The following is a 71,141-nucleotide window of genomic DNA, read 5'->3' as shown; positions in this document are numbered from 1 at the left end:
GTGGAGAGCAACGTTTCTAATTCTCAAATCCTCAGAGACTCTTTACCATGAGGTGCATGTTGAACATCCAGTGGTCAGTATGAGACAATTGTACTCAAAGCATCAAATTTTAATTGCTTTAACACAAGATACCCAAATTCATATGGTCCTGTCAAGCAGACAAAAACATGAACATGATGAATAGGACATTTGGCTTTGCACGGTTACACCACATACAACTTTTGTTGAAAGTTATTTAGACAATAATGCCTGTATGTTCTTATTTTCAGAGGACAGTAAATATGTACTGCTGTACAAGCTGCACGTTGATTCTCTAAAATATATCCAAGTTTCATTTCTATAGTATTGTCCCTCGAAAAGATACTAAATTGGTTGCTGAAATGTGAGGAGTCTACTCACTTTTGTGAGATACCGTATATTCTCAAGACATAGTCAAAACATGTGATTAGCAGACACATAGGAGCAGTGAACTTATCATAAAGACTCGGCAGAAAAAGTTTCCCATGATCACACCATCCTCAAATAATTAGTGTGTTGTAACACACGAGACTGACACATTTTAGACAACGAGCTAATTTTATTTTATAGAAAATTGATTTAAAGAAAGAAAACAAGAATGAGAAAGAGATAAAAATAGAGATAAGGAGAGAGAGAATGTGAATGAGGGAGGGACACTTACTCTAGCTGTGAGGACTTCTTACTAATGTGACTAGCAAAGCAATTAATCAGTGCTAGGCAACAACTAAAGTTCAAGCCAACCATGACAAACCAAATCTTAAATATATGTTCAACCCCAATTTAAAATTGCAAAATGTAAATAAAAACAGAATACAAATACAATTCAAACATTTAAACTAAGAATAGCATTTTAGGAAAAATTTGAATGTTTGGATTTGATGGCTGCAAAATGTCTCTGCTGGCCTAAACACTATCAGAAGCACTGGCCTACATTTACAACCTAAATTCTAATATTTGTTCCATAAAGTTGTATTAATTTATTCCCAAAAGTTTATTCTCTTCATTTCGTAGCGTTTCTCTTGGCTGTACTGCTTTCAGTACGTGGATGTGGATGTTAGATTTTTTTGTCCAATCAGATTTCAGTCTCTATGTGCTGCCATGTCAATCTAATCTGCCCAGAGCCTTCAGAGTCAGTACTGCTGGCCTTTTTACCATCGTCTCCTTAAGAAATAGCTCTGTTCCTTTAAACAATCAGATTTCATATTCTCCTCACAGGGCAGCTAGCTGGCCCAGAATAGCGTCAGCATTTTTCCCCGTCCTCTGATTGGTCAGACAAAAACTGTTACAGCCAAGTTTGACTGGCAAAACACGTGTGTAGCTCCGCACACATTAATACATCTGAGTTAGACTTTTTTTACTCCTTCGGAGGAAGAGAAATTGATTTGGTCTCGGACATACTTAAAAATCCATTTTCAAGAAAAGCTAGACATCGTGAGGAGGTCGCCAACCCTGAAGCTAGCTAGCGTGTCTCAGCCTGGGAAAGGGTTTGTTCACCATTTCCAGACCAGTGAATACGAGCGGTACCACTGGATTACAGCCTCTGAGGGGCGCTGCACATTATGAGTCTGCATCTCTGGTGAGTAGGTTGTGTTTAATTTAAATTTTTAATGTTTTTGTCATGTTATTAGACAAATATTGATTCTGAACTGCTCTAGATGATGTAGGTGCACAGTTGGGGTTGTAGTGTAGAGGTTTGGAGTCTTAACTCTTGCTTTAGTAAAATGGTTTTTACCCTCCATATGTGTAATTCTTCTCTCTCTGTAGTGTTGTTTCATTTTAGTGTGTACTGCGTCAGCTATATATGGTTGAAATGGCAATAAAAGCTTCTTGACGTGACTTGACTTGAAATGTTTTCAAATGGTGAAAGTTCTAGACTGCAGGCAGGCCAGTTCAACAACCGGACTCTTCTACTACGAGGTCATGATCTTGTATTAGATGCAGTATGCAGTTACATTGTTTTGCTCAAATACACAAAGCCTTCCCTGAAAAAGTAGTTTTCTGGATGGAAGCATTTGTTGCTTTAAAACTTGTAGATGGCATTCAACATTGATGGAGCCTTTGCAAATCTGCAAGCTGCCCCTTCCACAGGCATTAATGAACTCCCGTACCATCAGAGATGCGGCTTTTTACACTTAGTCCTGATAACCAGCCAGATGGTCCCTCTCCTCTTTAGTCCAGAGAACATGGCGTCTATGGTTTCCAAAAAGAAATAAAAATTCAGAACAGTTTTCCACTTTGGCCCAGAGAGGATGGCGGCATTCCTGGATGATGTTCACACATACCTTCTTCTTTCCATGATAGAGATTTGAACTGCATTTTTGCCACAAGGGTATTCCTATCATTGTGGGGACATTCGGTTCCTACAAGTATATGAAAACATTCTCTCTCTCTCTCTCTCTCTCTCTCTCTCTCTCACACACACACACACACACACACACACACACACAGACACACACACACACACACACACACACACACACACACACACACACACACATCCCAGAGACACATAGAGGATCCAGTGACACTGATTTATTTCCGAAACTCAAAGACAGAGTGTGACTGTCTTTGGCACCACTTCCCCAAATCTTTCACACACACTGTCACACTCTCTTATACACACACACACAAACACATAAAGAGGCTACACACACACACACACACACACACACACACACACACACACACACATAGACACACACACAGCCTGTAAGGAGATGCAACACTTCTCAGGAGCTGTGAGTGTACGTGTGGTGTGTGTGAAGACTCTCCCGGCTCAGCAATGAACTCACACACCTGCACATGTGCTGAAGTGGAAACACACCTGCTGCAGCAAAGACGCCCTGTCAGCACGGGCCGGGTGTGAGCACGCTCACCACGCTAATGCCTCCAGAAAGAACAGAGAGAAAGAGAGAGAGAGAGAGAGAGAGAGAGAGACTGAGATAGGGAGTGGGGGAAAGAGAGAGAGATTAAGAAGGAAAGTGAAAGTGAGAAAGAGGGAAATAAAGAAATAGAAAAAGGGAGAAAGAGTAAGATAGACTGTGAAAATGAGAGATGCTGAGAGAGAGAGAGAGAGAGAGAGAGAGAGAGAGAGAGAGAGAGAGAGAGAGAGAGAGAGTTAGGAAGAGAGAGAAAAGAAAAAGTGAGAGTGAGAAGTAGAGAAATAAAGAAATAGAGAAAGGAAGAGAGTGTTGGGATGAGTGTGAGAGAGTGAGAGATGCAGAGAGAAAAGAAAGAAAGAAAGAAAGAAAGAAAGAAAGAAAGAAAGAAAGAAAGAAAGAAAGAAAGAAAGAAAGAAAGAAAGAAAGAATGAATAAGGAAATAGAAATAACATTTAGAGAGAAGGAGAGAGTAAGGAAGTGTATGAAAGAATGAGAGATGCACAGACAGACAGACAGACAGACAGACAGACAGACAGACAGACAGATTCAGGAAAACAAGGAGAGATAGTGTGAAAAATCAAAAAGGAAAAGAAAGTGTGAGAGACGGAAATAAGAAATAGAAAGAGGAGAGAAAGTAAGAAAGATTGTGAGAGAATGAGAGAGAAATATGGAGAGTAAGAAAGAGAGTGAGAAATAGAATAATAAAGAGAACGAGACAGAGTAAGGGAGATTGTGAGCGATAAAGAGAGAACAATTAAAAAGTAATTAAGAAAGAAAGAAAGAAAGAAAGAAAGAAAGAAAGAAAGAAAGAAAGAAAGAAAGAAAGAAAGAAAGAAAGAAAGAAAATTGAGGAGAGCTATAAATCCTGAAAGAACGAATAATAAAAATTTGAACAATCTTCCAGAATGTTGAAATGTCCACAGTTTGATGGGCAGATGGTCTATAATGCATCACAGAACATCTACCACTGAGACCCACACACACACACACACACACTCACACACACACACACTAAACATTCTGGCTGCCTGCCCCTGATGTTATTTGATGTAAAAATGATGGTGTGAAAATCCTCAGCAACCTTCAGTCCTCATGACACTACACATTTTAAACAGCTGGAACACACCCCGTGTGTGGCACTAGGGAATTGCAGCAAGGGGCAATTTAGCCTTATCTCCCAAGCAGCCTTGGAAGTGGTAGCTTGGTGGTTTTAAGTTCAAATTCCAGCCTAACCAATCTGCTACTCCTGGGCCCTTGAGCAAGGTCCTTAACTCCATAGCTAGTCAGATGTATAAATGAGATAAATATAATTTGCTCTGGATAAGGGCGTCTGTCAAATGCCATAAATTTAAGTGGTAGTCCAGTGGTTAAGATGCTAAACTTCTGATCAGAAGGTCATAGGTTCAAATCCCAGCACTGACACCACTTGAGAAAGGCCCTTAACCCTCAATTGTTAACTTGTCTGCCATAAATGGTAGTGGAAAGTATAACCAGTGGCTTAGATGTTGGACTTCTATTCGGAAGATCATCGGTTTAAATCCCAGCACTGCCATCTTTTGAACAAGGCCCTTGTTGTAAGTGGTAGCCCAGTCGCTAAGATTTTAGATTTCTGATTGGAAGGTCATAGGTTAAAATCCAGACACCACCACTGCTGGGCCCTTAAACCATAATGTCTGTATAACTGTAGCTGTATAACTTTGGTAATTGTAAGTCGCTCAGAATAAGAGCGTTTGCCAAATGCCGTAAATTTCATATTGGAAGGAAACTGGAGAACTTGGACGAGAACCCATGCAGACCTGGTAAGGGCTGTGAAACTGCCACACAGATCTTATACCATATATGGGCAAAATTATGGATTTATTCCATCTTGGACAAAAGCGTCTCCCAAAGGAATAAATGTAAATACTATTTATTTAGGCTGAAGGGTCTTGCTCAGGGGCCCAAGAGTGACAACTTTGTGATACTGGGGTTTAAACCCCCCCCACCTTCCAATCAGTAACCCAAAGCCTTAACCACTGAGCTACCACTTTTCCCAAAATGAAAGGCCATTTTCAATAATCAGATTCCCAAACATGTCTATAGACACAAACTATTGTTCCATTAGTTTATATGTGTGTATATATAACTGCATAGCGTCAATGGAAGTCACATGACAAAACGACTCAGACAAAAGGACTCATGAGATTAACAATTAAATTCTGTTTCCTGTTTAATGCACTGCATGGCGTGATAAAAGAATGAACGACTCGGACCAGAAAAGTCAAGAGGAAAACTACTCAATTCTGTTTCCTGTACATAACCTACAGAGATTTTGTGCTGCTTTGTTCGTACACGTCTAGTAGATGAATCACTCTTTCAGACGACTCGTTTTTCTGAATCACATTAAAGACTCGTTTGAAATGAACGAATCGTTCATTAATGACCCGTCACTAATGGAAATGACATGAACAGACAGTTGGTAAGCGGAGCTGAGGATATGAGCGAAGACGCTGATGGCAGGAGCGCACCACCCAGCAATTACACTGATTATTTTAAATACAATTTTTCATCTTTCTGTATGGCGGCAAAATTGTTTGAAATGTCTAATCACTGATAATGATGTTTCTGAAAAGTGTAATTACTCTACATTGTGTATTTTTTTAAAAAAAGCCTATTTAGTGAGGCGAATAACTGTGTGGAAAGATTTCTGGGTCATCAAGACGTCCTTATTAAACAGACTGTTTTCGCTGGCCAGATATGGCCAATTGTATTGAGACCAGCCGCATGTGGTTCTTCGCCAAACTTCTTATTCTTTTGGCTTCTCCCATTAGGGGTCGCCACAGCGGATCATCCGTCTCCATACCCCCCTGTCCTCTACATCTGCCTCTTTCACCCCAATGGATGCGGAAGCATTACATTTTCCATTTACTATTAACTAGGAGACCCAAACATCTTCCAGCGTGACATTGCCCCTGAAAGCCTGCTCTGTGAAGATATGCTTCCCATGAATTGGAGTGGAAGATCTCCGGCTATATAGAGCTCTGAACATCTTCGGATCAATGGACAACACATGTCAAAATTATACAACTGTAATGAATGGACATTTGTCCATTGTTGAGGATGAGGATGGGTTCCCTTTTTGAGTCTGGTTCCTCTCAAGGTTTCTTCCTCAGAGGGGTTTTTCTTGCCACAGTTGCCACTGGCTCACAAACTTATACATTATACAAACTTTATACCTTCTTTATCTCTGTAAAGCGTCTTTGAGACAATGTGCATTGTTTCATTTAAAGCCTTTAGTAACACACTTGTAGCTGAACGGATCTGAAGAAATATCAACATTTTCGAGTGGAACATCTTCCAAGAATAGTGGAGGATATTATCACAGCAAACGGCCACTCAATGTGGACTTGGAGGGTCAAAAAAGATGGCAATGTGCATTCATGTGGCTTCTTGAATAGGTTTCTATAGTAACAGCTTAATCATTATTTCACAAACAGATTTATGAGGTTATGAAGGTCGGTGCTCCCTGTGACTGTGTCCAGCCTTGTGCTGCCATCTATTGGCAAAACAAGTCTCGAAACTTTTTGATACCACCTCATATTCATAATGTTTTTATTTATTAGGATCTAGAATTAAGGATATACGATGGACTATTTTGTAAGAAAATTTGTTGGAAAGAGTCTCTTTTTTTCCAGCCTTAAAGAATAAAGCGGTAACTTTCGCTTTTCAGATGCTTTTTCAGTCTCCCGGACTGATGCTTTGCGGTTTCTCTGTAGCATGACAAGCTGCATTTTGTTCGTCTTAATAACATCAAGAGAGAGAGAGAGAGAGAGAGAGAGAGAGAGAAAGAAAGAAAGGGAAAAAAGAAACGATGAGAGAGCAACTCTTTACGGGCGCTATTGCGTAACTGATAACAGGAACTAGCTCGTTTCACAGAAATGTAGCTATAAACAGATAAGTATTGTAATTGTAGGGGTATAGAAGCCCAACTTTTAGTGGTGCACATTCGTTTTTTTTTTTTTTCGTTTTTTTTTCTTTTCAGCGTGACCGTGTCCTAGCATCCTTTAATCCTTGGTACAAATATGTGTAATGTGTCAGTGTAGGAGTTATGAAAGGTACAAAATACGGGACAGTCCCTAAAAACTGAAACGCAGCTTAAGCACACCCACATGAACACACACACACACACACACACACACACACACACACACTCGCTCTGTTTCCCACAAAACATTTATAACAGAAATGAAAACGATCAATATTATATGAAATATGTAATATAATGTAGACATTGTATTTAAACAAATCTCTACATTAAGAAGAAAAAAGCTACAGTATCGGGGCGTTGCGTTCAAAGGATTGCTTCGAGAGAGAGTGTGTGTGTGTGTGTGTGTGTGTGTGTGTGTGTTTGTAAGTGTGTAGGTGTGTGTGTGTGTGTGGTTGCGTGTGCTTGTGAAATCCCCGCTACACTGAGAAGCGAGAGATTTCCTTCCTCACCACAAACGCTTATTCTCCTCCGATGATTCATTCACCCTCTCCTTTCATCTTTATATTTAACCTGTGTGTGTGTGTGTGTGTGTGTGTGTGTGTGTGTGTGTGTGTGTGTGTATAGGTGTACGTGTGTGTAATATTTGTCTGATACCAAATGCCACAGGTTTCACAATGCTCTAGTGATACATTTCATAATTTATTTTTTTCTAACGTGAAACAATAATAATTTGTTTGAATTCATTTATGTGTGAAAAAAAAACCAAACACATTATTGACAAAAGTATTTGGACACCTTCGCCTAAATATTCCCACAAATTTGGAGGCACCCTATAGTAGAGGACGTCTTTAGATGCTGTGGCCTGAAAATGTCCATTTATTTCAACTAAAAGACCTAAAACCTGCTTCAGCATGACAATACACCTGTGCACAACTCCAGCTCCATAAAGATCTGCTCCACATGGGGTTGGAGTGGAAGATCTCCTGCTATAAAGCCTTAAACCCTATTAAATATGAATGAATGTGAATGCTGACTGCACCCCAGGCCTCACCTACACCCCACCTCAACCTCACCTACATCTACGTACCTGACTTTACTAACACCCTTTTGGCTGAATGAATCTCACACAGCTCTCCACAAAATCTAGCAGAACATCTTCCCAGAAGAGTGGAGGTTATTCTAACAGCAAATATGGAATGGGATTATTTTCTTAGTTGTCCACAAACTTTTGTATATATAGTATATATTTCTTTAGTAAAATACATCTGGAAGCAGCTCACACACACTCTGGAGCTATCACCTGCTGCTCTTCAATCCTGAGATGTTCTCACCATCAGCACACGTTTAACTCGCTCTTCATTCTCCTTGATTGTTTTTTTCACATTCATTCCCAGACTTGTGGCCTGAGATACAAAAAAATACTTTTTGAACCTACAGGGGGGAACTATGGTGGAACAATGTAGTGTACATGGATGTTGAAGACCACTACAATAAAAGCTGCATGAACACTTGTAGCTAATAGATACAGGCTAGAAGTATTAATGATGTACCCTTGATGGTATTTATTTGAGCTTATCCGTAAATCTTTTCCCATTTGGGACAGAGCCGATTTGGCCTCTTTATGGCATCGTTTTGAAAATTTATTTTGGGACAAAGCCAGTATGGTGGCTTCAGTTTAAGAAGGTATTTAGATATTATTTGGAATCTGGGATGGTATCAGAATGGCACGTTGTTTTTTTGTAAGTATTTCTGCCATTTAGGATGAAACCCATGGCATCTATAAGTGTAAGAGCATATTTGGATATTATATAATATTTAGAATACAACCAATATGGTTTCTTTATCTCTGTAAGCATTTTTGGTATTTGGGACGGAGCCAATATGGCATCTTTATTTAAAAGAGTATATTTGGACATTATTTGGGATTTGGAAAGCAACCAATATGGCTGCATTCTTTTTGTAAGCAATTTGGGTATTTGGGATGGACCCAATATTGAATCTTTATTTCTGAGAGAATATTTGGACATTATTTTGCATTTAAGAGAAATCCAATATAGTATCTTTTTTTCTCTAAGCATTTTTGTTATTTAGGACACAGCCAATATGTCGTCTTTATTTATGTAAGCATTTTTGGTATTTGGGACAAAGCCATTAGTATCTTTATTTCTGTAAACATTTTTGACATTTGGGATAGAGCCAATATGGTGTCTTTATTTCTGTAGAATATTTTGGCATTTGGGATGTAGCCAATATGGGTCTTTATTTATGTAAGCATTTTAGCTATTTGGGACAGAGCCAATTATGATATCTTTATTTATGCAAACTTATTTGACATTTGGGATGGTGTCTATATTTTTGTAAACATTCTTGGGGATTTGGGACGAGGCCAATATGATGTCTATTTCTGAGAGCATATTTGGACATTATTTGGCATTTGAAACAGAGCTAATATGTTATTATTTTTGTAAGGATTATTGGAGATTAAGATTATCGCAACATTCTTTTACATTGGTATTGAACCAATATGGCATGTATATTACTGTATGTGTTTTTGGCATTCAGGACTGAACCAATATGGTGTCTCTAATTCCAAAAGTGTATCTAGATACGTTGTGCCACGTGGAAAACACCAAAATATGAGGTATTTATTAGTGAAAGTATATGTAGAGATATTTTTCAATTGGGAGGGAGCCAATTAAGTGCCTTTATTTCTTATTTAAGACATTAGTTTGGATGCTAATAGGGCGTACTTATTTCTGAGAGCGTATCTAGGAATTAATGGGATTTGGGACCGAACCAAAATGGCGTCATGGCAGTTTATACAGTGTAAAGTACTGAGAAACAGGATGGTGTGAGGGTATCAGTGAGCCGAGTCATACACTGGCTAATAATACACTTAGGCTAAGAGCTGGGCAGTGTGTGTGGGAGAGTGTGTAGGATGTGTGTGTGTGTGTGTGTGTGTGTGTGTGTGTGTGTGTGTGTGTGTGTGTGTTTTAATGAAGGGATGGCAATGCAGAGCTGATGAACTGGACAGCCTTTCTCTTCCATCTTTTTTTTTCTTTCTCCTCTATTTCTTTTCTCTGTATTCAGTTTTTCTTATATATGTACATGAACCTTCTCTCGGTTCTCCATCCGTCTCTCTTTCTTATATTCATGTCTTCTCTCTTTTCACTTTCTTTCCCTTGCTTTCCTTTTCAATGAACACATCTTTGTCTTTTCCTCCTCTGTGTCTCACCCATGTTTTACTTATTTTCACTCCCTATTTTTGTCCCTCATCGTTCTCTCTTCCATTTTTCTTTCTTTTCTTTCATTCACTCTATCCTTCTTCTCCCTGTGTTGCCTCATTTTCTCCATCCTGTTTTTGTATTTGCCCTCACCTTTCTCTCGTTTTCCTTCTCTCTATTCTTTTTTTACTTTCTTCTCTTCCCTCTTTTTCATTCAAAACTTTCTCTCTCTCCTTCTTTGTCTTTCATTTTCTCTGTCTCCCTTCGTCACTACACTCATCCGTTTATTTCTCCTTCTCGTGTCTCAGTTCTCTCTGCCATTCATCTGTTTCCTTTCTTTCGTTCCTTACCTCTCTCTTTCTCTTTCTCTCTCCATCTATCAGTCAGTGCCTTCATGCTTTCTCGTATTCTTCCTTTCCGCTCTTTATCACTTTTCACTCTCTCTTTCTTTCTATGATCTCATCTATAATTGAGTGCTCCTTCTGTGGAGACTTCATTTGCTGCTCTAAATTATGAATGAGACATAGAGCATGTGACCACACACACACACACACACACACACACACACACACACACACACACACACACACACACACAGCCACTGTTGGACATTTCCCTTTTTTTTCTAACTATATTTCAAATTTATTCTGGAAATGTGTGCTATAAACATACAGTATATGTCCAAAGGTTTGTGGACACCAAATCAGTTTGTGGACACCCACCCACTATTTGCTGTTATAATAACCTCCATTCTTCTGGGAAGATGTTCCACTAGATTTCTTGGAGCTTCATTCAGCTACAAGGTGAGGAGGCCTGGGGGTGCAGTCAGCGTTCACATTCATCCCAAAGGTGTTCAATAGAGTGTAGAGCTGTTTAGCAGGAGATCTTCCACACTTTTACAACCCATGGAAAGCATGTCTTCATGGAGCTGGAACATGTTTGAGTCTCCTAGTTCTAGTGAAGGGAAAATCTCATGCTACACTACCCCAAAGACGTTCTGTACTATCGAGTGGGGAAACAGTTCGGGGAAGAACCATCTTTGCCCCCGTAGAATCATCACGTGTTGTTCTGGACCCTCAGTCACTCAACACACTGCTGTTTGGAAAGTTGTGGGATTTGAACCTTTATCATAGGAAAAAAGTGCAAAGTCACAAGAATAGATTTGAACGAGCTAGAAGATGATGTGACATCAGGGGTTGAATAAGTGTTAGAGCTACACAGCAGGAGATCTTCCACTCCAACGCCTGTAAGGCATCTTCATGGAGCTAGCTTTGCGCACATTCATCCTAATACCTTTTTACCATACAGTATATACCGTTTAAAACTACAGAACGTTACAGACATCGATGTGAATCGGTTTGTCATTAGTTCAGTGATGATTACAACACGTACACGAGAAACCACAAAGTTCTCCGCCCCTTCTGTGGACTCTCTAAAACTTTCTCGAAAAATTACAAACCACTAGCACTTCTGTAAACAAATGTGTCTTTACTGAAACACTCCTCACTCCGGTTGCCTCATCCCCTTTCCGACCAATCAGAATCGAGGGTGTACAGAAGGTGCGGTGATACCGTCGCTAAGCAAAAGCAACAAATAAGTCAGAGCCTGAAACTCGTGAGTAAAATAAGCATCATGCCCAGATTCCTGTTGCATCAGTGTACACATTGGAGTTGAATCAATAAAGGAATAAACGAACAAACAAACAAATAAATAAATAAATCGGATTTATTTTAATGCATCTTTCTTTACCAATGAGACCTATCGAAAAATCTGTGAAGACACCCAGCGATTTGTGATCTGCTTGCGAACATCTCACGCTGACTTCTAGACGTTTCTCGACTACGTTGTGCTGCATATAACATCAATAAATCAAAATAAATTAAAAAAAATAAACTATTCTTCAGCACGCATCAGTGATCCGGACTTCTCAGAGTCATGACATGTGATGCACACGACACGTAGGACTTCCTCGAAGAGCACGCACAGACGCACACACACAAACACACACACACACACACACACGCGCGCGCACACACACACCGCTTTAAATAGCCTGTTTCAGTTCCACATCACTGCTGAGAAGTGCAAGGCTAGCAGTTTGGAGGTGGGGTCACAGAAGGAGGGTGTGGGGGTGGCGGATGACATTACGCTAAAATGGGTAAAGTTACGCTCACAAGTATCACCGATTTGCCTTTTCTCGCTGGGAAAAGCAGCGGGAGGTTTTTTTTTTTTGCAGTGTGTGTGTGTATGTGTGTATGTGTATGTATCTGTGTGTATGTGTGTTTAAAGAGAGAACCAGAGTTGGTGAGAGAACAGAAATAGTGAGATGTCACATCACCTTCTAGCTTGTTCAAATCTATTCTTGTGCCTCTGCACTGTTTTCCCCCGATAAAGGTTATGAGTTCAAATCCCACAACTTTCCTTAAAGGCACTTGAACAGCAGTGTGGTGTGTTGAGTGAATGCAGGTCTTGAAGCCAAGCTCTGTGATGATCTAGGGGGGAAAGATTGATGGTTAAATATAAAGGGGTGGAGAAAAGTTTAAAAATGAGATCTACAGATAATCCATTTTTATATATATTAGTGATTCGAAGATTGAATCATTTTAATGACTTGGTTCTTTAAATTCTTTGAGTCATCATTTTGTTCTTTCAAGCAGAAATAAAATAAAATGTTACATTTTTAATAAATTGTTTCCTCAACAAATCTACATACAAGATCTTTGACCAAAGTCTGAATAATTTATATATGTGTTTATATATAGCTGTATATCTTATATATGAGTCAAATGACTAAAGAACGAACGACTCAGTCTAGAAGAGTCGAAAGGAATTGCTCATGAGCATCGAGTAGAAAATGAACGAATCACTTTTTGAATCGACTCTTCTTCTGAGTCAAATTAAAGACTCGTTTAAAATGAAAGAATCGACCTATCAATAATATATATGTGGACAAAAGTATTTGGACACCTGACTTTTTTCAGTTTGTGTGGTTCTTCACCAAACCGTTACCACAAAGTTAGAGGCACACGGTTGTACAGGTCATCTTTGGATTTGGTGGCATTAAATTTTCCCTTCACTTAAATTTGGAGATCAAACCAGTTCCAGCCTGTCACAGCTTGTGCACAACAACAGCTCAATGAAGATAGGTTGACGTGAAAGATCTCCTTTTATAGAGCTTCAACCCTATCCAACAACACCCTTGTGGCTAAATGAATCGCCACAAATCTCCACAAGTTTCAGTGGAACATCTTCTCAGAAGATTGCCACTCATGAGAGAGACTAAATGTGGGATGGGGCTTTTAAAAAGATTCAAATACCAATCTAATGGTTAGGTGTCCACAAACTTTGAGACATATAGTGTATATTAGAGGATGTATATTACAAGAAATGACAGGGGCAAGAAGATCAAGCAAGGGGAAAAGAAAGAACAAAACAACCCAATGATAGGTTGCCGTTTCTATGGCAACAACTTATGAGAAAGAGATAACTAAATGCACTTGTGCAAATGTTCAAGAGTTTCTTCTGTAGGTGCTACAGGTATACTGTAGATGTAACGCTGCAGCACAGGAAAGCCTTAAAGGCAGAGGAGTTTCTCTGAAATGTTCGTTTCAAGGGCATCCCCCAACATTAAAAGTAACAAAAAAAGGATAAAAAGTATTACACTGTTACATAAAACCCTGTTAGCATTGAAAACTCAATGAAGAACAAGAGGAGTCTGACTCTTCAGGACGTGCTGTTACTGAAAAACTATTCGCTTATTCGCTTGGTAACAGTATCTTCGTCACACCTCCACCCACCCCCCGTCGCCGTTATCCTATTAACTCAAACGGAGGAGTCGGTTTCCATTTTTTTGGCGGTAATCGAACCTCATCAACATGCAATTGTGAATAAACCCAGCACTTGGATTCACAGCGGTTCTTCAAGTACGAGTCTGAATAAGAAAATGATCGGTATGTGTGTCTCAGTGTGTGGGAGAACAAGAGCGAGAGAGATCCTTGAGTTCAGCGAGTTCGTTTGCCAACTAAAATAATAGCACATTCAGTTAAATCGCTTATAATCCCCTGAATAATATGGGGTCAGAGGTCAAGTTTCTTGTGTCTCAACCGGTTTGCAGTTAGTAAGCATTATAAAACTCGTGAAAAAAAACGGGATGATTGAATGTCTGCGGTTTCAAAACTTTATTTCTACTGAATTTGAGGATAATTACTGCCACGCCCACTAACAAGAGGATAACTGACAATACTGTTAAACACACACACACACACACACACACACACACACACACACACACACACACATTTGTGTTCATTCAGCCACAAGGGTGTTAGTAAGGTGAGATACTGATGTAGGTGAGGTGAGGAGGCTTAAGGTTTTTACATTCATCCCAACAGTGATCTTCCTCTCCGAACCATGCTAAGCATATCTTCATGGAGCTGGCTTTGTGCACAGGGGCATTGTCATGCTGGAGCAGGTTTGGACTTCCATATCCAAAGGCGTTTGATACAATTGTGTGCCTCTAAGTTTATGCTAACAGTTTGGAGAAAAAACACATATGGCCGGAAAGGTCAGTTGTTCCAGTACTTTTGTTCATATTGTGTATATATAAAATGAGAATATTTCATTAAGGACATTTTCGATGATCTGGAAATTGTTGAAATTGTTCTACGCAGTCATTTGCCTTACTAAATTGTTGAGGTTGGGGTCAGAGCTCTATTGCAGGAGATCTTTCATGTATTGTTTTAAGACACACACAAGTCAGCTTCCAAAACGAATTGCAAATAGATTTGAATCTGGTTCCTGGAAGGGGGTGGAGCCATGTTTATGTAGCTGTTCATCAGAAAGTCTTATGAGGGGTGATTTATACTTGCCACATGCACTTTACAGCACAGTGAAATTCTTTCTTTGCTTATTACAGGAATGTTTAGAAGTTGGGGTCAAAACTCAGGGTCTGTAACTTGGCAATACTGAGGCTTAAACCCCCAACTTTCTTATCAGTAACCCAAAGCATTAACCACTGAGCTACCACCATCACCTTATACTTCATAAAGCATCATTGTTCTTCTTTCGGCTTCACCAATTAGGGGTCGCCACAGAGGATTCATCCATGTCCATACCCCCCTGTCCTCTACATCTGCCTCTTTTAAACCAACTACCTGCATGTCTTCCCTCACCACATTCATAAACCTCCTCCCTGGCCCCCGGCCACTAGGGGTGCTTTTTGTAGTGTGCTTGGCCCTAGGATTGAGCGATAAATGCTGTTTATGAAAATATAGTAATTGTTGTTTTAACGATGAGTGATTTGGCATTATCTAGTATATCGCAATATCGATTAGACTCGTGCACATGTGCATTTCGAGCGCGTTCTTTCACTGCAGGATTCAGTCTATTCAAATGCATTTGGAATGAGCACAACATATAGTGGAGCCATATAGTACTTGGAGCCCTAAGCCTTTAGGTCACAGCTGTGTTTTACTTATTATTTATACTTCATCAACTAAAAAAAAAAAAAAACAGGTCTAAAAGACGACAACGCAGTAATATAGCTTTTACACTTTTACAAAACATGATCATGACAATTTCAAGACATGTTCCAGGCCCGAGCTGAACTTTCATATTCATTTTCACAATGCAAATTCAGTGCTCTCGAAATGTGTCATGATAGATAGCTTTAATTTGCAAAAAGAAAAAACAAAACAAAACAAAAAAAAAAACAAGGCGATTAAAAAAAAAAAAGGAGAAAATTCTGGTTTTAGCTCAGCTAAGCCAAATTTACTAACGTGTGACTCAAAATTCATGTTTCAGTTTTGGTCACAAACACTATGATGATCAGTTTGAAAGTGTTAGAATATACTATCAACATCTTAACACTGAAATTGCATGCGCTTATGATCTTTTTGTAACCTTATTTTCGAAAGGAGGACACAATAAAATGCAAACTGTATGTATATTAGCATATAAGAACAGATCGAAAGTGTGTAAGACAAACAGTAGTTGGGACAATAAAACACACACTTATTAAAGATACACATTTACTGATTTACTTATTAGAGTATCACTATGACCAGAATTGTGTACTGTATGTATTTTGGTTGCCAGATTGGTGTTTCCCGTGATGCTTTGTCTAGAATCTAAAAAATGAATATTTCTTTTGAATATTAAAAACTCTGCTGCTTGTGATTGTGAGGAAAACCTTACCGTGGCCAGACAACTGATTGGATGACACTTTGGTCAGATTTATGGCTCCATGCTCCTCGTCACAGTGGCCAAAAGCATGCCCTTGTCTTGCTTCACACTGTGGCCTAAGCTGTGACTCAACTCATTGTGGGTGGGATTGTGGTTCTCTCTTGTTTTATCTTCTTGTGCCTCTTTGTTATTGTGGTCTGTTACTCTTGAGTGCCTGTTGTTTCTGTGGCAAGAACCATGACCTTATGATGATGATGCCTTGACCAGTTTTAGTAGCTCAGGGTTGCTTGTGGATCTGACTGGAAGTGTGACACATGGTCACTTGTGGCTCTAGGTCTATAGTAGGGTCAGGATTGTGGCTGGAATTGTAATTTATTCCAGTTCAATTCAGTTTGTCTAGCAATGGACATTGATTCAAAGCGGCTTTACAGAAAAACAACAATTATAAAGATGTATAAAAGTGTCTAAGTTTAGTACCTACAGTAAAGTTTGTTCCCAGTCAAGTACAAAGTACACAAATTATGAATTTGAGTTAGAGATACACTGTAAATTACTACTCCACTAAAAGTAAAAATGTTCCTTTAAACTTCCACTTGAGTAAAAGTATAAAAGTATTTGCCTTTAAATTGTACTTAAGTTTCCAAAATACTATAATTTATTATGGCCTATTAACATATTTGTCACAAGATTCTTTACTTAATCAACTCAGCATGTGAAAAGACTCTAATGTGACTCTCAGCACACCGATCTATTAATAAGATAAGAGATAAGACATTTCAAAATTTAGAAACATTAATAGAATGATATTAATGAGTCAAACACTGATTGATATCTATAACCGTTATCATGAGCCCAAAACCTTCTGTTCAACTACTCACACAAATGAGGTCTCATTTATTCCTCTCTAAATGTTTTGCTTGCTGATGTAATGATGCTGAACTGTAAGTTGGTGATCGGTAGATACACCAAGCGCGCTCAAGCGTGCGCTCGACCCTGATTGGTGAGGTTTTTATCCGCTCAGAAATAAAAAAGAACAACCGATTTCACAAAATGAAGCTGAATAAAAATATAATATCTCATTTTGAAATGTAATGAAGGTACACATTTTCCCAAAGGGAACCATTTCAGTAAAGTACAGATACGCTAAAAAACAACTTAAATACCGTAAAAAATGACAAATCCTTCGTTCCTGTTCCTTATCACCGAATGTTCATTCATTACAGTTCCATCACTGGTGAGGTGTAATGAACAGTTCATGCAACCTGTGGTCCTGAGCTTCTAGGACCACACTTCTGGAGGTGGCTGGAACTGAAGCACTTGCTTAGGATTAGAGTTGGAATGGTGGCAGATTGTTGATTATGGATAAGGTCACCAGTATTGTGGCCTTTAATTGAGTCACATGGCAATTTTTGGATGAGGGCAAACTGGTGGTATCTGGTTGTTTGTATACCAGGACAGAATTATGACAGATGATGTGGCATTTGATCCCAGGTGTGGACAGAGTTGTGCTATTCATTTTCACTAAGGTGGTAACTCAGTGGTTAAGGCATTGGACTCTAGATCGGAAGGCCACAAGTTCAAATCCCAGCCCCACCAAGCTGCCGCTGCTTGTCCCCCGAGTCTTGAGCCTAACCCTAACCCTAGAGCCTTGTCGAAAGACTTGGAATCTGAGCTTAATCCATATCTCAAATCTGTATCTACAATCCCACAACTATACACCCAGAATGACTGGATCCTGGATATTATTATGCCTAACATTGTGTCTCTTTAGCACTTGTGGCTGTGCCTGGAACCCTGGTTCACGGTTTTGTTCCACATATTACTCAGGCCAGCATCATCAACAAGTCTTGCATATAATTGTGGCCAGAATTGCTTAACTTTGTTGTGTTATTATTGTTACGATAAACATCCTGTTGCATTGCCACTTTTTATTAGACGGGACATATTCAATTAATCATATTAAACTAAACTAATAAGAAGTGAAAAGTTGGTCAAGTTAAATACATTTGTAAGGTTGTAGAGGACATTATTTAGATTTACATCAATATATGATTTATTGTAAACCAATTTAACAAAGGTACAAACTTTAGAGATGTGTAGACTTTTTAAAAATAATTTTCTATAATATTTAACACATGCAAACACTAAGATACGTCGCTGAGAGTTACACAAAAGTCCCGGTCTGGTAAAAGGCCTTCTGTGTAATTTCAGTACATAAGAAGTCTCTTGCACATTCTATAGACAGCACTTCCTCATTATTTTTTTGTTCCTCTTTTTTTTTCAGGCTTTTCTTACAGTCGATACCGAGAAGCAGTACAAGGGCTTGATAAATAAAAAGGCCTGTAATTGTCTGTTGTGCAACGTTGTGTGTTTGTTCCTCGTTTGTGCTTTCATTCGGCTCTTTTATTCACCGAGCAAACAAAAGTGTAAGAGAAAAGCAGGGCTCAAAAAATGTGACAGAATGTGGGTGGATACAGACGGCGGGAAAGAGACAGGGTTTAGACAGACTGATGTGTGTGACACTGTGTGTGTGAGTGTGTTTGTGTGTGTGTGTGTCTTCCTGATCGAGAATATCGAGGTCAGTATCCAGTCATAACGATACCTCAGTCAGCGTATCTTAGATCTTTCTGTCTGAATCATAGCCTACGCTAGAGAGAAAAACAAGACACACAGTTCAGGGTCACAACTCTGTGTTCATACATGAAGCAAATGGAAAATATGTGGTAGTTGATTTATTTATTTTTTTTACTGATAATAATGGTACAAAATCGACGAAATCAAAAATAGGAATAAATGATTAATCATCTATGTCCTGATTTACAGTGCTTAGGAAGCTCTTAGTAAATAACCACGACTTTGTTTTTCTTATTTGGCGGAAAAAAAAATTGTGCAATCAGCTATAATACACACACACACACACACACACACACACACACACACACACACGCACACCTCAAACTTACAATTGCCCTCTTGTCTACAAACTCTTTAACTTTTAATTTGAAATGCATAGAGCTTTATGTGCTATCACTATTATACTGCTACTATATACTATAATTAAAAAAACAAGAAGAAGAAGAAGAAAAACCAGGAGACACCCAGGATCTAAAAACTGTCCCACTCTCTCCATCATCACAATTCCCCTCTATACATAGGACCACGACACTTTAAACTCTGGACTTGCACAGCACAGTGCACTTTATATTTGATTTGATTTTACACCACACCATACTGCACACGGACACTCTCTGGACAATCTAAACCACCAAAAACAATTGTCTATTGTTTACTGTTTTCTGTTCCACTGTATGCCATAAGCATTTTTTTTGTATATACATCTTTTTCTTTTTGTCTCACATACATATATCTTTTATATCTTTATATTCTTATATTTTATTTTATACAGTTTTTTTATACTTTATTTATCTGCCTTCTTTTTCTTTTTCCCATCCTATTCCCCCATGCCGGACCGTCGTAATAAGCATTTCACTGCATGTCGTACCCTGTATCTATGTGTATGATGGACGTGTTGGATGGATGGATGGATGGATGGATGGATAGATGGATGGATGGATGGATAGATAGATAGATAGATAGATAGATAGATAGATAGATAGATAGATAGATAGATAGATAGATAGATAGATAGATAGATAGATAGATAAAGATAAACTCGGATATGTTATGATGTCCAAATATATACAATTAAAATCATATTTAAATAATACCAAATGGACCAGAGATGCGTGGTGATTAGCGGCACTAAAGCATTACTGAGACATCAGAGTCCTGACAGTGTGGTATAGAGTTCTGGATGATGGCTGTAGAGAAACAATGGCCCTAAGCCTATTAGATTTGGTGTGGTGTAGATGGAAATATGGACTACAGCAGGAAGAGAATATGCATTATTTTATACTGCTGTGGATCAGAGATATTATATTACATACACTATATCTATTGCATATGTAGGTAAAACACAAAATCTGTATAGTATCATAAAATGTAATTACACATAAACATTAGATATATAAAGCTTTATATATATATATATATATATACAGTACATATATAAACATTTCTAAAAACACAACCACATGCTCTTGTTGCATATGTGTGTGTGTGTGTGTGTGTGTGTGTGTGTGTGTGTGTGTGTGTGTGTGTGTGTGTGTGTTTACTACAGGGATGAGTCAGAAGGCCACTCTACAAAAATGTAAAGTTTCGGTCAGGAAGCTGGTACAATAACACACACACACACACACACACACACTCACACACACACACACTCACACACTCACTCACTCACACACAATCATTGGGAATTTCCATCAAAACAGCTGCCTGAAAAAAAAACCAGCCTGCTTGTACTAGATCATATACTAAACATATCTTTTTTTGTGTGTTTTATCTTATGAAATGAAATGCGTTTGTGATGCTGATAACTGAAGTGCAGTTGGAGGAGGAATTGAGTCAGCATCTCTGTGGTCTTCAGGAGCACAACTTTCCCAGATGCAGTGTCCTTTTACAATACGAGGACTGAAACGAATTCTCAAACAACAATAGTCTTATAGTATTATCAACATTAATAATAAAATAATAAAAATATATATAAAAAATAAAATAAATAATAAAAATATTTAAATAATCCAAGTTAAACTGGAAAATATATCCAGAAAATGTTAATATATCTAGAATTTAATTTACATAATGTTAAATTAACAACCAGCTTATAATCATCAAGCATTTCTTTTTATATCAATATATTAGTATACGAGTGTGTGTGTATATATATATATATATAGATAGATAGATAGATAGATAGATAGATAGATAGATAGATAGATAGATAGATAGATAGATAGATAGATAGTGAGCTTTTTTTTCATTTGTACATGAAGCTATCATTCTCAGTAGTTGAAGATCAAAATGAAGTTGTGGACCACAGACTGTAGATGAACACTAGATGGTGACATTACAGTTCAAATGCATGTCTGCAGTCCGTTTCTGCTCTGCTCCAATTCAACCCCTCTGCAAATTGCACTCTACTACTAGGTTATTTATTCCTTCACATGTTCTTCACTTACTCAACTTTATTAATAAATAAAACAGATGATGAGTATATGTTTCTATATCTTTATAATGATGACGTATAAACAGAATGATTTCACATCCATTCACCAGTTAAAATAGCAGTCAAAATAAAAATAGGATTGATTTTATTTTAAATTTTCTTTATTTAGTTCATATCCATATTCATATAGCTTACTATTTTATTTACACTATGTTAAGAAAGAAAGTGTGCCAAAATATGCCAGTAGGGGGCAGTAGTGTGTGTTTGTTTTTTTTCTTCACGTTTTGTATAGTAAGCCTTTACATCTTCATTTTCGAAATACAGTGTTCCCCCGGAACTCTCGGGGGTTAAGTTCTTAGATATGGTGCCTTTGTGAGTTCATCTGGACATTATGTCACTTTCTAAACTTCAGACCAAATTCACCCACAAATTCAATTGTGATTTGTATTGCGCTTTTAACAATGAACATTGTCTCGAAGCAGCTTTACACAGATAATGTGGTGATAAAAAATTATTATGTTCATTATAAGTGTAAGTTTGTCCCTGATGAGCGAGCCGGTGGCGACTGTGGTGAGGAAAAACTCATCATAAGGAAGAAACCTTGAGAGGAACCAGACTCAAGAGGGAACCCATCCTCATCTGGGTTGCACCGAATGTCCAGTTATTGCAGATATACGATGTTGATGTGATGGTGATCAGAAGCAAACTGTAGTCAAGACTACAGCAGACTGTTGACAATAACTACAGTCCAAATCCATCCTTAAAGCTCTTCTTGGATCTTCCTGTGCTCTAATTTACACCGTAATACTAAACACGTTTCACTAAACACACGATAAACAAAGCCACAACTGGAAACAATGGTTTTACTAGAAAACACTTTAACAGACTGAGAAAGAGATAGCGTGCTTTGTATTGAGGAACTAAGATGCTGCGCTTCTATTGGCTGAGTCAACAGCTTTTTCGCTTTCCTGATTGGTGGGAGAACTCAACAGAATATCTAAAGTAATGTACATAACTGCTTTATTGATCACTTAAAACTAATAATACAATAATGTTTTAAAAAATCGTATGAAATCTTTTTGTGAAAACCTAGTCTAAAATGTTATTTCTAACGTTCCTGAAAATTCGGTCCCACTGCGGATTCCCACGAATTTTAAGATAATCCGCAACTTGCTGTTACTTATGTATGAAATGAGAACCTGCAAATTTTCTTAACTGGTTTTCTTGCTTTAGTAAAATGGTTTTCACCCGCAATATGTGACATGTCTCTCTGTAGTGCCACGTGTTGTTATATTGCGTTTTTGTATTGTATTACTGGTTTCTATAATTGCAACGTGTAGCAAATGCACGGCCCAGAAAAGTCAGACTGCAAATGTGACTTCAATTTTAACGACACTCATTTTATCAACATGCAGTTAACACAGGGCGATTTTCTTTTTGACCATTTTTACTAAAAATATAAATAAATATATATAAAAGAAGTGAAATTCACCGCACACCGTAACATAATTCTTAAAGGAGCCAAGTATATATATATGTTTGCTTTAGTTTTGTGTGTGTTTGTGTATGTTTACTACAGAGCTGAGTCAGCAGAATGGTCAGTTTCGGTCAGGAAGCTGGGTACAATAAAATAAATAAAAATAAATAAATAAATATGGATTTTGAGAATATACACTATATGGATTAAATGTTATTGGAGCTGGCTTTGTGCACAGGAGCAGTGCCATGCTGAAACAGGCCCAAAGACATTCTATACAATTGTTTGCAATTTGTTGCATTTAATTTTGTGGGAACTGTTCGAGGAAGAATCACATGGCTGGAAAATGTAGGTGTCTCAGTACCTTAATTTCTCCTTAAATGATCACAGGCATTTGTTAGCACGCTTTAAATCTATGTGGGCAGCTCTGTCATTGCTTAATCATTACACAAACACAAAAGTATAATCCAAATTCTTCCAGTGCCAAGGTTTAGTAATTCTCTGTTCAAATAACTTGTTGTTAATCTCTCTATTCACTGGAAAAGCACTTAAACAGAACACTGATGTCTCAAAGGGCATGAATGGAGTCACAATGGTTTCATAACGTTACCCACCACCATTCCAGAGAAAGAAATTTCCTAACCATCAGCTGAGTTGGCGATCAAATGAGTTGCTTGCTGGAGGCAGATTGAATGAGCCTGCGCTTCTTCCTGCATACTGCTGAGGGCTAAGAAGGAACAGGATTACTGAGTAGGCTTGCCTCGACAATGATTTTTTAATAGATGCATTTCACGCTTTGGCTATTCACAAATACAAACATATGGAAATCCTCAGTGTAGAGGATGTGAGTGATCTTCAAAGCTCATATGAACTCCAAATACCAAGTTATAGTCACTTTTTTCCTCTTGTACCCCAAAAAAGCCACAAACAACACCACGAAAAGACCAGTGTTTATCAGGAGCAGCTTATTTATGGATTTTTCCAGGGTTTTTCCCGGTTTCACAAGCTTCAATGAACCAATGAAACTCTTTATATTAAATCAGATGCGCTCCCACTGAATTGGGCCGCACCACATCATAAATATGGATGAGGTTCCTCTGACCTTTGACCTGCCGCTCACTCGGACTGTCTACAGGAAAAGCGAATCATTCGTCACGCTGAAAACAACCGGGCATGAAAACACACTTCACCTGTGTTCTGAGCTGCACGGCATCGGGAGAAAAGATTCACCGATGGTGATTTTTAAACGCACGAACTCCCAAAAGAAATAGTTGTGAAAGGAAGGAGGAAGACAGTGAACAATGACTTTCTTGGTAGGCTACTGTTTAGATACAAGCCGTATAACAGACACTGTCTTTCTTTAAAGCCTGTGTAAAGTTCATTAGTTTCAATGTAGAACAGACTTATATACAGGTGCGGCTTATTTATGTTCAAAATAAAAATCTTTGTCAAATTCAGTGGGTGTGGCTTATATTTGGGTGCGTTTAATAGTATGGAAATTACAGTACTTGTTTCTTAAACGTTCTCTCAGCACCACTGCCGCTACATGAATATGACGTATATTCAAATAGCTTTTATTTCTCACATATACATTATAGCACAGTAAAACTCTTTCCATTACATATCCCAGTTGCTCAGAACCTGTGGTCAGAGCACAGTGTCAGCCATGATACAGCACCTCTGTAGCAAAAAGGATTAAAGGCCATGCTCAAGGGCCCAAAAGTGGGAGTGTGGTGAGACTGGGGCTGGAACTTCCAACCTTTTGATCAGTAATGCATCGCCTTAACCACTTAGCTTCCAGGACACTTCTCTGCACTACAGAGACGAGGCAGAGGTAGAGCTGTTGACAGAACAGTAAAAGAACATATGGTTTCATTTTATCTTTTTCCTTTCCGTTTTTTTTGCACTACAAATGCCTGTTTGTGACAGCGTTGAAGTCAGAAGGGACATAAGTAAATTGATAATTTGCTGTCTGTCTGAACCGAATAAATAAAAGTGAGATATTGTACCATATTGAATTGTAGAGCATCATATTTTTTCCATTGAATCGAATGGAAATCGGATCTCACTGCATCGTAATAGTGGGGAATCGTATCGCATCGCATCGCATCGGTGTAGCTTTAATGTATCGTATCATTGGCTATGCATCGAGATGCACATCCCTAATATACTATTTATATTCTCATTCAGAGCTGAATAACATGGCATTGGTCCAAGCCTTTAGAGATCTCAACAAGTTGGGATTGCAGTGCACCTACAGTATTAAAAAATTCTATCGCTGTCCTTTATTGATGTCCTGGATTGAAAATTAGTGTTTGAGGGAGTCGTTACCTATCAATCATCTGAGCTATACGTCCACACCATTGCTTCAGTTCTCATGTTGAGTCACAGAACCTCCAAAACTATCACTGTTTTTAGGTTACCCAGTACTCAAAATAAAAGAACAATTATTTCAAAGCACAAAATCAAAGACTAGCGCCACAACTTACCAAAATCCCAAACCACAGGACATTAAAACATCGGCATGCTAAGATCAGGCAGTTTATCAAAGCCAGTACATGCACTTCTACACAGATTTTATGATCGTACCATCAACCTGTTCTCAGGCACAGTGCCACCAAGTCATGAATCTACCTGTTACCTGCCAGAGAAAACAAGACAACTGAAGAATATACTGCAATATCAACTTATGCTGTTAATATCATGAACAGCAGCTACGCTAATTCCTCTCCACTGCTTCTCTTTCTCTCCCCATCCCGAGGCTTCCTGAGGTTTGGCCAGCTCCAGTCACGTCCCACCTCATATAGATTATGGACTTTAAAGAAGTAGATGCCAAACTCGCAAACATCCTGAACCATCTAGAGACGTACCAGTGCCAATTGGATCCCACTGCATGTGTGGAGTTTTGACATTGGACCGCCTGGAGTGTTTAAAGGCTCTGGCATGGAGAAGCTGATGCTGGATCTGTGATGATCACAAATGTTAAACTCCGTAGCTCCTACTTTTATACCAAAGACTGTAGAAAGAACATTTACTTATAATCTTATACTCCAGTGCTCATGTTAGTTCTCACTCTCCAGTGTTCTGTATTGTTGAAAGATTTATGATCACACTCTTGATATCACCCAAATGAGGATGGGTTCCCCTTTTGAGTCTGGTTCCTCTCAAGGTTTCTTCCTCATAACATCTAAGGGAGTTTTTCCTTGCCACAGTCGCCACGGCTGCTCATCAGGGACAAATACACACCATTCACCTTAACTGTTGATTTCTGTAAAGCTGCTTTGAGACAATGTCTGTTGTGAAAAGCGCTATACAAATAAACTTGACTTGACTTGACTTGACTTGAGGCTTTTTTTCCCCAATAATCGAAATCGGACCTTCCATCAATTCCAGAGTAGAGAACATCTTTGTTCATGGTGGGTATGGTCTGTCTAGATATATTGTAGATATCACCATATTCTCCAAGCTCAAGCGCCAACTAGTTTGAATGAATAGAAGGTGGCCATGAGTGAGATGTCAGATAACAGAGCATAGAATGGGAAGTGTCAGATCAGTGATGATCTGATTGGAAGGGTGTGAGTTCAAATTCCAGAATGCCCAAGCTGTCACTGCTGGGCCCTTGAACAAGGCCCTTAACCCCTCACTGATAAACTGCATACAGTATATGAGATAATTAATACGTTACATTACATTAATGACATTTGGCACATGCGTTTAGATGCCAGAATGACTGACATTGATCACATTCATACAGCTGAGCAGCTATGTGGTTAAGGGCCTTGCTCAGGGGCCCAGGAGTGGCAGGTTGGTGTGGCTGGGATGACCTTTCAATTCAAAGTTCAGTGTCCAAACAACTGAACTACCAGGTCTGTCCTAAAAAAGAAAACAATTGTTCTTACCTCAAGCGCACAGTAAATGTTCTCAGGATTTTGGGGTCCTGTCAGGTTTCTGAAAAAAAAAAGTCCTTCTTATACTGTTTTTGCCCACCAGATGTCCCCAAAATGTTCCTTAGTTCCTTCTCCCGTTTGCAAATTGTCTCCATTTGAATTATATCTTTATTGTATATTTAAATTCCCCATGTATCTCAATTCCTTTGCTTGGAATTTGGTGTTGTTTTGTCTTTTGTTTTCTTATCCTTGTGCCTCCAGGGTTGTCTTGATTTAACCTTTGTAAGTTTTTTTGCCCTTTTCTTTGAGTTTGGTTTGATTTTGTTGAGCAAGGTTTATGCTTTTGTTTAAGATTTTTTGCGAAAACATACGTGTTCCATTTTTTTAACTGGAGATTTCTGTATCTTATTTTGGATTTTGGACTTCTTGATTGACCTTTGCTTTTTCCTTTCTGGAGTTTTGTGTTCTAATTAGGACTTGACTTACGAGTTTAATTCGTTCCGTGGACGAGCTCGTATCTCAATTTGCACCCCTCAAAATGCCACCCGGTTTTTTTTATGTTTCATGTTATTAAATTAGGAAAATACATTTCTAAATAACAATCTTGAATAAAAACATAATAGAAAGAGTATGTAAAGATATAATAAGGTTTACTACAGTGTATTTACCTTGGAGATGAGATGACTTGAGCTAACAAAAACGCCGGTGGAAGGGGGCCGGGGGGGTATAGAGGCGATAAGCGGAGGAGGAGGGAAAACTCGTTTTTTTGCTACTCTCTCTATCACTCCTGTACACTAGGTATCCCTAAACATTACATTTTTACTTTTTCTTCTTTGCTTATATTAATTTTGTCACAATCTTTACTTTCTGGCTTCACTTCGCCATCTAGCAGCAGCGTCTTGAGCTCGTACCTCAATTTTTTGCTCGCGTAACAAAGCAAAAAATCGACTGAGTGACTGCTCGTTCCTCAGAAATCTGTACATTAATGCACTCATAGGTCAAGGTACCACTGTATCTGAGTCTGTCTTTGATTTTCATTTATTTAATATGCTGAGGGTCTGAAAACAAAGCCATGAACCCTAGTTGACCCACTCAAGCCTGTTCTCTACTCTAATTCGGATCATGCTGATTTACTAAATAGACAGAGTATAATGATTTTTTTTAATTCCCTAATCCTGTCATTACAGGATCTTCATGGTATAAGCTGACATGACGAATAAATAAAACAGACTGTTGGAGAACTCGGTCTTGATTGAAATGACAGCATGCTTAGTTTAGGGATATTTCAGATGCCATTGCATGCACTTCAAGGCAGACTTAATGACTGTAGCATCAACCAAGGCACATTGCCACCCTAAGCATGTATCTACCTGTTACCTTTTACAGAAACTAATTGCATCACTGAGACTTTCCAGTAATCCAAACCACGCTTTCAGTTTTTAATCTCTGTTTATACAGAACAATAGAGACAAGTTTAAAAACAAGTTTTTTTTTATTCTTGGATGATGTTCTGAACCAAATTACAGTCTATAATGATATGAGTATTTTACATTTTTCAACAAGGTCAAATTTTAAATTGCTTATCTAGATTAGTCCTAAGCACTTGATGATGGCCTTCAGTCAGACATCAGATATCGCATAAAATCAAGCAGATTGGATCATCACAGTAGTGATAGTACAATCAGAAAACTCCTGTAGTCACACAGGCGTTAGGGATCGTTATTAGTAAAGGTGTTACGACCCTGTTTAGGGTTGGGTCTGGTGGATGTAAGAAGAATCTCAGAATCAGAAACATGATTGATTGATGACATTGTTAAAGTTGCTCATAGAAAAAGATCAAAGTATAAATAACAATAATATAATCTAAATAAAGATACATATTAAGGTATATATTAAGTGAAATGAAATGGAAATTGTAGCAGCAGTGAAAAACAGATGGTAGAAAAGTCAGGCTACAATAATATGTATAAATGTAATTCATTATTGTGTTATATGTGTGAACATGGCGTCCTGGGGGAGGTGGCAGCTCAGTTGTTAATGATCTGGGCTACTGAATGGAAGGTCAGTGGTTGACCCCTGGGAATCGCCAAGCTGCCACTATTGGGACCCGTGAGCAAGGCAATTAACCCTCCCTGCTCCAGGGGCGCTGTGACATGGCTGACCCTGTGCTCTGATCCCAGTTTCCTAAACTCGCTGGAATATGCATTGAAAGGATTTCACTGTGATGTAAAAAGTACATGTGTAAAATGATTTACTGTCATTTTAGTAAAAGTAAAAAGCAGCTTTCTTTCTTTCTTTCTTTCTTTCTTTCTTTCTTTCTTTCTGATAGATAGATAGATAGATAGATAGATAGATAGATAGATAGATAGATAGATAGATAGATAGATAGATAGATAGATAGATAGATAGATAGATAGATAGATAAAGGAAGAAGCACAAATAATGCAAACACCAGCTTTAGCCTGGACCAAGGCCAAAACACTTTATTTATTTATTTATTTATTTATTTATTTATTTATTTATTTATTTATTTATTTATTTGTAACAAAATCTTAATTACCGTCTAAAAGAGAAAACACACACAAAAAAAAACTTCTATAAACTCTCTCACCTGAAACAGGGAAGAAACCCAGACCCAACACAAATGGCAGCCACACCCCTACTACTGGTGAACACGACCACACAAATTTGTGCATACTGTATATTTACAAAGGTTGCAATACAGTGAGTATTTAAAAACTGGCCAATCAAAAGGGTCAGTGCAAACTCGAAGTGGAAACCAGGCTATCACAATGACAAAACACCGAAACCTCTGAACCAACTTTATTGTGATGTCATCTACGGGAGGTGGGCGTGGCTTCACTAGGCTGGAGTGCTGGAAGGCCTGGTCTGACTAGACACAGACTAGAACAGACTAGACTTACAAACACAACACAACACAACAAAACACAACATAGATAGTCCTTAAATTACGATGTCGTAACTTGACCCTGTTGTAACTTGAAAATATCGAGACATGGACTAGCCTACCCTACTCTTAAAGAATGGTGATCAGCATGGAGTAGTAAACTGTAATTTTTTATTAATTGAACTAATTTCGGTACATAATTTAAATGCAGTGTGAAAATTAAAATATATTTAACAAATTGTGTTGTAAGAGTCGAACCATCGCAACTTGGAGACTAACTGTAGGTTGTACCAAAGGATGATTGATGAAACTACCATGGATCCAACAAACAGGTTTAGCACTGAATCTACATAGAAACACCCAGATCTACACTGATTTAGACTGTTTGTTCAGACAAAAGCACATTTAGGCAGTCGTGACAATATGCAAATAATCACTATTAGTCAAAGGAACTAAAGCAAACAAATATACATGTGGCAACAAATCTGGGTGGGGAGTAGTGTGGGGCAAAACACCAAAATAAATAATGCGACAGTTATCAGTTATCAGCCCGGATTAATGGGGAGGGTTGCATTAGAAAGATCTTCCAGCGAAAAACATGCCAAATCAAATATGCGGATCACGAAAGAGAATTTCATACCGGATCGGTCGAAGCCCGGGTTACCAACGACCGCCACAGGTATCGTTGGCCGACAGGGTACTGGTGGAAATTGGGCGGAAAAGAAGAGGAGGAAGACGTCTACAGAGACGGCAGGGAAAGGAGAAGTGTAGGAGAGTGGAGGTTCGGGTGGGCACTTTAAATGTTGGTACTATGACTGGTAAAGAGAGAGAGATAGCTGATATGATGGAGAGGAGAAAGGTAGATATGTTGTGTGTTCAGAAGGCCAAGTGGAAAGGGAGTAAGGCCAGGAGCATTGGAGGTGTTTAAACTGTTCTATCATGGTGTGGATGGAAAGAGAAATGGTGTAGGGGTGATTCTGAAGGAAGAGTACAGTAAGAGTGTAGTGGAGGTGAAGAGAGATTCTGATAGGGTGATGAACAACGAAAGCGTGATAATAAATGTCATCAGTGCTTATGCTCCACAAGTGGGTTGTGAGATGGAGGAGAAGGAAAAAGTCTGGAGTGAGTTAGATGAAGTGGTAGATGGTGTAACTAGGAATGAAAGATTGGTGATTGGGGCTGACTTTAATGGGCATGTAGGTGAAGGGAACAGAGGTGATGAGGAGGTGATGGGTAGGTATGGTTTTAAGGAGAGGAATGTGGAAGGGCAGATGGTGGTAGATTTTGCTAAAAGGATGGAAATAGCAGTGGTGATTACTTATTTTAAGAAGATGGAGGATCATAGGGTGACGTATAAGAGTGGAGGAAGGTGCACAAAGGTGGACTATGTGCTATGTAGAAGATGCAACCTGAAGGAGATTGGAGACTGTTGGCAGGGGACAGTGTAGCTAGACAGCATTGGATAGTGGTCTGTAGGATGGTTTTGGGGTGAAGAAGAAGAGGAGGAGAGGGAGGACTGAAAGAAGAATAAGATGATGAAACTGAAGGAGGAAGACTTTAGTGTGAGATTCAGGGAAGAGGTCTGACAAGTGGTGGTGCTGGATGATTGTGCAACTACTGCAGAAGTGATAAGGGAGACAGATAGAAAGGTACCTGGTGAGACATCTTGAAATAGAAAGGTAGACGAAGAAGCGAAAAGAAGAAAAAGAAGAAGTAATAGTTTAAATGCAAAGAAATAAGTGTGCATAACAAATGTCTAATTCCAAATCCACTGATTGATGCATCACCTACTGTACCTTCTACTTTTATAATCTTATAGACAAGTCACATTACATTTCCCACATACGATTTTGGGAAAATGGGTTCTCACTTTGATCATCTACATTAGTTACTTGAGGTAGAATTCACAACGTGGGTAATTTGACAAGTGAAAATTTGATCAAAGTGAGATTTTTTATAATTGCGTGAGAAACCTTTAGGCTGATTAGGCCGGTTACATTTACACTTGCGTTCGAGAAACTGGTGGCTCACACAACCTGATCAGTGCAGGCAGACTGCTGAGTCAGGGATAAAAAGTAAATAATAGGCTTTTTAACATTCATGTTGTTTATTATTTTATTTATTGACCTTGTTTAACAGAATCATTATAAACCAGATACAGTCATAAACCAGGTACAGTCCATATTAAGTGGTCCAATAATTTAATTGATCTTATTTATTTATTTTTTATTTATTAGAGATTACATCTATGCATTTGCATTGCAAAAATCTAAATTTCATATCAGATCGGTCAAAGCCCGGGTTACCAACGACCGCCACAGGTATTGTTAGCCAACAGGGTACCGGTGGAAATTGGGCTACTGTTGGCCGAAGGAGGAGAAGGAGGTTACGTCTAAGGCCAAAGAGGAGGTTTATGGATGTGGTGAGAGAAGACATGCAGATAGTTGGTTTGTAAGAGGCAGATGAAGAAAATAAAGTATAATGGAGAAGGATGCTCCGCCGTGGCGACCCCTAATGGGAGCAGCCGAAAGATGAGGAAGAAGTTTAAGAAGTTTTTACAATTTTCTCAATCTCAATACCTCATATCTCAATCTCGGCTCAGGATGGTTCAAGCTCTTTGGAACACATTCTGGTCTCTAGAAAACATTATGAGCTACATGCCCAACAAGCTAGCAACCATAAACTAGCAAGCCCAGAGTCAATCAGAGTGAACACGTCGAAATATCTCGTCTTTTTAGATTTCTACTTCCTCCCTTTTACAGAACCTTAAACATATAATTCAGGTGGATTAGACAGAACATGGTACAACATCAATCAACAATCAACAAAGCATTTTGTTTTGGTTTTACTCTTGGTCTAGTTTTACTTTTCATCAGTGTGTATGTGATGTGATGGAAACTGGGATGTTCACATTCACATCGTATAGAATAAAATCTGACTCACAAGAAGGTCCAGAAGTGGATTCAATGGTTCTACTGTATGTGGAGTGTTACCCAGTTACCAGCGTGACACTAAAACAGACAGAAGTAATGACTACTTTTTACTTAAGTACATGTCAGAGCTCAAACTTCTTTACTTACTTTACTTTAACTTTTACAAGAGTTTTTTAAAACATGAGTATCTGAACTTCTACTTCAGTGAAGGATGTGTGTACTTTTGTCATCTCTGCTCATTTTGAAAAACTTATTATAAATCTTATAGGCACTAAACTTATACATACTTTATACAACTTTTGAACCAATGTATCTCTGAAAACGTTGCTTTGAGAAGCAGTGGTGGACAGTAACATATAATTTGTTACTGGGCTCATGATAATTGTATTAAATACCAGTGTTTGACCCATTAATATCATTCTATTAACATTAGAATATTTTTACATAAACTGTTGATTAATTAAAGAGTCTTGTGACAGAAATGATAATAAGAACATTATATATATAATAAATCATAGTGCTTTGAATCCTTAAGTTCATTTAACGGTAACTACTTTTGTACTTTTACTCAAGTGAAAGGTTAAAGAGACACTTTAACTTATATTCTCATATTTTACAGAATATATCTGTACTTTTCACCTTCTCTGGCGTCAAATCTGTACGTAACTGTAGCTTTCCCGACACTAGCCGGTACTCCATTCGTCAATGCACTTAACTTAAGTAGATCCAAAAGCACAAAGCAAAAGCCAAATTGTAAAAAAACCCTCACAACTTCTTCCACACTTCCACAGCTCCACTGACTCCTTTCATGCAAACGTGCACAGTCATGAATTAGATTGCATATACACACAAAATGTGTAGAAAACTTATAGAATTCACTTCTACATTACAGTCTTTGGTTGCAGTCCTGACTCGTATGAAGCACCGTCTTGACACTCGCCAGCTTGATCCCTGTGCAACAACAGAAGCCTCGGGTGGCTGAAATCTCAACATCTCGACATGTCTTAATGTATCCCGATGTATCTGACTACACTCCCTCGACTAACAGAGAAAAAACCTTCACAAATATCAACCCCTCGCCCCTACAGTCAAAGAGTCAATCCCACTCTTCATTCTAATGTCATTTCAATACATTCTGCTGCGTGTTCTTTTCTGTGTTTGTATATGTTGTAAAATAGCAGAATTTAATTATGGCGATACATCATTCTCTTTGCAGTCATTCGGTTTTACTTGTCCCACTTTCACCTCAATAAATATTGTCAGTAAGGATATTAATGTCAAAATGGGATCGTTAAAATTGCATATGCCACATTTACGTAAGGCAGTTGTACCAGTGCCATGTGTCTGGCGTAGCTGCTATGGGGTAACTGATCTTGTGTTTTTGTGAACGAGCAGAACAGGTTCCTAAAAAAGAATGCTGAAAGAGAGAGAGAGAGAGAGAGAGAGAGAGAGAGAGAGAGAGAACAACTGTGTTGTGTATGTATGTATGTATATGACTAGCATAATGGACACTCATAAAGACACACTCATACAGTGTGGCAACATATTTCTTCTGATTCTTTATATATGATAAATAAATAAATATCTCCTACTTACCACTATAGAAAAGGCTGGTCCAGATAAAAAAAAATACCTTATACAAATCAGGTTTATTACTAATATCATTAAATAGCATCTTTTATCGTTATTCATCTGAGAACACATGAAAAAAAAAAATTCATTTGAAAAAAAAAAAAAATAGTCTTTTATTTTCTTGACTCTTATTACTTATTTCTTTTTTAATTTAATTTATTATTTCATTTGTATTTTTTATTAAAAAATATTTGACATATTCTGTATTTCCAGCTTTAGACTGTAGGAGGCAGGACCTCGCTCGTGGAAAGATTACAAATGGCCCCAACAAGATGGCTGTCCTCATGATTAAGTTTGTCCAAGATGACCACCCTCATGATTAAGTTTTCCAAGATGCCTGTTCCCATTATAAAGCTTCTCTAAGATGACTTTGGAGGAATCTGTGCCAGAAAGCATTCCAGCAATTCGATGGAACAAATTGGAAGAACCTGGATGTAGGAGGGACACATTTACACATCAGCAAACACGAGACAACAAACATACCGGGATCTGATTGGCCACATATTATGGTAAACCTGTTTATGGACTTTTTTACTAACTTTATTAATGCAGCATGTATTTTTTTGTCTGTCCATTTTTAACAAAAATATAAAGGAATAAATATAAAAAGGTGACATTAAAACCTTCCTCGCAACATTTATTTATTCACAACGTCCTTTCTGTAGTTAAAAAAATTTTATTTTAGCAAAATATTTATTTTAATCAGTAAACATTTGTTTTATCGATGCGCCAATTCACAAATCAAGCATCAAAATCAGTCATGATGCACACATCCGGCAATTAAAACCGTCCGTGTGGAAACATAGCAAAAGTTCCTTTTGGTGTCCTGATGATTTGGGTAATTTGATACAATTATAATTACTTTAAAGCATATAAGACAATTTATGTTTTTGTTGAGTTTGGCTTCACTAATAATAAACATACATTTGCGTAAAGCATCCATATTTGTCCATGTTGATTAGAGTATTAAACACTTAAAAAATATTAATTTAAAGCACATTTAGAACTGATACAAATCCTTTCTGAAGCTTGTCTTTTCTTAGACCTTTAAGACTCGTGTCTCCACGATTGCTCTTGTATTGGATTATGAATCCCTTTTTTTTTTTTTTTTTTTTTTTTTTGTGGCACACTTGTGAATACCTGCAGCCATCGAGAACAATGAAGACACATAAAAACTTCATTTTTATTAGATTATTTATGGCTCCGATCACTTTTAATGACGTGATTATTGTTTATTTCACACCCACATTACACCTGCTGATTGCACAAGTGAATCTCAATAACTCAGGACCTCAGGGTCTTAAAGTAGTGAACTTTAGTAGCATTTTTAGCACTTTTTTTTATACATTTCACTTCAGTAGCTTTAAATTCTCCTTTTGAAATTTAATGACATCATTTTGCCTATACACCTAGCGAACAAAAGTATCTGCTCCCCTGACCATCGCACTATGTAGTTCTTGCTACAGACTTGGTACACAGTTTTATTGAATTGTTTTGCCCACACTAATACTAAGAAGTTCAAACCTGAAAATGCACAAATCAAGCTCTTTGAAGATCTGGAAGAATTTGAGTGTCCTGCACAAAGGCATGACCTTCTCAACCCCACTAAACTCTAAGTGAACCCAAGACAACCTCAAAAATCATGAGGGCCCAATGTCTTGCAGCAGCTGAATGAAAAAACATTCCAATAACCACTTTCAAAATCTAGTGGAAAGCCTACTCAGAATAACGAAGCTTAAGAGTAGATTTATCACCACCATTTAGGTTTTGGATACACACTGTGTACCTATGTGAACCTGGTATTAGGGTTGCCTTTTGTGCACCTGGTAATTTTGTTTTCTTGTTGGGTTAAGTTTTCCCATTTTTACCCTCAGAAAGAAAAAAAATAATACAATTTTAAAAAAAGTTGATCGGAATCAATGGAAGGAAAAACACCACTTTGTATTTAGTACATGCTCAACATGTGTAATTTTCAGTCTTTTTAAGTGGGAAAATATCACAGAAAAAAACAGGATGTTGCTCGTCACATACATTACAGTGAAATTCTTTCTTGTCCTATTCCAGCTTGTTAGGAAGTTGGGGGTCAGAGCACAGGGTCAACCATGATGGCGCTCCACTGAAGCAAAGACGGTTAAGGGCCATGCTCAAGAGCCTGCCAGCTTGTCAGTGTCGGGGCTTGAACTTCTGCCCTTCAAATCAATGACCCAGAGTCTTAAGCATTGTGTTACCACTTTGCTCTTTATCAGGAGCTTGGAGTTGTGGAGTGTAAGGAATACTTCACTCATGTTTAATACGAAACAGTGTATTTTTGGTACAGTGCACTGGATTTCGTTGAAACACCACCCCACTGTCTACTGAGTACTTCAGCTTCATTGCTTGCATGTGTTTAGAATCCTGATATGACCTCCTGAAGAGACAGGACTTTTCCCCCTTCAATTAGATTTAACAAATGATAACATTCAGCAATCAATCTTATTACTCTGGAGGGTGAAAGTTCAAATTCCAAAATAGTCTCACTTCTGCATCCTACTTGACTGTTGCCAAACAAGATCATGTAAATCTGTAAAGGAAAAGAGTTGCCAGGCCTGGCATGTGATTCCACTTTACTCAGCTCAAATCTGTTGTGAACATATTTTTGATTTATATGTTATTCCGCTTGGCATTGGTTAAATAGATTTCGAGCATGTTGGATATACAGCGCCAGCTTTTGAAATAGCAGGTGCCTTGGGGTGAATTAACCGTTAATGATAAAACAGGTTTTTTTGACATTAAGCTTGTGCAAGAAACATCCCAAATGCCTGATTATTGTAAAATTATTTGCATATTGAATTATTGCACACTTTTATGGCTTAGATTTTACATTGAGGAGGAGTTCGGTCTAAAAACACAGCATGCAGATGTCTCCATATTCTTGTTAGCTAGTAATCTTAGGAGAATCCCCCCTTTTATATGTAAAGCGCTTTGAGTGCTGCAGAAAAGCGCTATATAAATGTAATGTGTAATGTAATGTAATGTAATATATTAAGCATTTTGGATTGAACATGTATTTAAACCCACTGGACATGTAACTTTATTTCATCCTCACTTGCAGACACAATACCCATTTCGAGATAATTTACTGCTTTGTCCCAGACTAAGTAGTAAGCTTAAGCATGACACCATTGCTATGCTAAAAAAACATGTACAACAGTACACCATTGTGTCTGGTAGGTGGCCTAAACATTTGTGACAAAATGACTAACATTTCATCTGGATTACAAAAATATGTGTGGGGGTTGGGGGGGATTTACAATACAATGTTTTCAAAATAAAAAAAATAAAAATAAATGTTGAAAATCTCATAGATCACAATTTTTATTAATTAAAATTTGTGAATCGATTAGTTTAACACTTTTATACATTTTTAGGTATTAAAAAGGATTTGCTTAGAAACCAAAATGTAACTAAAATGCTGCAAAATAAAAGCCAAAGGCATTCCTTTCTTTGAATCAAAGTACTAATATTGGTAAATTGTTTATGTCTAGATGGGTAGAACTGGGCTAGTTTAAGATAATGGCAATTCCAGATATATACCAGATACAAAGGCAGAAGTGAGCAAAAACAGGATGTAGGCTTAAGCTGATCAAATAGCTAGGCTAACTGAAAGACAAACCGGAAGTTGGAATAAATGCCCTAATGCTAGGTGATGACACGCGTCGAAATATATAGCGCTGAAATAGACCATTAAAACAAAGCACAGTGTTAGTAATATAGGAAGGTACTGAGGTTACATAAAATGGCAAATGTTGTAACTGGGGATTTTGGGAAATAGCTCGAGAGCTGGCCATGTACTAATAATATAATGAATTTCTTTATTACTAGCATTACTAGCATTTTTTTGACACCTCACCTTGAAAGCACACCTTGAAGTGTAAAAATAAAGTGTTACAACCTAATTGTGTTGTCAATCTTGTTATTCCTAATGAGGAAACTCCCTAATAATAATAATTAGAGCACCAAATCACTTTCACATTGTCATTTGTCAGCAATTTTACAAAATAATCTATTTACTGGTTACTGTAAATAATCTATTTACTTTAAAGTTACTGGTAATTTGGTATTTGTCTATTTAAGAGGGGATTATAAAGTTCTACCTGACAGGGATTTATGATTAAAGACAAAAATTTAGATGACAAACGTTGGAGATAATTATATCAGATCAATTAGATCTGATCAGAATGAGTTAGATCAATTAGAATGATTCTCATTCAAGAGACTGAACAATTATCACTTATTTTTTCATGAACTCTTCTTCAAACAGATAAAATGCAGAAAATGATCAGTTGGTTGTACTAAATCTTTTAAGGTACAATTTATAAAATTAGATTAAAAACATGGGCCCTGACCTTAATTATAAAACCAGACCTTTGTCAGTTGTTTGTATAATAGCAAATATCAAACCTTCCTATTATCTCCAAAATCCTAGAAAAGGTTGTTGCACAGCCCATGCCTACTTGCTTGTGTTGCTTGACCATAATGCGGCTTTAATCATTGATCATACTTTTGTTTTTGATGGAAAAATAAAAAGTTGTTGGAGTTAACGGGATGGCCGTGTTTTTATCTTACACTCTTATGTGACTGATCATTATTAGGTAAAGTTAAAGTTTGTTGTCTTTCAAGGTTCTGTTTTTGCCTATTTATTTGTTTTTATGCATGTTCATTGAAAAGCACTAAAGCACTGAATAGTCTTACAGCACAGTACCTGAGAGAATTTCTTTAGATTATTTTAATTCTTAAAGATTTGCCACAGCCACATTGATCCAAAGAGTGCAGGTCGTTTGTTGGTACCTTGATTAATAAAGGCTGCAGCACTGAGCAGAGCTTTCTCTTGCGCAGCCCCACAGTCTTTCGGGTAACAACTGTGGTTGGCCCAAAAACACATTTAAAGAGTTCAGAAGCATTGGGTGTTTTGATTAATTGACATGTTTGGATGTTGTCACTCCCTCATCCTCCCTCTTTCATCAACACTCCCCCACCTTCTAACCACTCAAAGTGAGGCTTAAGTTAACTCATTTGTCTGTCATCTGTTTGTGTATTCTGCACACTGGAATCAATAATTAATTAAAACTTATATACTAGACAATGTGTTATATAGAAACTTGGCATAGTCAGTTGGCACCATTCTACCACAAGGCTAGTCAGTAGTGTGTGGAAACATGCACACATTCCCATGCCTAAGCAAATATTGCAAATAAATAAATAAATAAATATAGAAAAAAACAAACCTACATGAACAACTGAATGAGTCAACAGATCTTTCGTAAAAGATGAGTCGAGTCTATTACTTTGCAAACCAAATGGCACTCTCACTTTTTTCTTTTTTTTTTTCTTTCAAGCTATACCCCTGAGCAACACAATTACCTCGAATGCTCTTGACATGCTTCTTCTCATCATAACTTGGCAAACAACAAAAGATAACTCCCTGCAGGTGAACCTTTCCACACCCTCTCACTGTATCAACATTACTGATGACTGGTGTTGAGCTCCCATTAAGACTCAACTTGTCTTTAAACAAACAAAGATGAGTTCAGCCAGTGTAGTTTGGCCATGATGTAGAGGAGCAGGTTACTTCATGTAAGGTTGCTTCAATAAAGCAGATTCTGAGCCAAGTTCTGCACAACACAAGTTATGCGCAATTTGTTACATGATGAGCAAACTTGGGGTAATTAGGCATTAAACAAAAGCATAAAAGTAGAATGCTTCATTCGGTCCTGTTTTTCTTTGATTTCAATTTTATTTTCTCCTGAAACTCTACATCGAGTTCTTTTCAAACTCTCGGCATTGATTAGTTTTACTTTTGCTGAGAGTTGCGGGAGTTCTAAATAAAAAATACTAATGGATAAAATACAGAAGGCAAGTGTTTGGTTTGAATTTTTTTAATCCTGTACTTGTCAGGCACATTCATACCGACCTTTGAAGAGCAACACATATTAAATTGGTTGAGGTTTAGTCTTTACATTTGTGATTGTTTTTCCTGGAAAGTACATTTTTCTTATTCGAGCACAAAGTATCATGTTTGTGAGATCAAGCTACATCCTGTCACATTCGTCTGGACAGATCTGAAAACTCGAAGTCTACAAAAGTCCTCAAAAGTTTCTCTTAAAATTTAAGAGACTTTGGACTGTGGTATTTTCTTGAATCAGTGTATTTTTTTTTTTTTTTTTTTTTTTACAATTTGATCAACTGAATATGAGGCACAATATCTGCAGTCCACAATTTTACTTTTGTTTTAAATAAAGTTGGTCACATTACCAAGTATGTCATTGTTCTTCTAAAAATACCAAAAACAGCATTTTTTTTTTCTATATTTACACATTTGGCAGAATTTCCCTGGTAAAAAAACCCCTCAATATTCACAAGAAAAAACTCTATGCCACAGTGTAAAAGCTGAAACATAGACAAAGATGTATTATTGAATTTGTAGATGAGGACATAGGGTGCAGGTGCTTTACTTCCTTCTTTGCTCAGGTGCAATTGTACCATCCATCCATTTATCTATCCATCTTCCACTTCCAAATAGAGTTCAAATCACTTTCTTTCATTCTGAGTGTTGCCATAAATCGCAGTATTCATTTAATTGCAGGAAACTTAAACCGGTTTCAGAAATGCTAAAACCGTTTTCCTTGTAATGTCATTTAAGGGGAGTGCTCATGGATGAGACCCAAGTGTGTGTCTTGTATACATTTTCCACTTTGTGTTTGGTTTAATACGCACTTTAATCCTCAGTCACTGTATGTCAAGTCAAGTCAGGTCAAGTTTATTTTTATTGCGCTTTTCACAGACATCGTCTCAGCTTTACTGAATTTAACAGTCAAGGTGAACGATGTGTATTTACCCCTGATGTGCAGCCATGGCGACTGTGGCAAGGAAAAACTCCCTTAGATGTTATGAGGAAGAACGTTGAGAGACTTAAAAGGGGAACCCATCCTCATTTGGGTGACATTAAGAGTGTGATCATAAATCTTTAAACAACACAGGACACTGGACAGTGAGAGTTGCTGCTGCATGGACAACAATTCAGTTCTGTGGAACTAGGTGAGATCTTGGGAATTTCCACCAGATACAAGAATGCACATCACCTACAGATAAATAACAATAATGAGTGCCAATATAATGACTGTTAATAAACAAGTGAAAGTTAATTAAAGTTCCTGGTTTGAATACTTCTTATTGGTATCTCGGTTCCTAACGGCCCTTTTATGAGTCAAATAAAAATAATTACTGTGTTGTCTTGCAATTCAGATGCACTATACGGACAACGGTGTCAACTATAATGACAACTGACTCTTCCAGCCATGTGTGGTTCTTCACCAAACTGTTACCATAATGTTGTATAGGATGTATTTGAATGCAGTATCAGTAGATGGGATCGTATAGTCAGTTGTCCACAGACTTTTGTCCATACACTGTATGTTGCATTATTTATTTATTTCTGCTTTTTTTTTTAATGGAAGGAAGGTCATGAGTTTAAATCCCACAGCAACCAAGGTGCCCTCAAACAAAGCCCTTAAGCCCCAACTGCTCAGATGTATAAATAAGATAATGGCATCTTTGAAATTATGTAAATGTTGCCTGAGTAAAATTGAGGAATATAAAGGTATAAAAAAATCTGTTACATTATTTGTGGGAAAGGCGTGAGGTTTTTCTCTGTGAACGACTTTCAGCAAGCCGGTTCCTGCCAACACACACACAGCTTCCTGCTCTCATTCTGTCAGTCACTGGATTCCAACGAAAGGACAAAAATACATAGGCGTAGGTAAACTAACCTTAAAATTTATATATGAGTGTATATATAAATATAAATGCTGAATTCGGTTTTGACACGGTTTTGTATTTTGCTTAACAGACTGAAATACAGTGCAAGATGCAAAAAAAGCAACAGCAGGTCCCCTTCATATCTCACTGACATCACAATGGCCACACCTACACCAGCGGCCTCGAGTTTAGTTGCTTAAAACAATACACACAGAAAGAAAGAAGGAGAGTGTATACATATACAAAATAGGACGTTCTGAAGATCTCATCCATATACAGAATAAGACGTTGGAAGTTCTTGTACTTGTTTTAAGGATGGGGAGGACCATCTTACTACTACTACTACTACTACTGGCTGTAAGAATTCATATTTATTATTATTTAATATTAGAGCAATGTTTCTCAAGGGTTCTTTTTTTTCCTTTTTTGCACAGAATCCAGATATTATGGCTTGTATTTGTTTGAAAATAATTCGAGCAAAATGTTTGCTTTAAGGTGTTTAGATATTAGTTTGCTTTTAAAATTAGTGCAGTGTCTAAATTCTGTGTTAGGAAAAGAAATATTCTTAATGTCTGGGCAAATTCTGATTTTTTTTGTATTACTTTTGCATTGGGAATTAAGGTCACATGGCCAATGCTACAAAACTTAAAAATCAGGTTTGAGCTCTAGTCGATGAGGTGTGAATATGCTGCAGGTTCACTTTTTTGCTAGAGTTTTTCATCTTTTACATCCAGTGTGTTACTGCTACTGGTCTCAGGCTTGCAAATTTCCATATCTTCATTCAGTAATACCGAGCTTTCACAAAATACTCAAATGTATAGTATATTTTCTATAAAGTAATGGTTTGCATAGTGTTGTTTTTTTTTTTTTATTGTTCATTGCTTTTTCTTATAAGGTGTGATACCAGGTCTGACAGAAACTTAACTTTTAATTTATTCATGTTTTCTTTGCAATTTACTCCACTGATACTTGATCATATGAAAGATTAAACATTGAGTTGGAAAATACCAAACATTCTGATTTGGCTTATAAATAAATAAATAAATAAAAACTGATATTGGTAACATTTCAGTACCTTAAATTGGATTTAAATGCAGATTAAAACATTAAAATGACACTTGTTACAAATTATAAGTACCTATGAATTAATACTCGATTACCACTAAGCATTAAAGTGACACAGTGAATGTGTTTGAACTTAAATCTGTTGTAATATAAACGTACATTTCTTTGTCATACTGCATAAATGTAATTTTCTTTCCATATCAGTTTTAAAAAGTATTTAGTGTCTGCAATAATTTTACACGCTTTATTGTGGTAACTCATTTGCCTGCCCCAGTGAAAATAAATTTGCAGGTGATTTACGGTATGAAAATTTACTTTGTGCAAGAAAAAAAATCTAATAAAAGTCTAATGTTTCACTTAATCTTGAATAAAAAAATCCTCCCTCAGCATGAAGAACGGCTTTATACGCTCGGCATCTGGACAGTTTGTGTCATATTGTTCAGTTTAGTTCCTTTCACCTTTTCACTTGCATGTATATAAATAGTTCTCAGAATATAAACATCACTTATGTACATCACTTTTGTACGTCGCTCTGGACAAGGGCGTCTGCTAAACGCTGTAAATGTAAACATAAAGTGAAATGTGACACAGCTACATACATTTCATCCAAAGCCTACTGTTAGTGCCTGAGGTGACAGTTTGGAGAAAAATAATGCAGTTAAATTACCTCGTGTTTTATATGTATCCAAATTTATACAAGAGGTTTACAGGTACTCAATGTATCAGTGAGTGGGTGAGATAACAAAACTGTCCGTCCGTCCGTCCGTCCGTCCGTCCGTCCGTCCGTCCGTCCGTCCGTCCGTCCGTCCGTCCGTCTATCTATCTATCTATCTATCTATCTATCTATCTATCTATCTATCTATCTATCTATCTGTCTGTGTGTCTGTGTGTCTATCTATCTATCTGGATGGATGGATGGATGGACGGATGGACAGGTAGACAGACAGTCAGGCAAATGGAAGGATAGATTGTTGGGTAGCTGGATGCACAGACAAGGAGATGGATGAAAGTTGTTTTTAACTATAAAAGTCATCAGTGTTCTCTTCAGGCTTTATGCCACCACTGTACACTCTGGGATGCTCACACTGATACTGTATTTTTTTTATAAATAATTATGTAACTTGCTACTTGCTTTTTGTCATCAGTAATATCTGATACAAAACTGACTTAAACCTTTAGATAATGAGAGTAAACGTGCAGCTTATGTAAAAACACACACACACACAATATATATAGACTATATAGACATGTTTTGGACACCGGACCATAAGAATCATATTTTCCATATTTGGTTCCCATTTTCTGTTATAGTAACCTCCACTCTTCTAAGATGTTCCACTAGATTTTGGAGTGTGCTGTTGATCATTTATCCACAAGGGTGTGTCGTAAAATCAGGTACTGATGTAGGTGAGAAGGTGAGAAGGCCTGAGGTGAAGTCAACATTTACATTCATCCCAGAAGTGTTCAATAGGGTTGTAGCTTCATAGCAGGAGATCTTTCACTCCACCCCCGGTTTGGGTTTTCTAGTTCAAGTAAAATTCAAAGGAAATGTTATCGCATCTTTGGACATGCTTAAATTTGAGAGCCATAAAGATGGATTTGGATTTTCGAGATTGAGATGGTTTGGACATGTGCAGAGGAGGGACATGAATTATATTGGTAGAAGAATGCTGAGGATGGAGCCACCAGGTAGGAGGAAAAGAGGAAGGCCAAGAAGGAGGTTCATGGATGTGGTGAGGGAAGACATGCAGGTAGTTGGTGTAAAAGAGGCAGATGTAGAGGACAGGGTGGTATGGCGACGGATGATCCGCTGTGGCGACCCCTAATGGGAGCAGCCGAAAGAAGAAGAAGAAGAAGAAAGATGGATTTGGATTTTAATGAACATACAGTTACAAAGAATTATAACTATAATAAAAGGAGATTCAGTGTAAATAAAAAAAGCTCTACCAATAAAATAAAATTGAATATACAGTAATGAATTAAAGTTTAAATTAATTTGCTGCTATTTGTTTTTTGTTGTTTTTTTTTAATGGAAGTCCTAAGAGGCCATGTTTTTTATTTTTTTTTTTTAAAAAGGCTTTCTTGTTTTCTCCATATCATGACTTAATTTTCTCCTGATCTCAACATAACAATAGTTGTTTTCTCCCTCCCTCAGTGGTTATGGTTATTATCCATGATGCTGCGATGATGCTGTCTCGAGAACATGCTCTTATGTTGAATGCACAGAAAAATGAAGTACTGATCATGAGAAATGTTTTAGATGCAGCATCATGGATAATAACCATAACCTTTTGTAGCAACAGGCGCATGGAGAAAAGTGTCATGATCACGAGAAAACAAGAAAGAAAACAAATTATAATGCATGGCGTCTTCGGACTTCTGTAGTTTTTTCCACGTTGGATTATAAATTCATTAGGTGACTTTAATCAACTTGCTATCAACTTTTGAACTAACTGTAACTATATTTCCAGCAGTGGGCCGAGGCATCGCCTGCCTACCTGAAGAGTCAAATGGACAAAGATGAAAGGGAAAGTGTATGTATTTACAAAGAAATCGATTTTCTCAATGGGATTATTGCTCCATTAATGGATTTGTATTCATACATTCTCAGGAAACTTATTTGCAAGAAAATAATGTGTTAAGACAACTAAAAACATGGATTCATTTGTTTTTTGTTGGTGACTCTCAACCAATAAAAAAAAAATAAAAAATTTATGCCTTGAACATTCTTTCTAAGGAGCGGGTGCTCATTCGGTCCAAAAGGAGATGGGTGCTGACTACGATTGAAATAGTGGAGGAGAGTCCTGGACCATTTCCAATGAAAATCACAGAGGTACAGTGTTACAAAACTCTTCATCTATGGTGTTAATTGCTTAATATACATTATATGAGGAAAGAAATTTGTGGACACCTCGGCATAAGATTGGTATGCGCTTCTTTTTGAACTTCCATTCCACATTTAGTCCCAATTTGCTGTTCTAATAAGCTTCACTCTTCTGGGAAGATGTTCCACTAGATTTCCTGAGGATTCATTCAGTCACAAGGGTGGTACTAAAGACAGGTACTGATGTATGTGAGGTGAGGAGACTTGGGGTGCAGTCAGCATTCACTTTCATTTCAAAAGTGGTCCATAGGGTTGGAGCTGGAGTGAGTGTAAGATCTTCCACTCTTACCCATGGAACCATGGAGCTCTGTTTGGGAACAGGGACATTGTCATGCTGGAACAGTTTTGGTTTCGAGTGAAGGGAAATTTTCATACTACAGCATCTAAAGACCAAATTTGTGGGAAAGATTTTGTGTGAAAAACACATGGATGAAAATATTTGATGTCCTAATACTTTTTTTCCATGTAGTGTTTGTGTGGGGGTCTGAGGGGGAAAAGAAAATCCATTAGATGATACAATTAAAATTGGCTCTATAGACAATTTTGGGTAGCATATGTCAAAAACTCAGGCAATACAATGCTGAATGAAATGTTCCCTTTCACACTTGATTTTCAGTTGTTCAACGATAAGCAAGGCCAGCACTCCCTCAGGTTCGGAATCACAGGCCATGGGGTGACGAAAGACCCAAAAGGTGCATTAGGCATCAATGAACATACCGGTGAAGTCTACATGCACATGCCAATAGACCGGGAAAAATATCCCATTTTCCATGTAAGACATTTTTTTTTCCTCCTATAAATTTTCTGTGTAGTTCTGGTCAGCGTTTATTAATCAGCAGAGGTGGAAAGAGTAATAAAATAATTTACTCAAGTAAAAGTATTGTTACGTCAATAAAATTTTACTTAAGAACAAGTTACTGGTCTAAAAATCTACTCAAGTAAAAAAAAAAAAAAGTTTAAAAGTCTTTCAAAGTAGAGAAAAAAAAAATCTCCTGTTCTAGTTTCCTTTATGATGATGAGAGAAAATCACAAATGCAGATTCAGAATTTAGACAGTGAGCACAGGCATTGAACAACTTTCAATTCCACAGCCTTTTGCTTGTCTGGTTTGCATCGCTGGCGTCTGTCTTGTCCGTCTCCATCTTTCTTTCTTGTCAGTTTTACGTCTTTTGTTCTCCGTCCATCAACCAATCAGTGCAGTAGTTTCCGGGGCGGGATTGTTTCCCCCCCTCACATTAATTTAGCATTATTATTTCTTTTTACGGGGTAATGTACGTGAATTTATTGCAAAGTAGAATCCAAACAAAATATACTTGAGTAAAATTGCACATTTCAAAAATTACTTAAAAAAAAAAAAAAACAGCAACTTGAGTAAATGTTATCCGTTCCTTTCCACCTCTGTTAATCAGAAAGTTAATGATGTCATTTAAATCTTCCACTGTTTATTTCATTAACTAAATTTTCCACATTCCTTTGTTACATGTTTACGACCAGGTGGAGTTCAATGTGTTTGACGCCCACACCGGTGAATCCCTTGACAATACGTTGTCCTTTGACGTAGCCATACAGGATATAAACGACAATCGACCAGTGTTCACACCTGAGGTTTTACGTGTGCAAGTTCCAGAGAACATAAAAGAAGGTGAGCACATCGCTGTTGGACTTCTGATCAGAAGGTCGTGAGTTCAAATCCCAGCACCACTAAATTGCCGCTACTTGGCCCTTGAGAAAGGCCTTTACCCCTGCACTACTCAATTGAGTATGAATGAGATCATTATAAGTAACTCTGAATAACACTTTTGAGAAATATTTGGAACATTAGGCAGCTGTGTCCCGAAAGTGTCTTACGCAGTTCTTTAGTCAAATGCTGCAGCACTTTTTTTAACCAGATAGGAGGTGTTGAGGTTTCAGGGAGGGACAGGGGAGATGCGACATGGACACCCAGGAACCTGGAGCTGCTTTTCCTCAGTGCCATTGGTGCAAATAGGGGTGTGTTTTTTCACTCCTTAATGATTTACATTAATTCACAATCACTTCTCTGGATTTCTCTGTGTTGGGGTCAGTTTTGGTCAGTTTGTTGTAGACGTGATGGCAGACTGTATTTCAAGATTTTAAGAATTATTTTTTTTTTTATTCGTCACAAACAGTTATATATTGAATACTTGCTGTGAAATGTAAACCCGATAGGCTGCTCAGAAAATTGGCGTTAGATAAAAAATTCTATACATTTAAAATCAGAGAAAATTTGAGAAAATATAATACAGAGGTGGAAAGTTACGAATTACATTTAATCAAATAACTGTTATTAAAGTTGTTTTTCTGTGTACTACTTTTTAAAGTCGTACTTTTTAAACTACTCCAGAATCCCCTGCTTTTAAATGCATTTCTTTTTCTTCTTCTTTCGTCTTCTTCCTTCAGGGGTCATCACGGCAGATCATTCGTCTCCATTCCCCCCTGTTCTCTACATCTGCCTCTTTCACACCAACTACCTGCATGTCTTTCCTCACCACATCCATAAACCTTCTCCTTGGCCTTCCTCTTTTCATCCATCCTGGTAGCTCCATCCTCAGCATTCTCCTAACGATATACCCCATGTCCCTCCTCTGCACATGTCTATACCATCTCAATCTTGCCTCTCACCGAAACATGAGCTTTGCGTTGTTTGCATGGGAGTGGAGCATGCTCAATCGGCTTTCAAGAGAAATGATTGTTCTTGCTGTAGCCGCATGGCTATCCGCACTCTCCGCTGAAAGAGAATGTCATTAGGGTTGCCGTACGTAACCCTAATTCCCTGGTGGAACGAGAGCTGCGTCATTGGGCCATACTCCCTGCATCCCTGCAGCGCTTACCTTTTCCTTTTTTAGAAGCTGATGTCGCTCACATTTTGTGACTTCCTGGTTTGTGCGATGGCGCTCGCGCGAGGCGTTCCCAAAGCATCATCTTCAGCTCTGCTACCTCCAGCTCCACCTCCTGTCTTTTACTCAATGCCACTGTCTCTAAACCACAAAACATCGCAGGTCTCACCACAGTCCTATAAACTTTCCCTTTCAGTCTTGCAGATACTCTTCAATCACAAATCACTGCTGCTATCATTCTTCTCCAACCACTCCACCCTGCCTGCACTCTTTTCTTCACTTCTCTAACGCGCTTTTAATTACTTTGCACTGTTGACCCCAGGTACCTGAACTCCTCCACCTTCTCCACCTCTTCTCTCTGCAACCACACCCCTCCACTGCCCTCCCTCTCATTCACACACATGTACTCTGTCTTACTCCTACTGACTTTCATTCCCCTTCTCTCCAGCATGTACCGCCACCTCTCCAGGCTCTTCTCTGCCTGCTCCCTACTCTCACAAACAAATCACAATATAATCCACAAACATCATAGTCCACGGAGACTCCTGTCTGACCTCGTCCGTCCACCTGTGTGCACCTTCCTTCACTCCTATGTCACCCTATGATTCATCTTCTTCTTAAAATAAGTATTTACCACTGCCATTTCCATCCTTGCACTACTTTTGACTTTTACTTTAATCCATTTTTAGACCCGTAACTTTACTTGTACTTTAATAAAATGTTATTACAGTAACACTACTTTTACTTGAGTACAATATTTTATTGCTCTTTTCACCTCTGTGCAAAAATATTTAGATATTACAAAACGGGAATACAAATTTTATGGAATGAAGTATGACTATAACGAACCACATACAATAACAGTGGCAATGACAATGTAAGGTGCTGTGTAAAGGAAAACTAAGCACAAGAGACTTCTGGGATAAATTAGATGGGCATGTTGCATTCTTCTTCTTCTTCTTCTTCTTCTTCTTTTGGCTGCTCCCATTAGGGGTCGCCACAGCGGATCATCCGTCTCCATACCACCCTGTCCTCTACATCTGCCTCTTTCACACCAACTACCTGCATGTCTTCCCTCACCACATCCATAAACCTCCTCCTTGGCCTTCCTCTTTTCCTCCTACCTGGTGGCTCCATCTTCAGCATTCTTCTACCAATATAATTCATGTCCCTTCTCTGCACATGTCCAAACCATCTCAATCTCGCCTCCCTCACCTTGTCACCAAAATATCCTACATGCGCTGTCCCTCTAATAAACTCATTTCTAATCTTGTCCATCCTCGTCACTCCCAACGAAAACCTTAACATCTTCAGCTCTGCTACCTCCAGCTCTGCCTCCTGACTTTTACTCAATGCCACTGTCTCTAATCCATACAACATCGCAGGTCTCACCACAGTCCTATAAACTTTCCCTTTCATTCTTGCAGATACCCTACTATCACAAATCACTCCTGTCACTCTTCTCCACCCACTCCACCCTGCCTGCACTCTTTTCTTTACTTCTCTAACACACTCTCCATTACTTTGCACTGTTGACCCCAGGTACCTGAACTCCTCCACCTTCTTCACCTCTTTTCCCTGCAACCGCATCACTCCACTGCCCATTCACACACATGTACTCTGTCTTAGTCCTACTGACTTTCATTCCCCTTCTCTCCAGCGCATATCTCCACCTCTCCAGGCTCTTCTCAACCTGCTCTCTACTCTCACCACAAATCACAATATCATCTGCAAACATCATAGTCCAGGGAGACTCCTGTCTGACCTCGTCCGTCAACCTGTCCATCACCACTGCAAACAGGAAAGGGCTCAGGGCCGATCCTTGATGCAGTCCAACCTTCACCCTGAACCAGTCTGTCGTACCTACTGCACACTTCACTGCCGTAACACTGTCCTCATACATGTCCTGCACCACCCTCACCACTCTCTGACACACCTGACTTCCTCATACAATACCACAACTCCTCTCTTGGCACTCTGTCGTACGCTTTCTCTAAATCCACAAATACACAATGCAATTCCTTCTGTCCTTCTCTATACTTCTCCATCAACATCCTCAAAGCAAATAAGGCATCTGTGGTGCTCTTCCTTGGCATGAAACCATACTGTTGCTCACAGATGGTCACCTCTTCTCTCAGTCTGGCTTCCACTACTCTTTCCCATAACTTCATGGTGTGACTGATCAACTTAATTCCCCTGTAGTTACTGCAGGTCTGCACATCTCCCTTATGCTTAAAGATCGGTACCAGCACACTCCTTCTCCATTCCTCAGGCATCCTCTCCCCTTCCAGAATCCTGTTAAACAATCTGGTTAAAATGGGCATGTTGCATTCAAATTTCATATTTCGTTATACTGAAATTTTTGCAAATCTGCAAATGAATTCAGGATATGCAGTGGCTTCATCCTGTATATATTTTGCTTCCAGGTTATGTATATCTTTCGAATGTTTGCAGTTACATCAGTGACCTCCCAATGGCTGTCTGTTCCTACTGCATTAGGTATGCTTCCTTTTTCTCTGCAAGCAAGCGACAAAGACGAGGCAGGCAATGATAATTCGCGCATATCCATGAACATTAAGTTTCAAGAACCAGCATGGCCAGTGTTCTCCCTAAAATCCATTGGGAACGTCAATGACAGCACGATCGGCAAGCTTCTCTTCACTGGATGCTTCGATTATGACGTAAGTCGTAAATTCCTTTTCAGGACGTAAAATCATCTCAATACAAACATGTATCTGTGAATCTATTAATTATACTTTACAATTTGTTGTTTTTCACACCAGTATTGTGATTTTTCAATTAAAAAGTAAAAAAGCAGACTTAAAATTAAAGCAGATTTTTGAGCTTCATGTTTCATATACAAGCTCAATTTTAAAAAATGTTGGGACGCCATGTAAAATGTAAATAGAACCGAATGATTTGCACAAACCCTTTTTTTTTCCAACAGTAGAAGATAGAAAACATTTAAAAAATTGGGAAATGTTCCATTTGAAGAAAAAAAAAAATTGTTGGCAGCAACACATCTCAAAATTTGGGACAGAGGCAGCAAAAGGCTGAAAAAGTAAGCAGTACTTACGGGGTAGAGCTGAAAGAACATTCCGCAACTAATTTGGTCCATTGCCAATGGGTCAGTATCATAATTGCGTATAAAAAAAGAGCATCTTGGAGAGTCAGAGCCTCTCAGAAGTAAAGATGGGCAGAGCTTCACAGTATAATTTCGTTTGAAAACATATTTTTCTCTGTCGATTTTAGCTTTCTGACCTTTTTTTTAAAATGGTAAATTTTATTAGTTTAAATATTTTGTATGTTTTTTTATTTTCTACTGTGAATAAAATATGGGTTTATAAGATTTGCTAATTGTTTCATTCTGTTTTTATTCAAATTTTACACAGCATCCCAACTGATTTGGAAACAAATTTAGTTTAAGTAAGGACTAAACTACTAGCGTGCAGCTGTTTAAAGCTAATCTATACAGTGGTGGTGTGATGATACTGTAAAAAATCAAGGTGGCAGGAAAAGAAACAATAAGGGCAAGCGATTCCACAGAAATAACCATCTTCGGTTCTTCAAATGTAAAAGAACCAGGTTTTTATTATTGGCAATAAAATAAAACAATTCTGGTACTTATATGGCAAAATATTTCTGCAACTCTATAAAACTGGTCTCCTAAAACAAACTATCCTCATTTAAGTTACTATAGAAACAATGACGCATTTTAATAAGTACACTATAGGAACAATAGTCTTGGAACACCTGACCTTCTCACCTCCCCTACATCAGTACCTGACTTCACTAAAGCCCCTGTGTTTGAATAAATCTCAAACACATAATCTAGTGAAACATCATCTCAGATGAGTGGAGGTTCAGCAAACTAGAACATGTGTAATAGGATGTTAATAAAGCACATATGGTCAGGTATCCACACACTTTTGCCCCTGTTGTGTGCATTAATATAAGTCTGATTTGCTACTGCACTTTTGTCACTACAGTTTTCTTGCCTGATTTAGAAAGTAAGGTCGTTCAGGTTGCATGTTGAAGCAGTGGATCATGGAGCTCCATCACTATCTTCTACTACGACTGTTACCATCGATATCACAGACTCCAACACTCACTTGCCTGTGTTCGCTGCACCAGTGGTAAGGATTTGCAGACTTGTACCATTACTAAGAACTGGATAAGTCAGGTGACAAAAAGAAAAAACAATATGGAGATTTTATTTAGGTGTTGGGCCACAAGAAACCATTGAACATGCACTATATTTCCAAAAGTACTGGGTCACCTGCTTTTTGCTGCTGTATGTGGTTCTTTTCCAAACTGTTAACACAAAGCTGGAGGCAGAAGAAAAAAAATTGAAAAAATGTTGCATTCACTTGTACTTGGAAACCCAAAACTGTTCCAGCATAGTGATGCCCCTGTGCACAAAGTGACTCCTTGAATATCTTCTTTACATGCTTTGGAGAGGAAGATCTTGCTGCTATAGAGCTCTGATCTCATCCCTACAGAACACCTTTGGAATGAATGTGAACGCTGACTGCACCCCAGGTCTCCTCACCTACATCAGAACCTGCCTTTCATAATACGCTTGTGTCTGATTAACACAAATATCCATAAGCACACTCCAAAATCTAGTGGAACATCTTCTTTGAAGAGTGAATGGAATTATAAGAGCAAATTGGGACCAAATGTGGAATGCAATGCTCAAAAATCACATACCAAACTTATGACCAGGTGACCAAATACTTTTGGAAATATAGTGTATTATGGATAGGTGGTAGATCTATGGTTAAGGCATTGCACTCTGGATTGGACCCCTGCTGGCCCCTAAACAAAGCCCATAAACCTCAACTGCTCAGGTTTAGGTCGTTCTGGATAAGGGCGTCTGCCAAATGCGATAAATGCACGTGTAAATAGGTGTCTGTGGAGCTCTAAAAGAGTAATGAACAATGTTCTTCCAAAAGACATTCCCTCACTCCAGAATCTGCTGGTGGTGTTCAGTTGCATTAAGAGCAGTAGACAATAAGCCATAGCATGTGATTAACATCATTTCCACCTCATTAAAACATTCAATTAGCACTCTGTTCTGCACAGCATGATAAAAATGTTTAATTATAGGATCGAATACATGGATCAGGCATAACTTAATGACCACCTGCCCAATCTTGTGTTGGTACCCCTTTTGCTGCCAAACAGTTCTGACCTGTTGAGCATTAAATTCTTCAGCAATTTGCGCTACAGGAGCAGGTCCACCTTTGAGAGATACTGACCACAGCAGACCAGCAACACCCCACAAGCACTGCAGTTTTGTAGATGCGCTGACCCAGTCGTCTAGCCGTCACTATTTGTCAAACTCGATCAAATCCTTACGCTTGCCCATTTTTCTATAACATCAACTTTGAGGACAAAATGTTCACTTGCTTCCTAATATTTCCAACCCACCAAACAGGTGCCATCATGCTCATAATGTTATGCCCGGTGTAAATACAGCAGTAAAGCGTCCCACTGATTTGCATTGATGACTCCGTCTAAGATGAGAATCCCAGCAAAAAAATTATCAATCGTCCTCACACCATTTTACAAAGCCACCAGGTTTTTTTCCTTACATTTCTCACTTGCTTGTTGTATATGCTGTCCTTTGGTCCAGTTCAATGCTCAGGTTATGGAAATGGAAACCAATAAGGAGATCTTAAGGATTCCGGTGCGAGACCAGGACACTCCGAACACTCCAGGATCCAGAGCAGTGTTCACTATCCTGCAGGGGAATGAGGAGGACAACTATAAGATTGAGACAGACCCAGTAACCAATGAAGGAGTGTTGACTGTCATTAAGGTAGATAAAGACCGAGGTGTAAAGACTTCCTGAAAATCCTGATATGTATATAAAGCCATGAGAGGTAAAATACCTAAACAAGTCCAATTCAACAACCAATTCCAATATGACTTGATTTAAAGTCTTGTGTCAAAAGTAATGCCAAAATAAACCAAAGATCCAGCAAGTCAGTTAAAACAAGAGATCTTTAATAAACAAATAAAACGAGAGAATCGTGTCACAAAGAGGAAGAACCTTTAATATTCAATGGACAAATACAATTAAAGTAAATAATTGTATATAAAGTAACACCAAAACCGTGATTTAATGCTCAGAGAGGAGCGAAATTTATATTCAACTTCAACAAAAGCTGGTTCTCAAAGATTTTAGAGGTGATTCGAGCTCTTTTTGGACTGAAAATGTGAGTTGGGGAGTGTTGAGCCTCACTGACATCTTTAACAGCGGTGCAGAATGTAATCTGTAACCCTCAGTGTCAATTTAAAGAAGTAAAAAGTGCACACTTTAAATCATAAATGTAGTCGTTGTATTTATTGTACTCAATGTACTCATTGTGAGGCGTTTGATACGTGGATCTCCATTTTCTTGTTCCACAGGCAAAAGATTACGAGAGAACGACTCTAACCGAGCTGAAAATCGCCGTAGAGAATGAAGAGCCGTTATTCGTATGTGTTGACGGAAAGCCGCTCAGTCCTGTACCGGAGTCTTTTAAACGAAACAGCACGGTCAAAGTCGTCGTCAAAGTCATCGATGTAAATGACCCACCCGTGTTTAAGAATACAATCCAGAGGATTTTCAGGGTTGAGGAGGAAGATCCAGGAGTAGTGTTGCACACACCTATAGTAATAGATGAGGATACAGACCCAGATAAAATCAGGTACAGTGTATATAAAAATCACCAGGGTTTTACTCAATCAGCAATTTATTTTTTGACTCGACATATGTTTTTGCTTCAAGGTACGAGATGGTAGACGATCCGGCTAAGTGGGTGTCCATAAACCCAAAAACGGGCAACGTTACTCTGGTAAGGAAGATGGACCGGGAGTCTCCTTATGTCGTCAACAGCACCTACACTGTCGTGATGCGAGCAACAGATGACGGTACGATCTCGTAGCATTTACCTCAATCACTTTACTAAAGGACTCTCAAATAAATTGGAAAGTATTTTATAATGTACTGATATTATAGTATTATTGGATTTCTTTTTTTTTTATGTTGGCAACTTGCATTATTATTATTATGATTATTATTTACTTTGGGAGTAAGGAAGCAACCATTTAGAGCTGCTAAAACGTGAGCATTAACGGGATCTAACTTGTTTTGTGTTTGTTCTATGACATTGTACCAACCTGTAGTTCATAATAAATACAAAATTTTCATGTAATTGCAGTGGTGGATGAAGTACACAAAGCATCAAGTTGAGTTAAAGTGGAGATGCACTCAAAATATCACTCCAGTTAAAGTAAAAGTGTCCCTTTAAACTTTCACTTGAGAACCAGCACAAAAATACTTAAGTATGCAAAGCATTATGATTTATTATGGCTATTATGTTCCTATTATCATTTTTTTGTCACAAGATTCTTTGTTTAATCAGCTCAGTTTATGTGAAAAGACTCTAATGTGACTCTCAGCACACTGAAATATTAATAGAATGATATTAATTTATTAAACACCGATAAGATATACCTGTATTCGTTCCATAGTGGGGAACTTTCTGAATGATTTCTATTCGAATTATCATCCGCCCAAAACATTCTTTTCAACTTTGGATTGAAAAAAAAACACACAAATGAGGTAACGTGTTGTGGCGAGTTCTAGTCTGGAGTTTAGCATTTATTCCTCTTTAAATGTTCTGCTTGCTGTTGAACTGATGCTGAACTGTATGTTGGTGAGTAGATATTTCACTTTAAAATGTAGAGAAAATTAACAAACTAAAAAAGAATTCAGTAAAGTACAGATACGTCAAAAAGCTACAATTTAATTACGCTTACTTCATTACTTCTCACCACTGTGTAATTGTTGACTAACTCATAGGGAAGTAATAAATAGTTTGGAACATGATGTTATTAGGGAAAGTAGTATCTCAGTGGATGGACCCTTGCGAGGTCTGTTCCGAGTGGAGCCCGTTTGGAAAACCTCTGTATGACACTGATCTCTGTACCTTAACTTAGTTTCATTTCTAATTCTCAAATCCTCAGAGAGTCTTTACCATGAGGTGGCATGATGAACATCCAGTGGTCAGTATGAGAGAATTGTACTAAAACACCAAATTTTAACTGCTGTAATACATGATACACACGTTGGTATGGTTCTGTCAAGCAGACAAATCATGAACATGATGAATTGGACATGAGGCATTGCTGGAAGAGGTTTGGGTCTCCTAGTTCAAGTGGAGTGAAGATTTCATGCAACCACATCCAAAGATGTCCTATACAGTTATTATATTCTTTATGTATAATGATGGGTAGATATATTATTATATAATAAACCACCAAATAAACTGAAACGTGGTGAATATACCACCCTGTTCAGTCTGAGTTTCTCTCATTGTTTGCTGATTTAGGAGAACCTCCTGGCACAGGAACAGGAACTCTGGTGATCCATCTGGGAGACATTAACGATAATGCTCCTCATCTAACCTCCAATAATACAATGATGTGTGGCAACAAAGTTGACAGAGTAAGAGTCACTGCAGAGGATGCTGATGCTTTTCCTTTTAGTGGTCCCTTCACCTTCACCCTTGTTGAAGATGATCAGGAGCCGACGAGCCTGTGGAAGATTGACCCGAGCACAGGTGAGTAGACAAGACATGGAAAATGAACAGGTTCATAGCAATGGTTTGCACTAAATGAAAACCTTCATGATCGCTGTAAATGCTGTTAATTCCTGAGGGGGTCACTACGGTTTGGGCAGCAAAATAGGGACCAACACGATATTAGCCAGGTGGTTATAATGTTTTGCTTGATCAGTGGCCATAAAACCTCGCCTGTTTGGTGTATATTCCATCAAATAGAGGTCATATTACCGTTAGCACTTACCCTCAACTCTCAGTCTTAGGGGGTGGACTCTAGAACTTCTAGTCTGTCTTCCAGCTAAATACTGTCTTCTCTTTAGCATCGGTTTACATCTGAAATGTATATTTGTCTTCTGCGAGACTGCCATTTTATAATCCGTTTAAACCCCTGCATGTTCCCTGTGTTTCCAATGATCTGCTTTCTCGCAGGGCCCGAAACCTCATTGATCAGCAAGACGAGTCTTCCATTTGGGACGTACTCTGTTCCACTAAAGATCGCAGACCAGCAGGGGGTGCTAACACATAGTGTCTTGCAAGTGGTGGTGTGTGACTGTGGGAAAGGAGACGTGTGCCTAAACTTGCTACCTCGATCATTCAGCCTTCATGGAGTAGCTGTAGGAATCCTATTGGGAGCCCTACTCTTGATGGCCTGTGAGTGTTTGTTTTAAAAGATACAGCTATAGTTATACTTCTGCTAAAACTATTATCTGGGCAAGATTTAAAATTATCAATATAAAATGAAAGCATTCTAAGAAGTTTTTTGGGAGATTATAAAAATTTTCTAGGATTTAAACACTGATTTTTGATTTTCTATCAATGACAATGCTCTTAGTAGACATTTATAGACACTTGTGCTTCTTTATGAACATCCCATTCTACATTTATATATAGAATATCCCCCACTCTTCTGGGAAGATGTTCCCCTAGATTGTGTGGAGATTCATTCAGCCATAGAGTGTTAGTAAAGTCAGGTACTGATCTAGGTGATGTGAGGAGGCCTGGGGTGCAGTACAACTGTGTTTACGACTTTGTGGGAACAGTTGGGAAAGAGCCACATAAAGTTTGAAAAGTCAGGTGTCCCAATAAGTTTGGTCATAAAGGGTATCAATGGGAAAAATGGGAATGGAAAAAAAAATATAGGTTTCCAAATAAACAAAACCTAAAATGACCAGTAGGTGGCAGAGTAGTATGTATAAGAGTAGTGAGCACTGAAGCAATAATGACCAAATTAATAGACAATTATGAATCCTCTTAGAAGTATGTGTTTGATAATCCATTTATTTTGCATTACTAATATTTTAAACTATAATAAACAAAACATCTCAATTCAACAGATTTTTTGTACAATTAATATTATACCATTTTATTTTTTTTTCTTCATAAACCCTCCCTGCTCACCCCCACAGACAAACATGGAGGTGGAAGCTTAATGGTTTGGGGTTGTTTTGGAGCAGGGATGCTTGGAGACTTATTTTGGGTGAAAGGAACTAACATGGTCTCCATTCCATATTTGAACACAATGCAATTCCATACAAGCTACATAAGCGTTATGTAGAAACAGTCCAGTCTGAAGTGATATCTATCATAAAATGACCTGCCCAGTCACCGCACCTAAATTCTATTAAACTGCTCTGTGATGAACTGGATTGTAAAGAAATCTCCAACTAGTGAAGAACATCTATGGGCAGTTTTACAAGAGGCACGGCAAATTATTTCAGCTGAATGTTCAGGGAGAGGAGCTGTCCGATGCCGAGAGGGTGTAAAGCTGTTCTTCGTTCTGAGGGAGGATTTTTCTGTGAAAATCTGGAAATTTGTTTGATCAAAATTCATCTCTATCCCCTTAAATTGCCTAATCTGGTGTGTATAAACAAAAGGACCATGCATGTGTGTGTTAAAAACCATTAAAGCTCTAGGTGGTTCCAAACCTTAGACAGCCACCGGATGTACCATTTTAAAATGAACTGAAATAAAAAGGAAATAAAAAACTAAAATACAAAATGAAATAAAAAATGAAAATGATTATAAAACTGAACTGCTTTGTAGTTCTGGTGCAAAACGTTAGAAGAAAACATTTTCTGTTTCTAATTTTGATTTGAACGCATGCTGAGGAGTCTCTAAAAACATTTTGGACCTGTTGAATGAATTAAACAGAGACAGGGTTTTCATCACTGTGTTAATTCATTCAACAGGTTCAAAATGTTTTTGGAGACTCCAGCATGCTTTCAAATTAAAATTAGATTGTGTATAGATTAGATTTTGTATATACAAGTTTTCTTAGAGCGCATCTAAAGACATCCTTTTCAATTGAGTGCCTCCGGCTTTGTGGTAACAGTTTAGAAAAGAACCACATATAACAGGAAAGGTCAGGTGACCCAACACTTTTGGAAATATTGTGTATATGGATTGAGTTAATAAAAGACTCTATTTTTCCCCCCACAGTGCTGCTCTGCTTTTGTTTCTTCTGTGAATGTAAAGAGAAAAAAAACTTCCAGCCTTACATGCAATTTGATGGAAACCAAACCCTGATTAAATACAATGATGAAGGAAGAGGTTCGAGCTGCAAGGTGTGTTCATGCAGGTTTCTAACATTTCTCATTTGTTTTTCATGACTTTGTGGACAGCATGTCTTTTAACGCCATTGATGTTGATGTAGAGTTGCTGCAGGCCAAGTTCTCCTAGTTGATTGAGCTCGACCCCTAACTTTCAATTGATGATTGACATTTCCACCTCCCTCCTGACTGTCAGGAGATCTAGCATGTGTACAAAGTAATCACAGAAAGGAAATTGAGCAACTGGTGTCTGTGCAGTTACAGCTACCTGCGTCTCAATGCAGTAGACTTGAGCAATTTTATATTCAAGTAGATTTTGAACTGATTACAGCTTTTAATTATGGATATTTACACTGAAGAAGCAGAACTTCAAGTCGAGTGTAGTACATTTTGAGGGATACCAGATCGAATAAGAACCCTGTGTGACTCTACCAGTGCTTGGATTATATGCATAATATTATGCACTTCTTAAACAATTAAGGAAAACTATACGCATTATGTGTAGAGGTAAACTGTCTCTGTTCTACTGTGACCCAATGTTTACCTTATTGTTCTGTATACCATGGTAACTGAGGTGGTAGCTCAGTGGTAAGAATTTGGAAAACTGATCAGAAGGTCGAGGGTTTAAGCCTTTGATTCGCCAAGCTGCCACAGTTGGGGCCCCTGAGCAAAGCCCTCTATTAGCGCTGTATTTGTGCTCTAACTCCAGATTCCTAACATCACTGGGATATGTGAAGAAAGAACTGTAAAGTACATGTGACAAGTATAAAGCACCTTTACATCTAGCTCTTATGAGATGTGTATAATTATACAGAACATTTTACCTTGGAACATTTTACCTTGGAACATTTTACCTCAGAACTTTTTACCTCAGAACATTTTACCTCAGAACTTTTTACCGCAGAACTTTTTACCGCAGAACTTTTTACCTTTAGAACATTTTACCGCACAACTTTTTACCTCAGAACATTTTACCTCAGAACTTTTTACCGCAGAACTTTTTACCTTTAGAACATTTTACCCAACTGTAACCTGCAACATTATGCTTTATTTCACTCTCTCATCAGGCTGATCCAATTTCTCCACCATTTCTCCAGAGCACATTTACGAGTATTTCTTCCTTGAAGACTGAACAGGTGTGTGCTGCATATTTAACATTCTTCAAAATCCATGTACCAGTAACATGCACATATAACAGCTGAATTTAAGCTCACGTGATTTTCATTCCAAACTATTACAAACTACTTCATTATTTATATATTTATATCCTATTTATATACACACACACTATATGGACCAAAGTATTGGAACACCACTTTTTCCAGCCATATGTGACAAAGCACATCATTGGATGTTGTAGCATCAAATGTTCCCTTTAATTAAACTAGGAGACCCAAACCTGTTTCAGCATCACAATGCCCCTCTGAAATATCTCTTGCTATAGAGCTCCAACCCATATTTAACACCTTTGGGATGAAGGTGAACACTGACTGCACCCCAGGACTCCTCACCTTAATCAGTACCTGACTTGTAGCTGAATGAGCAGAAATTTCCAAAAATATCTAGTAGAACATCTTCCCAGAAGACTGGAGGTTATTATAACAGCAGATGAAGACTAAATGTGGAATGGGATGTTCAAAAAGAAGTAGATACCAATCTTTTGCCCAGGTGTCCACAAACATGTGTCCATATAGTTTCTGTTTATTAAAGTATGTACATGTAAAGAATATGTAGTTTGTGGCTATTTTAGTTTTTTTTTTAGTTTTTTTTTGTTTTCTATTGGCACTTCTTTAACTTACCTCATCTTATCCTTTTTTCTGTCTTTTCCACACGACTACCTTAAACCTCCACATCCTCTATTGCAGTGGTCTGCAACCCCCGGGCCATGGACCGGCACCGGTCTGTGGGTGAATTGTTACTAGGCTGCACAGAAAGAATACATAACTTACATTGTTTCTGTTTATTATCTGATTTTGAACGATGATTTATTTTGGAAAATGACCTGTTTCTCTCCACCACATCTGTCCTTGACTCACTCTTGATGCATGTCATGATGCCTTGGTCACATGTCTTACCTCCATCCACTACCTTCTTAAAGGGGCTGCTCCTGCCGCTAACACATAATACATTACTGCTAAATTTTACTGTGTAAAATGACCAAAAAAAAACAACACAGTGGATTCACGTTTATTATTATATTTGGAAAATGACAGTTTTTATGCCGGTCGTATCATTTTATTTTGTTGTATTTATCCGCCACACCTTAAAGGCCGTTCCGTGAAAATATTGTCTGACATTAATCCGGTCCTTGGCACAAAAAAGGTTGGGGACCACTACTCTATAGTGTACAGTACCTTATCAAACCTTACTTAAGTGACATAATCTTTCCTATACACCAGCATAAGGTGGTCTTTGAAACCAGTTTTTCAATGTTATCTTGCTTCTTTGAATTTCAGAAGATCCCCAGCGATCATATTGGCAACACGAAGACGGCGAGTATTCAGGTGTGTGCTGTGTATTTGCCTTCTTTTACTTATCGACTTACTGACTAGGTATATTATATTAAAAAAGTTGTCTCTCAGACCCTTGTTTTTTTGTTTTATTACAATAATCCGTGATGCAAAAATGTGGGACAATTTTGATCGCATTTTTTCAACCCTACATGCTTATGCATTTCTGTAGGTTTTAGAGGTATAAAGAGTAGCTGAAAATCATGTATAAAACCCTTACTACAAAAATGACTATTACTACTCTGGGAGTATCTGATTTGAACAGTGTATATTTGACTATCCTATTGAACGTAGTCCTCAACACCGGGACACATGTTTGTGAAAAACCAAAAACAGTACATTTGTGAGGTTTTATTTTCTAAAATATAAAACAAAGAGTACACCTCAACACTGCATTAACCGAATGAAACAAAGATCAAACAAGTCGGTCGAATAATAAGACAAAGTAGTAAAGCGATCTTTCAAAAAGGCATCTTCAATTAACAAATAAATAAAATTAGTGTTGTGCCACAAAGTAGAACAATCTTTAGTATTCAATGGACAAATCAAATTGAATAAATTCCAATAAAGTAAAACCAAAAATTGATAGCTGACTGTTATTTGATGCAAGCCTCAGTCTCAGATGGACAATATTGTTATTCAGCTTCAACAAAAATTTTTGGAATTCATTCGACCTCTTCATGGCTGAAAATGAAGTCAGCTGTGCTCAAAAGTCGCTCATAGGCAGCAGATGTGGGTCAGGGAGTGTTGAGGCCTAATGACCTCTTCAACAGAGGTGCAACATGTAATTGTTAACACTGGTTGTAATTAAAATATAGTGCAGTAAAAAGTACACATTGAATTATAAATGAAGTTGTATAGAGAGTAAAAATATCTTTAATACTCAATAGAACAGGAAAAGTATCCAAAAATGACTTAAGTACAGTACCAAAGTACATTTTACTCAAATACTTTACACCACTATTTGATTTTAATGCAGATATTTATTTGATTGAAATGAATGCAGTTAAGCTATAAACTTGGATCTTCCGCTTAACCCATAGAGGACTTATGCTTTATTTAGATCCTGAAGTTTTTTTGACCAGCTCTAGACATTATTTTAAGTATCTGTAGTATATTAATGGCATATATCTTATTATACTATATTCAAAGCAAGTTCTGTAAGAAAAGAAACTAAATTTGTATATAAGATCATCATCATCATCAAGACTTTTGAATCATGGATAATGAAGACTAAAGAATGGGTTACAACATTGTTCTGAAAACCATCTGGTTTGTAGTACCCTATCAAACAATACATTCATTTATATTTGCGAGGGACCTTTTGCTTTAAAAAGCGTGTGTGCAAGGGAGTGTCAATAGCCATGAATATGGATGTATTGTCGTACCCCCAGAGACGAATTATCAACCCTCTAATGGGTCCATCAAGGTGGAATTCTGTAGATTGGAACCTCTATGCAGTGGGAATTTGATGTTAAGTAAGGACCTCCTTGCTTTTCTGTTTCTGGACAGAAACTACAATTCCTTGCAGCTACTTAATCACATATCCCTGATCACACACCTGATTACAGTTCATTGCTCATTAGCACTTGAAAATAGTCTCACCTTTCACAGCACTCACTGTCTCACGTTTGTCCCCATTCTTTTTGTGACTTTTGCTCTACAGTTCAGATTATGTTCATTTCTTTGTTTTGTGTGTTCATTGAGAACACACAAAACTTTTGCACTTGTATATTATCTGCACTTCAATTTTTCATGATTATCCTTTTCATTATTACTTGACAGATTCAAGTTAATTTCATGTACTTCAAGTCAAGTCAAGATTGCTTGGTTTTACTGTTAAATTTGTGTAAAAAAAAAAAAAAAAAAAAGTTGTATAAAAAAAAAATGTCAAAACAGAATGCAATGATTTGTAAGATTTGAAGGCTGCAGGACATCTAAAAAAAGTTTGAACTCGGCATCTCAAGTTTGGAAAAAAAGCAAGTTTAACAGTTGGAGAAACACTCTGCAACTAATGAGGTTAATTGACAACAGGTCAGTAAGATGATTGGGTATAAATAGTGTAGCTTTGAGAGGCAGAGTCTCTCAGGAGTACAGATGGGCAGAGCTTTACCATTCTGTGAAAGACTGCACTTACAAATTGTGGAAAAATCTCAGAATAATGTTCCCAAACATAAAATTGGAAAACCTGCACGTTTGGAAAGGCTCCATCAATGCTAAACGGTATCTACAGGTTTTAGAGCAGCAAATGCTTCCATCCAGGAAAGATTTTTTTCAGGGAAAGGCCTTGCATATTTGAACTAGACAATGTTTACTGCCTCTAGTACAATAGCATGAATTCATAGTAGAAAAGTCCGGGTGTTGAACTGGCCTGCCTGCAGTCTAGAGCTTTTGCCATTAGAAAACATTTGGTGCAGCATGAAACGATAAACACAACAAAGGACACCCAGAACTGTTGAGCAGCTAACATCCTGTATCAGACACTTATAGGACAGCGTTTCTATCCCAAAATTTTAGCAACTGGTCCCCTCACTTTTCAGATGCATATGGACATAAGATGTGATGCTACCCAGTGGTAAACATGGTTTTGTCCCATCTTTTTTGAGACATGTTGTAGCAGTCTAATTCAAAATAATACCCCACCCCCCATAAAATTGTATGTATTCTCTGTTTAAATGTGTTTTTTGTTTTATAGTGAATAATATATGGATTAAGGAGATCAAATCAAAGCATACTGTTTTTTTTTCATGTTTTACACAGCGTCCCGACTTTTTACAATTGAGATTGTACATAGTAACACATTTAACTGTAATACTGTTCACAATCTTTGTCATTTTTCATGTTTTACTATGTATACTATAGTTTTCACCGATATCCAGTGGAGTTAGAAGTACAAGTGAGTCAAGGATCTTTTACAGCATGTCAACGGTGAGTTTCATGAACACTTTATTCTCACTCTTGAGGTTAATTCAGAATGACATACATTTTATAATCAAAGGTTTGTAAGGTGATCATTTTATCAATACAAATGAGCGGTTGTGGTTTATTGGTACAAATTGGAAGCTTAGTGGTACTGGGATTTGAACCCTTGACCTTCTGAGCAGAAATCCAACATCTTATTCATGGCTCTGAGCTGCTCATCATCAGATGCACCCATATCAGAAAGCCCAATCCCAGATTTATTTGGCCTTTGCTGTTATGGCAACCTTCACTCTTCTGGGAAGGCTTTCCAATAGATTTAGGGATACCATTTCTATTTAGCCACAAGAGCATTAAATAGTCAAGAACTGATTGAGGAAACACAAATGGTGTTCCAAAGTATCCAAGAGGTATCCAGTAGGGTTGAGGAGGTCAATGCAGGACACTCAAGTTCTTTTATGCTGACTTTGGCAAATTTCATCTGCTAACATTGTCATGCTAGAGAAATTTTTTTTTTCTTGTTTCAGTGAAAGGAAACTTATATAATGTATAGACTTATAAAGTCATTCAAAAGAACTTTGTGCTTCCAAATGTGTGGCAGAAGTTTGGGAAAAAAAACACTTGGGTGTGATGATGGAGTGGTTTTTTGATCCTATAATGTAGTTAGAAAACAGTGGTTACGGGAGTCAAGGGGTTAAATTTCTGGTTTATTGTTTTAAGTCCATACCTCCTTGTACCTTGTACTTCCTTTTGCGCATCTAAATTAATTAGCACTAAAAAACACCTTATTGTTATGTAATGTATTTTCCTTAATCTTCTCTTAATACATTTTTTTCTTATTCTGCATATAACTTTGTTTGTGACAAAGAAAACCTTTAAATCTTGATTGTACCTACTGATTGGAAGGTCAGGAGTTTAAGCCCCAGTATCGCAAACCTGCCATCTTTAGCCCTTGAGCAAGGCCCTTAACCCCTTTTAGTATTCCAGGGGCACTGTATAATGGCTGACTTTGCACTCTGACCCCGGCTTCATAACATCACTAGGATATGCAAAGAAAGAATTTCGCTGTGCCGTAATGACAAGTGAAAAGATTGTTTGCAATGATTAAATGGCTGTGTGAGTGTGCTGTTCATTATAACACTAGTTTCATATCTATTTAGTCAAGGGTGAGAAACAGTATGAACAGTTCAGAGAATATTCGGGTAAGTAATTTTAGATCAATACTAAAACAGTGGAGGAAATTATTATTTGATCCCCAGCTGATTTAGTGAGTTTCCCCCTTACAAAGAATTGAAGAGTCTAGGTTTATTTTAAGAGAGAGAGAGAGAGAGAGAGAGAGAGAGAGAGAATAAAAGAAATCCCTAAAAAAAAGTAAAAAAAAAAGGTTATAAATAAATTTGTATTTGTTTGAGTGAAATAAGAAAGTATTGGACATTCTTTGTAGATTTGCACAAGGCTGGGATTCATTTCTTTAAAAGGGGGTAAACTCACTAAATCAGCAGGGGATCAAATAATCATTTCTATATTATCATATATATATATATATATATATATATATATATATATATATATATATATATATATATATATATATATATTTTATCCTTAATCAGCACTTAATGTTGTTACACACTGTGTTCTGGTACTCACTTATTTGTACTTTCCAGAGCGGGTTAAGCAGATCCTTCAACTTTAACATAGAACAACACCTCCAAATGGTAAAACCATTCTCTTTACACATAAACGTCCCCTTTACTGAAGTTACAATCTCTCTCTCTCTCTCTCTCTCTCTCTCTCTCTCTCTCTCTTTTAATGATCATTAATTCTTGATTCTGATTGGTCAGATGTTGTCATTATTCTAAGTGTTCCATGATATTTCAGATAAAATGTCGTGTTTGGTATTATAACATTCTAAAGCATTAATTTATAACACTGGTAGAGCAGTTTAATGCATATAATTCTCATGTCACTATGGTAACCATCAAACACAAAATATATAGCAGGAGATCTTTCCACTCCAACCTCTAGGTTGGTCTCCAGGTTTGGGTCTCCTAGCTCAAATGAAGGGAAATTTTCATTCTACAGCATCCAAAAACGTCCTGTACAATTGTGTGCCTCCGAATTTGTGGTAACAGTTTAAGGATGAAGATCATATTGCTGGAAATGTCACATGTCCCAATACTTTTGTTAATAGAGTGTAATTCCAATAACTGGCTGGATATATTGTAGAGAAACGAGTTATCAAGATGAGCATCTGCTACTTCATATCCTGGGAACATGTTTTTTATAGAATCCAGAGCTGATGGTAGAAAGGAAAATAATTGTTTTTATATAAATAACCCTTCTGAATTGTATTTATTTATTTTTGTTTTTCCTAATTGTTGCGGCCCTTGTTCGATCCCCGGTCAGGGAACCAACACCGGGGATTATGTTTGCACAAGCCAGTGCACTCTTAGTGCCGGTCCCAAGCCCGGATAAATGGGGAGGGTTGCGTTAGGAAGGGCATCCAGCGTAAAAACATGTGCCAAATTGAACATGCGGATAATGAATACGGATGATCTGCTGTGGCGCCCCCTAATGGGAGAACCGGAAGAAAGTATAGTTTTTGTTGCTTTCAGAAAAAGCCGCATTTACAATTCAAATTTGATCCGCTTCAGCTACCGTCACTGGATGAGTAAAACATGTTCTCAAAGTATTCCACAAAATTGGATACATTTTTGAGCTTCCTTTAATGTAAAAATAATTGTAGCTATAATATACATACAACATCAATATCCTTATAATACATGTCTTTTAAATAAGCCTTTTAAGCTGGTGTGGAGATTCTTCTTACGGAACTCAGCTAAGGATTTATTCAGTACAATCACAGGAAACCTTTGACAGCACCTTGATTAAAGGTAACAAAATCAATAATTGTTGATAGTTTAACTACAATAGAACTAGACTAGTTAGATTGTAACGTCTAGACGACTGGATCAGAGCATCTCCTAAACTGCAGCTCTTGTGGGATGTTCCTGGTCTGTAGTGGTCAGTATCTCTCAAAAGTGCTCCAAGGGAGGAACAGTGGTGAACAGGCGACAGGCTCTTTGATGCACGTGAGGAGCGAAGGCTGGCCCCTGGGTTCCGATCCAACAGACGATCTCCTGTAGCTCAAACTGCTAAAGTAGTTAATGCTGTTAATACTTGACTTTCAAACTGTTTTCAAAACAGCTTTTTTTGCTGATAGTGCTTATGGTATTTATATTAACCATCTCCTCTTCTGATGATTCATTATTGCAGAAGCTCTCGAAACTTTCCAAGGACCAGCAGGACCTTCCCGAATACCACCCACATGATTACAGCTCCGAAGGGCCCAACAGCAGCACCGTGTCACTGGACAAGCTCTCGTTCCACACCTCTGCAAGTCATCTGGAGCTTACGCAGAATTTGGGGCTGAGTTTTAACACTCTGAATAACGTGTGTCGACAGGCACTGAAAGAGAAAAACATTAAGATATAATTTTTTTCTGTTTTCTCTATACTTTATTATGAAGCGGTCCTCCTTCCTGTGTCTGTGTTTGGTGAATGATCTCATGCATCATGGCTAGACACTGGATTTTTGCAACTAACATCAAGACAACAGATTTTCTACAACAGACTTGTAAATAATAATTTTGGTGCAAAGTTTGCTTTCTTTCCTGGCCAACAATCTGAGGGTTTTTGGTTTTGACTTTATATTTTAATAAAAAATTTTCAACTCTGGATTGTGGCACCTGATTCTTAGTTCCTAATTTCCATATTTGGTTGCAGTTCTTGGTAAACCGCTGTCTGGGGTGATGGGGAAAATACTCCATTCCTCATGTTTTGCTTCTTATTTCAGGTCTTAACCTGATGATCTAAAAGTGCTTTCACATGCCAAGCTTTTTTCCATTTGAATAGAGCCCTGATTTATTTTTCCCATTCAATGGTTTTTAGGCAGGTGAGAACAAAGCCAAACGCAGGTACCGGACATGACCCAAAGCGGTGTTGGTCCATTTCCACCTCTAGCACAGAACTAGGAGGCACAATGCCAGCTCCCTGAAGATATGTTTTGCATGGTTTAGAGTGAAAAATTCCCTGCTATAGAGCTCTGACCTCAACCCTATTGAACACCTTTGGGATGATTTTGAACGCTGATTCTTAAACGGACTTGACTCATGTGTTAAACACTTATTCACTTTGAGGATTGTTTTATAATAAAGATTAAAAGCGATGTTGTTTCACACCCGGCTCACACAGCGCTTCACTAATAAAAATACCATGAGTGTTGAAACACGTCCTGCAGGGAAAATAATATAAATCAATTGTTCAACCCAAATAAAGTTCCTGCTAACTGTATTTCCTGCTTACTGTCATGTGAATCTGAACCTGGCTTCAAGTTCCAACCACTTTGTTATTCTTCCTGCCATTAATCATTGACTTTTGGGTAACTATGGTGAAAAAAAATATATATAAAAAATATAAAGAAATTAGCTGTGAGTGTGATTATAAGTAATGTCCTTTATTTAGTCTCTAGTCAGTTGGAACCTGGTGCTCCTGAGTAACAGACAGACAGACAGACAGACAGACAGACAGACAGACAGACAGACAGACGGATAGACAGATAGATAGATAGATAGATAGATAGATAGATAGATAGATAGATAGATAGATAGATGTGTGTATAGGGAGTTTGAGGTCATAATGGATATACTGGAGCTTTAAATGGGAGTCAGAGATAATACCGTGAGTGAGTAGGGAAATAGGAATATGAGATGCATGGTGTGATCCACTGGGGCAGGGGCAGGAACCATGGTAACTGGAACCTCAGGAACATGTTTAACGAGAGAAAGAGTGAGAGAGAGAGAGAGAGAGAGGGGGAAGAGACATGTATATAAGGGATGTCAATCGACTAAAATATTTAATCGCGATTAATTGCATTATTGTCCCAAGTTAACTCGTGATTAATTGCAACTCAATTGCACATTCTTATCTGTTCCAAATGTACCTTAAATTAATCTTTTAATTTGTTTACGTTTTTAATATTCTAATTAACATAGTCATGGACAAATATAGATGCTTTATGCAAATGTATGTTTGATATTCGTGAAACCATACTCAACAGAGAATATGAAGACAAAATATTCTTGTAATTGTTTTAAAGTAGTTATAATGTTTTACAGATACAAAAATCTGTATGGTTCTGTGATGCAGACAAAAACACGAACATGATGAAAAGGACATGCGGCTTTGCACGGTTACACGACGTACAGCTCTTATCACTGAGGGTGTACTCACTTCTGTTGCGTTATTTTGACAATAATGGCTGTATTTTCAGAGGACAGTAAATCTGTACTGCTATACAATCTACACATTGACTCAAAGATATGAGGCACAATATGTGTAGAGAAAGAGGGTATAGAAATTATATTTACCTATATTGATCATTTATATTATATCATTTTCATTATGGATTCAACACCAACTTCTCCATGCCAGAGCTTTTAAATGTCCGATGATTGAGAAACTGCATATAAGGAATGAAACTGAGTATTGATTAAGAGGTTGTTTAACCTCAGCGGTGAACAACAGTGAGTTCGTCTCACTTTGACCCTTTTTTCTTGCATTGAATTACCTCAACTGAGGCTGAATAATAAATGATGGAAGTTATATTGTGAAAAAGGCCTCATTAGCAGTGAATAGTCTGATCATTACAACTCAAGATACCTGTACTGCAATAGGCTATAATATGGACAATCAAATTCCCTTTCAT

The 71,141-nt window shown here is 37.8% G+C and overlaps 1 protein-coding gene across 6 annotated transcripts; it reads left to right on the top strand.

Moving 5' to 3' along the window:
• The first annotated feature begins 34,453 nt into the window (after positions 1-34,453).
• Positions 34,454-69,112, top strand: LOC124398710 (cadherin-like protein 26). 6 transcript variants are annotated; one of them, XM_046868974.1, is made up of 19 exons: positions 34,454-34,688; positions 45,513-45,572; positions 45,776-45,871; positions 46,539-46,694; positions 47,416-47,563; positions 51,276-51,457; positions 52,784-52,912; positions 54,418-54,603; positions 55,197-55,477; positions 55,558-55,700; positions 57,164-57,394; positions 57,824-58,045; positions 59,834-59,958; positions 61,011-61,079; positions 62,400-62,447; positions 65,316-65,381; positions 66,533-66,574; positions 67,040-67,090; positions 68,652-69,112. In XM_046868974.1, the coding sequence occupies exons 1-19, from the start codon at positions 34,686-34,688 to the stop codon at positions 68,868-68,870; spliced, it is 2,457 nt and encodes an 818-aa protein (XP_046724930.1). In that variant the 5' UTR covers positions 34,454-34,685; the 3' UTR covers positions 68,871-69,112. The 6 variants fall into 6 exon arrangements, with proteins under 6 accessions (XP_046724930.1, XP_046724929.1, XP_046724927.1 ...); XM_046868973.1 differs by having other exon boundaries at positions 45,510-45,572; XM_046868971.1 differs by lacking the exon at positions 34,454-34,688 and adding an exon at positions 42,203-42,330 and having other exon boundaries at positions 45,510-45,572.
• Positions 69,113-71,141: the final 2,029 nt, after the last annotated feature.

The sequence above is a fragment of the Silurus meridionalis genome, chromosome 16, assembly GCF_014805685.1.
Source record: "Silurus meridionalis isolate SWU-2019-XX chromosome 16, ASM1480568v1, whole genome shotgun sequence".
NCBI classification, from domain to species: Eukaryota; Metazoa; Chordata; class Actinopteri; order Siluriformes; family Siluridae; genus Silurus; species Silurus meridionalis.
This window is presented reverse-complemented; position numbering and strand designations above follow the sequence as displayed.

Excerpts from the sequence above, each read along its gene's own strand:
- LOC124398710 (XM_046868971.1), top strand. The coding sequence starts at position 42,289 with ATGGGGAGGACCATCTTACTACTACTACTACTACTACTGGCT. Across the intron at positions 58,046-59,833 it reads AGCCCTACTCTTGATGGCCT|TGCTGCTCTGCTTTTGTTTC; the intron begins GTGAGTGTTTGT and ends TTCCCCCCACAG. Across the intron at positions 66,575-67,039 it reads ACAGTTCAGAGAATATTCGG|AGCGGGTTAAGCAGATCCTT; the intron begins GTAAGTAATTTT and ends TGTACTTTCCAG.